Source organism: Aegilops tauschii, chromosome 7 (assembly GCF_002575655.3).
Source record: "Aegilops tauschii subsp. strangulata cultivar AL8/78 chromosome 7, Aet v6.0, whole genome shotgun sequence".
NCBI lineage: Eukaryota > Viridiplantae > Streptophyta > Magnoliopsida > Poales > Poaceae > Aegilops > Aegilops tauschii.
In genome coordinates, this window is record NC_053041.3 from 524,596,669 (window position 1) to 524,668,291 (window position 71,623).

The 71,623-nt window shown below is 49.0% G+C and overlaps 3 protein-coding genes across 4 annotated transcripts; 1 reads left to right on the forward strand and 2 right to left on the reverse strand.

The window, feature by feature from the left end:
- Positions 1–8,395: 8,395 nt before the first annotated feature.
- On the reverse strand, positions 8,396–39,790 carry LOC141027335 (uncharacterized). Its single transcript, XM_073504336.1, has 3 exons — positions 39,527–39,790; positions 11,827–12,246; positions 8,396–8,593 (listed from the first exon to the last, which is right to left on the reverse strand). Exons 1-3 carry the CDS (start codon positions 39,788–39,790, stop codon positions 8,396–8,398), a joined length of 882 nt encoding a protein of 293 aa, XP_073360437.1.
- A 9,571-nt stretch (positions 39,791–49,361) lies between these two features.
- Positions 49,362–51,551, forward strand: LOC109778762 (F-box/kelch-repeat protein SKIP25). Its single transcript, XM_020337340.3, has one exon. The coding sequence runs from the start codon at positions 49,898–49,900 to the stop codon at positions 51,140–51,142; it is 1,245 nt and encodes a 414-aa protein (XP_020192929.1). The 5' UTR covers positions 49,362–49,897; the 3' UTR covers positions 51,143–51,551.
- A 12,783-nt stretch (positions 51,552–64,334) lies between these two features.
- On the reverse strand, positions 64,335–67,831 carry LOC109778761 (uncharacterized). 2 transcript variants are annotated; one of them, XM_020337338.4, is made up of 6 exons: positions 67,550–67,831; positions 66,650–66,901; positions 66,381–66,559; positions 66,045–66,285; positions 64,879–65,015; positions 64,335–64,770 (listed from the first exon to the last, which is right to left on the reverse strand). In XM_020337338.4, the coding sequence occupies exons 2-6, from the start codon at positions 66,879–66,881 to the stop codon at positions 64,543–64,545; spliced, it is 1,017 nt and encodes a 338-aa protein (XP_020192927.1). In that variant the 5' UTR covers positions 66,882–66,901; positions 67,550–67,831; the 3' UTR covers positions 64,335–64,542. The 2 variants fall into 2 exon arrangements, with proteins under 2 accessions (XP_020192927.1, XP_020192928.1); XM_020337339.4 differs by having other exon boundaries at positions 67,177–67,829.
- Between the last annotated feature and the right edge of the window lie 3,792 nt (positions 67,832–71,623).

Below are 71,623 nucleotides of genomic sequence, written 5' to 3' on the forward strand. Positions count from 1 at the left end.
CATATCATATAAGCCATGATAACAATGATCTCCTATTTTAACAGAAATAACAGGCATGCCTACAACAGGTCTATGTTTATCTTTAGCACCAGGTTTAGCAATTCTAGCAGTTTCCTCACAGAAATAAATAACATGCCCATCAATATTATCAGCCAAGAGATCTTTAACCATAGCAATATTAGGTTCAACTTTAACTTGCTCAGGGGGTTTGTGTGTCCTAATATTACTTTTGTTGACTACAGTTGAAGCTTTAGCATGATCCTTTATTCTAACAGGGAAAGGTGGTTTCTCAACATAAGCAGTAGGAACAATAGGATTATTATAAGTGATAGTCTTTACTTCAACTTTAATAGGTGCAACTACTTTTACTTCAATGGGAGGATTATATTTAAACCACTTCTCCTTAGGGAGATCAACATGAGTAGCAAATCATTCACAGAGAGAAGCTACTATCTCAGAGTCAAGTCCATATTTAGTGCTAAATTCACGGAAAGCATCGGTATCCATAAAAGATTTAACACAATCAAACTTAGGTGTTATACCTGACTCCTTACCTTCGTCGAGGTCCCAATCTTCAGAGTTGCGTTTAATTCTTTCCAATAAATCCCATTTGAATTCAATAGTCTTCATCATAAAAGAGCCAGTACAAGAAGTATCGGGCATGGAGCGATTATTGAGAGAAAGCCGAGCATAAATTTTTTGAATAATCATTTATCTTGAGAGCTCATGATTGGGGCATGAATATAACATTGACTTAAGCCTCCCCCAAGCTTGAGCGATGCTTTCTCCCTCGCGAGGCCAAAAATTATATATATAATTACGATCACGATGAACAAGATGCATAGGATAAAACTTCTGATGAAATTCCAACTCCAATCGGTTGTAGTTCCATGATCCCATATCATCACATAGCCTATACCATGTCAATGCATATCTCTTCAAAGATAAAGGGAAGACCTTCTTCTTGATAACATCATCGGGCATACCTGCAAGCTTAAATAATCCACAGACTTCATCCACATAGATTAGGTGTAAATCAGGATGCAATGTTCCATCTCCTGTAAAAGGATTAGCTAGCAGTTTCTCTACCATACCTGAAGGAATTTCAAAGTAAACATTTTCAGTAGGTTCAGCAGGTGGAGGAGCAACTATTTGCTCTACTAGTCGGGGTGAAGATACCCCGAACAAGCCCCTCAAAGGACTACTTTCCATAGTGACAAGTGACAGTAAATTTCAGCACACTATATAAATTTTTCCTTACCAAAGGCGCTTCACTCCCCAGCAACGGCGCCAGAAAATGGTCTTGATGACCCACAAGTATAGGGGATCTATAGTAGTCCTTTCGATAAGTAAGAGTGTCGAACCCAACGAGGAGCAGCAGGAAATGACAAGCGGTGTTCAGCAAGGTATTCTCTGCAAGCACTGAAATTATCGGTAACAGATAGTTTTGTGATAAGGTAATTTGTAATGGGTAGCAAGTAACAAGAGTAAATAAAGTGCAGCAAGATGGCCCAATCCTTTTTGTAACAAAGGACAAGCCTTGACAAACTCTTATATGAAGGAAAACGCTCCCGAGGACACATGGGAATTACCGTCAAGCTAGTTTTCATCACGCTCATATGAGTCGCGTTTGGTACTTTGATAACTTGATATGTGGGTGGACCGGTGCTTGGGCGTTGTCCCTACTTGGACAAGCATCCCACTTATTATTAACTCCTATTGCAAGCATCCGCAACTACAAAAGAAGTATTAAGGTAAACCTAACCATAACATGAAACATATGGATCCAAATCAGCCCCTTACGAAGCAACGCATAAACTAGGGTTTAAGCTTCTGTCACTCTAGCAACCCATCATCTACTTATTACTTCCCAATGCCTTCCTCTAGGCCCAAACAATGGTGAAGTGTCATGTAGTCGACGTTCACATGGCACCACTAGAGGAGAGACAACATACATCTCATCAAAATATCAAACGAATACCAAATTCACATGACTACTTATAGCAAGACTTCTCCCATGTCCTCAGGAACAAAAGTAACTACTCACAAAGCATATTCATGTTCATAATCAGAGGGGTTTTAATATGCATAATGGATCTGAACATATGATCTTCCACCAAGTAAACCAACTAGCATCAACTACAAGGAGTAATCAACACTACTAGCAACCTACATACCAATCTGAGGTTTTGATACAAAGATTGGATACAAGAGATGAACTCGGGTTTGACAGGAGATGGTGCTGGTGAAGATGTTGATGAAGATTGACCCCCTCCCGATGAGAGGATCGTTGGTGATGACGATGATGATGATTTCCCCCTCCCGGAGGGAAGTTTCCCCGGCAGAACAGCTCCGCCGAAGCCCTAGATTGGTTCTGCCAAGGTTCCGCCTCGTGGCGGCGGTGTTTTGTCCCGAAAGCTTGCTTATGATTTTTTCCAGGGTAGAAAACACCATATAGCCAAAGATGGGCACCGGAGGCCTGCCAGGGGGCCCACGAGGCAGGGGGCGCGCCCAGGGGGTAGTGCGCGCCTCCCACCCTCGTGGATGGTGGGTGGCCCCCCTCTGGTGCTTTCTTTGCTCAGTATATTTTATTAATTCCAAAAATGACTTCCGTGGAGTTTCAGGACTTTTGGAGTTGTGCAGAATAGGTCTCTAATATTTGCTCCTTTCCAGCCTAGAATTCCAGCTGCCAGCATTCTCCCTATTCATGTAAACCTTGTAAAATAAGAGAGAAAAGGCATAAGTAATGTGACATAATGTGTAATAACAGCCCATAATGCAATAAATATCGATATAAAAGCATGATGCAAAATGGACGTATCAAGTCGGGACTGACGACTTCCAGCGAGCTGCCTGAGCTTTCCAGGCGCTTTCCATGGCGCTGTACTTCTGTATGATAGTTGCCAAGTCAGCGAAGTGTAGTATGCGGTGGCGATTGATGGCGTTGAGGATTCCTTCTTCGTGCAATTGTTGCAGAACGCTGATATCGCGTCCTCGTCACGGCAATCTTTAACCTTGTCCTTGACAAGGAGGAATCTGGCCCAGAAGTGGTGGACCGTTTCCTGAGACTGATATTGTATGCTCATGAGAGCGCTGATGTCTGGGTGGGTGGGTGGCTTTAAATCCGGACCCTGACCCAATTGATGATCTGGAATCTGAAGATCCTCCAGACTTAACAGTCCAGGCTCCGGAGTGTCTACTGATTGCTTAGGCCCGCCGTCTGATTCTATGTTCGGAAGGCAGGTCGCATCTTCTCGCCGGTGGGTATCCGGCTCTTCAGGGTCGGAGATCCGAACATAATCCGTTCTCGGTATAGAGGAGGGGTCGTCGACTTGCTCCACGACTACCGCTATCTGGTGGGTGATCAGTGGAGATTTGATTTCTCTCTGATCGGGTTTAAGCCCAATCCAATCGCAATCTGTGGCGATCCCCAGGGGCGGCGATGCGATCGAGGAGCTCGTTCAAAGACGAAAACTCCGCCGGATCCATCTGCTTGGTGAGTTCAGATTCAATACGGGGAGGATTTTCGATGACCCGAGAGGTCATCGTCGGCTTAACGGCCGAACGGGCGGTCATGGTAAAGCCGCCCAGCCGGAGGGTTTGGCCTGGGGCCAGTACTCCTCCAGAGGTGATGTTGTCTTTGAGAACAAGGCGAGTCATCGATCCTGTTGTCGACGTCACAGTGGAACTCTCAATGAAAGCACCAATGTCGGTGTCAAAACCAGCGAATCTCGGGTAGGGGGTCCCGAACTGTGCGTCTGAGGTTGATGGTAACAGGAGACGGGGGACACAATGTTTACCCAGGTTCGGGCCCTCTCTATCGAGGTAATACCCTACTTCCTGCTTGATTGATCTTGATGAATATGAGTATTACAAGAGTTGATCTACCACGAGATCGTAATGGTTAAACCCTAAAAGTCTAGCCTGTATGACTACGATAATGAGTCTCCCCCTCCGGACTAAGTCCTCCGGTTTATATAGATACCGGGAGGATCTAGGGTTACAAAAGGTCGGTTACAGAGAAAGGAATCTACATATTTGATCGCCAAGCTTGCCTTCCACGCCAAGGAAAGTCCCATTCGGACACGGGTAGAGACTTCAGTCTTCGTATCTTCACAGCCCATCAGTCCGGCCCATGGCTAACAGGCCGGACGCCCGAGGACCCCTTAGTCCAGGACTCCCTCAAGTAGTACTTTCGACATACACCACATGTTGCCTCCAGTTGAATCTACTTCACGTTCATTTCATCCACTGTTATATATAATAACTAATCATGGTCATAAAATCATATGATGAAAGTACTGTATATAAAATCACAACGAAAATAAGGTATATTTTTAAAAATACAAAAAAAATTAGTAGCAGCACTTTTCAAAATAAACGCTACTGCTACTTACTAGTAGCAATAGCGCTGTCCTAACGAAAGCGCTGCTGCTAACTAGGTATAGCAGTAGCGCTCCCTTTCCAGCGCTATTGCTACTAGTTAGTGGTAGCGCTTGTACAAGCGCTAATGCTAGCTATAAAACAAGCCAGTAGGGTTTTCCCTAGTAGTGGGTGGTTGAAAAAGCTTTCTATTGGCATGTTGTAGAGAGCTGCCTAAGATCTGGATGAATCTATCTTCGGTTTTTCCGCTCCTATTTTATTCTTTTGTACATAAAAAAAAGCATAGAAACGGTATGGTTTTTGGTCCGAGAACTGCGATTGACACGGTGCATTATTTTATCATGCAGACTTTCGAAATACTACGCACTTGGGCGTTGGCAGGAGGACGTGGAGTTAGCATATTTTGTGAGTAGTAGAGTGTAGTGTTGGAGTGGAGCTGGGGTCTCTGACAACATCGTTTATGTCGTGTGCCAGATCATACCCCCCATTTGTAACAACTTTTTGTATATATTCTGATCTTTTATAAAGCTAAGGTACGCGATTGCGTACTCTTACAAAAAAGTACATAAAAAAAGCAGTCTTTGTTGCCTATAGCATCTGTATATACTACTCCAAGAATAATGATACTCTATATATGTTGAAATTGACATTCGGAGACAGGATCTGGCCGTCTAGAAGCGAATATCTGCAAAAGAAAAGAGAGAAATGTTAAAGAAAAAAAGGAAAGAAATGGAGGTCTTTGGTTGCATCGATCACCCCAACACGAGAATCATAATCGAGAGAGTGAGCTACGATTCTTTCTCCCTGAAATACTCCAGTCCTCCAACTCAGATTGTTGAAAGATTTTAGCGAGCAAAATGACCCATTCTGGAGCACTTATTTTTTGTAATGACCTATTCTACTTCCTTTTTTCCATGATGTACATGCACTAGACATGTAGGGAGAGGACTTATTCTAAGTCTTTGGTTTTAGTCCACACGAACGACAAGCGTATTAATTACATATATGTATCCTGCGGCTGCTGTTGCTGACCAGCAAGAGCATGCGGCTAGTAAAATTTAAGCCAACCGGACTAGCACTGGATCGTAAGACGGAGACCAAGTGACCAACTGCACCATGCCAGCTATTCAAGGGAGGCATCCAGAAACGATTGTTCCACCATCGTTTCGCCCAGATACAGTGCACATTTTTTATTTTACAAGATCAAGATGTTGATGCGGAGGCGGTCGATCCCATGGCCACGTGCCAATGAATCAGAGCGAAAAGGCGATCGGTGGACTATCAAGACAATTAATTAAGCCTCCCTGCAGCTTACCAGAACGAGCAGCTGTAGTACTACCAATCGCTTGGGCGTGCGTGAAGGCCATACAAAGGCCACCTTTTGGACAGCAACCGATCGCGCGCGTGGCCACTTGCCAAGCATGTCGCCCCGGCTCGTTCGTGTTCGCAGCCACATCTCAGAAAGGAATACGCGATGTGTGTGGTGCGTGCGCCCAGGCCAGCCTCCAACCAACCAAGACAGATCGACGCAGATGCAGCAGGAGTATTATTGTTGGGAGATTATCAGGAGAGATCTCCGTCGATCGCCCGCCGCAATAAATCGCAAAAGCGAAATTCATGTAGCAGTACAAGTACGGAGGTTGAGTGAGAGTATCCATCCATGGATCATCGATCAGATCCCTCCCAGCTGATGCTAGTACTCAGGAGGCAGGCTTGACGTGCCGATCAAAGATGCGGAATGGTTCTCCTCTTCTCTAGTTTTCTACACAGCAGCGGTGGAACCGTGGAAGGGGTGAAAATGGACAAAATTGGCCCTTATCTAAAACTTCAACACAAAATGGCCCCAATCTGAAAATATTTTATGAAATGGCCCCTTTTGCATGACGCCCGGGGCTAGGGCGCCATGCTACATGTCGCTACCATGACGCCCTAGCCGCGGGCGTCATGCAAAAGAGAGTCATTTCGTGAAATATTTTTAGATTGGGGTCATTTTGTGTTGAAGTTTCAAATAAGGATCAGTTTTGTTCATTTTCACGTGGAAGGGAGGACGAGGTTGCCGACGAAGGACGCCTTTTCACAGTGACGCCGCATCTCACGTGCATAGGAGTAGACGAGTCCTTCTGTTTCGCCCATGCACCATGTGCACGGCATTCAAAATCCATGATCCATATCTACTACTCCCTCCGTCCAAAAAAGCTTGTCTCTCAAATGAATGTATCTAGCATCAAGTTAGTACTAGATATATCCATTTAAGGAACAAACTTGAGACAAGCTTTTTCGGATGGAGGGAGTACTATATCAGCCACACCAGCCAGCCTGGCAGCCAAGATCGACCGGTTTAGTTCGCTCCATGCCGTGCCCCCCCCGTTGCTGGCATCCTCGTGTGCTCTCACGGCTATCGGGGTGTGCGTGCGTGTCAGGCTAGGTATATGCATCGAGGTCTTTGAAAACCGCCGGTTTTCGTATATGAACTCATCCGACCCATTGGACACGGGTTCATGAGCGCAGGACCACGGCGGCACCTTCGTGGCCGAGCTGGGTACCGCCTTGCCCGCCTGCCAGACCGAAAACATCACCGCTGCAGACTGCAGATGCACAACCGACCTCAAGCCGCCGCCCACAGATCGCATCTCGTCGGCAAATGGTACCGAAGAAGACGTCTTGGCCTCCACCTTCTTCTACTAGTGTCGGAAAGCTTGGTTACTATAGTAGTCTCTAGAAGTGGCGAGGGAAGGAAGAATGAGGAGATAGAGGCGGCGGCTGTTCTCTTGTCCTGTTATCTGTATGTTTTTTCATCTCTAAAAGCTCCTTTTACTCAACTCAGGCCGCCCGCTAATTGAGCTAGATGTACAACTTATTTTAAAGAAACATAGCTAGTATTACTAGGTTTAGCATGTTTTAGTAGTGCCTCAACCATGATCGACAACCACCACCACAGCGGGAAGGTAAACTACTGTAGTTCATAAAAGGGCCGAGCACTAGTAAACAGACTTGGTCTCACAGGACAATCACAAACAAACAAACAGAAAGTAGGAGTTGTTAGTGTTCGTACCATTCATCATATTAAATAAACAGGTTCTCGCCGGCAAAGAATTGAAATAGGACATTGCACAAAATAGCTAGCCCTGAAAAGGGCTCTTTTTCCATAAAAGGGGTTCTGGATTGACGCAGCTCACCAGCTAACCTGCGAAAATGCTACTAGCAAGCAGACAAGGCAACTATGCAAGTGGATGACGTCTAGCTTTTACGCATTGAAGGTTCGTTGGTGTAGACGAACAAGTTGGCAACACAATATTCGTTGTATTGATGAGGTGCCGGTGCACGTATATATAAGTATAATGTAGGTCTCAACCTCAACTATACACAACTAGGAGGTGGGCCACAATACAAACTACATGCAACACAAATATATACTCACCCCCGCAGTCGAAGCGTTGCCGAAGACATAGAGACTGGACCGAAACTCCTCGATGACGGGAGTAGGCAATCCCTTAGTCATCACGTCAGCAAACTGTTGCGTCGTCGGGACGTGGAGAACCCGAACACGGCCAAGGGCAACCTGCTCTCGCACGAAGTGAATATCAAGCTCAATACGCTTCGTACGTCGATGGTGAACCGGATTGGCGGAGAGGTAGACCACGCTGACGTTATCGCGGTAGACAAGAGTGACCTTGTGAACGTCAGAAAGCAACTCATGGAGCAGCTGACGGATCCAAGAGCACTCGGCCACGGCATTAGCCACGGCCCGATACTCTGCCTCGGCGCTGGAGCGAGAGACCGTGGGCTGCCGCTTCGATGATCAAGAGATCAACGAGGGCCCAAGGTAGACGCAATAGCCGGACATGGAGCGCCGGGTGTCGGGGCAGCCTGCCCAGTCAGCATCCGAGTAGGCAACAAGGTCGGTGGAGGCGGAGGCCGTCAGGGTGAGTCCCAAAGACATGGTGCCGTGTATGTAACGGAGAATACGCTTCACCATGGTCCAATGAGAGTCACGCGGGGCGTGCATGTGAAGTCACACCTGCTGGACAGCGTACTGCAGGTCGGGTCGAGTGAGCGTCAGGTACTGTAAAGCACCAATGGAGCGATAGAATGCTGCATCGGACGCAAGAGACCCCTCCAGAGCAGATACCTTCACATTCGTGTCGACGGGGGTGGGCGCCGGCTTGCAGTTAAGCATGCCGGCACGCTCCAAAAGCGTGTGGGCGTACTGCTGCTCATGCAGAAAGAAACTGTCAGCCCGTCGGACCACCTCGATGCCGACGAAGTAGTGCAGAGGCCCCAAGTCCTTGAGGCGAACTCATCACGAAGACGAGTTGTCAGCTGCTGAAGGAGCTCGGGGCTGGATGCCATGAGGATGATGTCGTTGACATAGAGCAGCAGATATGCAGTGCAGTGTCAGCTCCATGATGATACACAAAAAGTGAGGCATCAGAGCGAGTGGACCGAAAGCCCAAAGACTGTAGGAAGGCTGCGATACGCTGGTACCAAGCCCGAGGCGCCTGCTGTAACGCCCACGATGCGGCTATATCTCCCACGTATCGAGCCACGACTTAGAGGCATAACCACATTGTGGTATTGTCGCAAAAAGGGTTATCTTCACACAATCCCATGTAATGAACAAGAAAGGGATAACGAGAGTTGGCTTACAATCGCCACTTCACACAATACATAAATAATTCATACATCATCCAAATTGCACACATAGACCAACTACAGTCAAAATCCAAATGAAAATAAGATAACCCCAAATGCTAGATCCCCAATCGTCCCAACTGGGCTCCACTACTGATCATCAGGAAAAGAAACATAGTAACGACCACGTTCCTCGTCGAACTCCCACTTGAGCTCGGTTGCGTCATCTGCACTGGTATCGTCGGCACCTGCAACTGTTTTGGTAGAATCTGTGAGTCACGAGGACTCAGCAATCTCACACCCGCAAGATCAAGACTATTTAAGCTTATAGGAAAGGATGGTGTAATGAGGTGGAGCTGCAGCAGGCACTAAGCATATATGGTGGCTAACATACGCAAATGAGAGCGAGAAGAGAGACAACGCAACGGTCGCGAAGCTAGAAATGATCAAGAAGTGATCCTGAAACTACTTACGTTCATGCATAACTCAAACCGTGTTCACTTTCCGGACTCCGCCGAGAAGAGACCATCACGGCTACACACACGGTTGATGTATTTTAATTTAAGTCAAGTGACAAGTTCTCTACAACCAGACATTAACAAATTCCCATCTGCCTCATAACCGCGGGCACGGCTTTCGAAAGATAATACCCTGCAGGGGTGTCCCAACTTAGCCCATTATAAGCTCTCACGGTCAACGAAGGATAAACCTTCTCCCGAGAAGACCCGATCAGTCTCGGAATCCCGGTTTACAAGACATTTCGACAATGGTAAAACAAGACCAGCAAAGCCGCCCGAATATGCCGACAAATCCCGATAGGAGCTGCACATATCTCGTTCTCAGGGCACACCGGATGAGCCAGACGTCGGGTTGGCATAGACCCTGGTTGCCCAGGGGGTGCCGGACATCGCTCGGTTTGGGCCAGCACTCGAAGGAGCACTGGTCCGGGGGTTTAAATAAAGATGACCATCGGGCTCGCGAAAACCCAAGGGAAAAAGGCTTAGGTGGCAAATGATAAAACTAAGGTTGGGCCTTGCTGGAGGAGTTTTATTCAAGGCGAACTGTCAAGGGTATCGAGGGTATGGTCATCTTGCAAAGAACACAGCATAGCAATAGAATGAACAACTAGCAAAGCAAAGATAGAAGTGATATCGAGGGTATGGTCATCTTGCCTGCAAGGTTCTCAGAGTTGTCGAAAGCTTGATCCTCGTAAGCGTACTCGACAGGTTCCTCGTTCACGAACTCGTCTCCCGGCTCTACCCACAGCAAGAACACAAGCAATGGAACCACAATCAAAAACGGGAAATGCACAAGCAACATGATGCAAAACATGCATGATATGCGAGATGTGGTATGCGATGCGTATGCGTGCTCCGGAAGAAAAAGGATGAACAAGGCAGTAACTTGGCAAACCAAGTATGCCACTGGAAAGATGAGATAATTTCGGTCGAAATCGATATAAAGATCACCGGAAACGGAGGCACGGTTTGCAAATGGCAAGCAAAACAAGAATGGCACGATTCTGCGATTAACAACATGATAGCACTTAGAATACATCAAGTAACTATGCTACGGCACTCCAACATAGCAACGAAGCATATGACAGTGATCTACAGGAGATACTTCACAAAATATGAACACTGAGCTACGGCTAGATCACACAATAACAGGTTCAAACAAGAATGGAAAAAGTGCAAAAGATATCAGGATCACAGACTTAGTGAAATTACTGGACATGGCTGAAACAGCATCAGGTAGCAATGTTCAGAGCAAGCAAAACACATACTACAAGAACTCAACATAGCAAAACAAGGCATGGAATGAATCTACTACATGCAAATAACAAAAGTCCCTTACTGACCATGAGCCAAAAAGGATCAGAAGATATGATGGCACTCATGTAAACATAGCAAGTTCCGTTAACAGGTTTCAGACTTAACAGAAAACAGAGCATGGCATTAACAGAAATTATAAGGGCATGTTGGTGAGCTTGATTCACTCATCACAAAGCAATGCATGATGAAACAAGCATACCTACAGCAAGATTGAGTGTTTATGAAGCCAACCATGGCAAAAGCAAATACATAGCATGTATGGATCAACTACAACAACCTTGGCAAAATTGAATATCATGTTAACAATCTGCCAGGAATATTTTATAGCAAAAGTAGAGCAATATTAAGACATGCTAGGTCACTCCATAATTGCAAACAGGGGCATGAATGGATAAAGCACAACTATATCTACAAAACATACTTACTGAACATGCCAAAAAGGAGCATGGATCTCTCTGTAGACACAAGGATACATAGCAACAAAATAACAACAGTACAGACAGTGAAAATCCAAAGTCACTGAAAACAGAAACATCACGAAGCCTAGTTTGCATGCTTGTGCTAGTCACCACATAGATCACAAAAATAAATGGCATACACCTCTGTAAGGATGGCATGGCATAGATAAAAACACATTCAGAGCTCATGCCCATAAGATGCACACATCAAATGCAACAAAAATAACAAAACACCAAGTTCTGATAAGTAACAGCAGTAAATATCATATAGCACTCTTGCACCGGAGGTTTGAGCATCAAGATGAACTCAAATGAGCATGTCACAATGGAACAAAATGAAGAGCATCTCGAGGCGAACATTTCGACATATTATACTCATGAAACGGAGCTATGTGCAAGGAGTTATGGCATGATGAAGTGAGCAACAAAATGCAAGAATTTCCGGGACTTGGAGAAAATCGGAGAGAGGGGAAAGTCAACCTCTCGGGCAGATCGGGATCGACCGGCTCGAGGCTCACCAGAGACGGAGCCGCGGCAACCGGAGGAGCTCGAGGGAGAGGGAGGAGGCGCCGAACGGGGACGGGGAGGCGGCGGCGGCCGGCGACGGGTGCGGGCGCGTCGGCGTCGACGCGGACGGAGGCGACGGCGGCGGTCGGCGGCGGGGACGGGCGCTGGCGGCCGCGAACGGCGGCGGTCGGCGGCGGGGAAGCGGCGACGGGAGGCGGGGCAGCCTCGGGAGCGGGGAGGCGCTGGCGCGTGCGGGGCGCGGGCGACCCGGGCGGCGACGAGACAGGCCGCGGGGGCCGGTCGCGGGCCTCGCGGGCTGGCGGCGGACGGGCGGCGGGGGCACCACGTGGCGGCTCGCGGACTGGTGCGGGCTGCGGCGGCGGGTTCGTCCGGCGCCAGGCAGACGGGTGCGGCGCGCGGATGGAGCGTGGCTAGGGTTTGGACCCGGATTTCGGAGGGGGAGGTGTTTATATAGGCATAGGGAGCTAGGAGAGTCCAAATGAGGCACGGTTTTCGCCCACATGATCGTGATCGAACGACCGAGAGCATGGAGGTGACTTAGATGGGTTATTGGGCTGTTTGGAGGGGGGTTTTGCTGCAACACACAAAAGGCCTTTGCGGTTACCTGGTTAACCGTTGGAGCATCAAACGACCTTCAAATGGAACGAAACTTGATAGGTGGTCTACCGGTGGTATACCAAGGCCACTTGACAAACCTCGGTCCATTCTGAGAATGTTTAACACCCGCTCATGAAAAGAAACAAGAGGGGTGTGCCGGTGCGTGTGGGAGTGTCGGATTGCAAAACGGACAACAGGAAAAATGCTCAGATGCATAAGACGAACACGTATGCAAATGAGATGCACATGATGACATGATATGAGCTGCATGGCATCAACAAAATGCAAAACGAAAAACAAAACCCGACCACGAAGGGAATATCATAACACATAGCCGAAAATGGCAAGAGTTGGAGTTACAAATATGGGAAGTTACATCCGGGGTGTTACAACACTCCACCACTACGAGAGGATCTTGTCCCCAGATCTAGGACTGAAAGAACTCCGGATATTCGGAACGGAGGTGGTCCTCACGTTCCCAGGTGGCTTCTCGGTCGGAATGGTGCGACCACTTCACTTTCAGGAATTTGATTGACTTGTTGCGTGTCTTGCGCTCAGTTTCTTCAAGAATAGCAACGGGGTGCTCATGATAAGACAGATCTTCTTGGAGATCAATCTCTTCAAAGTTGATGGTGCGCTCAGGCCTCTTGAAGCACTTGCGAAGCTGTGACACGTGGAACACATCGTGCACGTTCGCGAAGTTGGAGGGAAGCTCAAGTTGATAGGCGAGGTCGCCTCTTTTGCCAATGATCTTGAAAGGACCCACGTATCTAGGGGCAAGCTTCCTTTTGATACCGAAACGACGAGTGCCTTTCATTGGAGAGACGCGGAGGTAGACATGGTCTCCGATCTCGAAAGCCACATCACAGTGCTTGCTATCATAGTAACTATTATGGCGCGATTGCGCGGCTTTGAGATTTTCACGGATGACTTTACACATTTCTTCAACCTCTGTGATTAAGTCATTGCCAAGAAGTTGGCGTTCACCAGTCTTTGACCAATTGAGAGGAGTACGACACTTTCTGCCATATAGAATCTCGAATGGGGCCTTGCCCGAACTCTCTTGGAAGCTGTTGTTGTAGGAGAACTCGGCATATGGGAGGCAATCTTCCCACTTCATACCGAAAGAGATGACATAAGCCCTGAGCATATCTTCAAGGATTTGATTGACTCGCTCGACTTGGCCACTAGTTTGAGGATGGAAAGTTGTGCTGAAGCGAATGTTGGTGCCCATGGCCTTTTGGAAGGAGTCCCAGAACTTAGAAGTGAAGATGCTTGCACGATCTGAAGATATCAATTGTGGAATCCCGTGCAAGGAGACAATCCTGGAGGTGTATAGCTCTGCCAACTGAGCTGCTGTGATAGATTCTTTGATTGGAAGGAAATGAGCCACTTTTGTAAGCTTGTCAATGACAACGAAGATAGCATCATTTCCACGCTTGGACTTGGGAAATCCAGTCACGAAGTCCATTTCTATATGATCAAACTTCCATTCTGGGATAGCAAGAGGTTGGAGGAGACCAGCTGGTCGTTGGTGTTCTGCTTTCACCCTTCGACAGACATCACATTCATTCACGAATTGAGCGATTTCTCGCTTCATTCGAGTCCACCAATACGACTGCTTGAGGTCATGGTACATATTCGTACTTCCAGGATGAATGGAAAGAAGAGAATTGTGCGCCTCGTTCATAATGACTTTCCTTAGATCACCTTTAGGAACCACGAGCCGGTCCTCGAAGAATAAGGTGTCTCGGTCATCAATGCGATAGTACTTGTATTTGGGTAGACCTTTGTCGATACCACGTTTCACCTTCTTCACCATGGTATCCAGGAGTTGTGCCTCACGAATTTGATCTTCCAAAGTAGGAGAGACTATGAGGTTGGAAAGAAAGCCTTGAGGAACAACCTGGAGATTCAGTTTGCGGAAAGCTTCACAAAGATCTGGTTGGAAGGGCTTGAGAATTAAGCTGTTGCAATAAGCCTTCCTGCTCAAAGCATCTGCAATGACGTTGGCCTTGCCTGGAGTATACTCAATACTCGGATTGTACTCTTGAATCATTTCGACCCATTGAGTTTGCCTGAGGTTGAGGTTGGGCTGAGTGAAGATGTACTTGAGACTCTTGTGATCGGTGAATATGTCCACTTTTCTTCCCAACAAGAGATGTCTCCATGTTATTAATGCATGGAAAACTGCCGCCAACTCAAGATCGTGAGTGGGGTAGTTCTTTTCGTTGGGATTCAACTGACGAGAGGTATAGGCCACAACTTTCTTCTCTTGCATTAACACAGCACCGAGACCTTGAAGAGAAGCATCACAGAAAACTTCAAATGGCTTGGATTCGTCAGGAGGAGTCAAGACAGGAGCTGTGACGAGTTTCTCTTTGAGAGTGCTGAACGCAACGTCACACTCAGGAGTCCAGACATACTTCACATGCTTCTGGAGGAGGTTGGAAAGATGCTTTGCAATCTTAGAGAAATTCTCAATGAATCTTCGGCAATAGCTTGCAAGACCAAGAAAACTGCGGAGCTGCTTGACATTCTGAGGAGGCTCCCAATTCACAATTGCAGACACCTTCTCGGGATTAACAGCGATGCCCTTGGCAGAGATGATATGACCAAGGTAAAGAACTTCATCAAGCCAAAACTCACATTTGGAAAATTTTGCATAGAATTGATACTCTCTGAGCTTGTCGAGCACCAATCGCAAATGTTTGGCATGATCCTTCTTATTCTTGGAGAAGACCAAAATATCATCGAGATACACCAGGACGAATTCATTGGTATAGGGGTTGATGATGAAATTCATCATTCGAGAGAATGTTGGAGGAGCATTGACAAGGCCGAAAGACATGACAGTATATTCATAAGAACCAAAGCTTGTTCTGAATGCTGTCTTGGGAATATCTTCTTCACGAATGTGAATATGATGATAACCCATACGAAGGTCAAGCTTGGAGAATACTTTAGCACCTTTGAGTTGCTCGAATAGCTCATTGATGTTGGGAAGTGGATACTTGTTCTTGATTGTCTTCTTGTTCAATGAACGGTAGTCGACACAAAGTCGGTCCGTGCCATCCTTCTTCAGGACAAAAAGAACACCACAACCCCATGGAGATGAACTCGGTCTGATCAAACCCAGGCGCTCTTGTTCATCGAGCTATTTCTTCAATTCTTTCATCTCCTTTGGTCCAAGCTTGTATGGACGCTTGCAAACGGGTTCCGTGCCAGGCTCTAGATCGATAACGAACTCAACTGGTCGGTGAGGAGGCATACCCGGAAGCTCTTCTGGAAAGACATCTTGATACTCACAAACGACTGGAATTTGAGAAATAGCATTCAACTCGCTCTTCTCATTGAGAGAAAACAACCGAATGGTTTCATCACGAGTGTCGTGGAATTGTCACGGCAGATGTCCTCGAACTAGGACTTAGTCGTGGAGCCATCGCAACTAGGAAGCTTGAAGGGGTTAAGTGGGACAAGGAACACGAGGGTTTATACTGGTTCGGCCCCTTACGGTGAAGGTAAAAGCCTACGTCCAGTTTGAGGTGGTATTGATTAGGGTTTCGATGACGAGGGAGCTAAACTGCTATGCCTGGCTCTTGATGAGATCTTGCTTGTCCCTAAACCGCTGCCGGGTTGTCCCTTTATATAGGGAGGCTGACGCCCAGCAGCTCTCAGAGTCCCGGCCGGCTCATAAGAGTGTCCGGCTCGGACTCTCAACTATTCTTGCCTTACACTACAAGTTCTACCATGATAATGATTGTAACTATGGGCCTTAAGCCGTATCCGGGTCTTAAGCCCATCTTTGGCCCACCGTCTTCAAGCTTGGCGCCGGGCTTCTGGTAATGACCATATGAGTAACCCGGCCCCTCCTGGCGGGTGACTCTAAGGTCTATATCCTCAACATTAGGCCCCAGATTGATTTGAGCCGGCTCATGTCAATCTTCAATCCTTTCGACAGAAAATCTCCGGCTTACAATTGTGTGAAGGCCATAACCCGGCGTGACGTCATCCTCTGGACTCCGGGTAATCCGCCGTGACGTCATCTTCCATTAAGCCTGTTTTTTACTCCGCCAGATCCGCAACGGATCTTATCTTTACTGTCATCCCGAAAATCAAGGCATTTCGTGGGGAGATAACCACGCCGTGGTCTCCTTGATTCTCGCGCCCACTTATGAGCTCGCCCTTATAAATAGGCCGGCCCGACGGGCCTTCAGCCACTCTTCTTCCTCCTCGCGCCATTGTTCCTCTGCTCGAGCTCGAACTCCACCGCCGCCGCCGCGCCCCCGGTCTTCGTCAACCTTGGCCGCTGCATCACCCTGACTCGGTCCAGACAAACGGCGGCGACCCCCGCACCTCTTCAGCACCGGTATGTCCTCACTACCCCGTAGAACAGATCTGCAGTAGGGTTCATCCGTGTTCGTCCGTGTTCGTCGCCGTCACCCACAAGCTCCGGTAGTTCTCATTGTTACTGCCCCTGTTTGATCTTAGCCTTGTATAGAACCACCGCGGTAGATGTTTTAGCATCCATTTCACACGCAAGTAGACCCCTCCTTCACTGCATAAAGGCCTCATTCGAGCTCAAGAACTCCCCTGCGTCTGCTTTTAGGTCTAGAAATTTTCTTTTTACCCGACCATTTTGATCCAAAATATTTACCGCAAAGTGTGAAACTTGTTTTCACCACACTTAGTAAAAAACTGCACTCATTGAGTCACGGCGGTTTATGTTTCCGTCTTAAAGAAACCACGCCCCGTAGAATCTTCCGACTCAAAGGAAACCATGTGCCATAGAAGTTTCCGGCTCATCTGTGATAAGGCCATAGACAAATTGAATTACTCTTGACATCTTTTCTGCGGCTTAGATAACTCAATGTACTCAGATATATATCATTAGGCCCCTCCGTAAGCCGCCACTTAACACTGAACTATAACCTTCCTCCGGCTTATACTTAAACTGGACGTTTCCTTTTATCATAGGCTGCCGACTTTCACCATGCCTCCCAAAGCTCCTAAGGCCTCCATCACTTGCAATTGGATGAGGTCCAACGTCACCAATGAGACCTTAGTGGATTTTGTCAAGTCAGGCCACCTGCCCAAGAAGGATGTCTTGTCCTACCGTGCCCCTGACCCGTCAGAGGAGAGACCACAGCCAAAGGACGGAGAGGTGGTCATTTTTGCGGATCACATGAGCCGGGGCTTCGCACCGCCCGGCTCAAAGTTTTTCAGAGACGTTCTGAATTTCTTCGATCTGCGACCTCAGGACATAGGACCCAACTCAGTGTCCAATATCTGCAACTTCCAAGTGTTCTGCGAGGTTTACCTTGGAGAAGAACCTAGTCTGCTGCTCTTCAGAGAGCTTTTTTACTTGAACCGTCAGAATGAGTGCGCCAATGGGCCAAGTCTGGAGCTAGGTGGCATCTCCATTCAGCGGCGGAGGGACTGCCTTTTCCCGTACGCAGAGCCGCCAAGCCACCCCAAAGACTGGAATCTGACGTGGTTCTACTGCCAAGACACGTCGCCGGCTGATGAAAGTCCGTTGCCCGGCTTTCGCCCCTCGCGTCTGGAGTCAACACACCCACTGTCAGACAAGCTGACTCAAGCGGAGCGCCAGCCTCTGCTCCCCACCATAAACAAGATCAAGGCTCTTCTGGGCAATGGTCTCAACGGAATCGATCTGGTCCGGGTCTGGATCTCCTGGCGGGTGATCCCATTGAGCCGCCGCCCCGGCTTAATGTGCGAGTACACGGGCCGAAAGGATGACCCCCAGAGACACAGCCGCAACGATCTTCCTGAAGATGTTGCAGAGGAGATGACCAAGGCTCTCTTGAACAAGAGCCTGGCAGATTGCGGGAGGACCGGGTTAGCCCCCTTCTGCAAGATCAACCCAGCCCCAGCAGTAAGCCACTGATTTGAACATTTTATCTTTGTCTATAGATAACCTTCATCTGAATCTTTTAAAAAATCATCATTGTATTTTTCAGGCTGATGACAAATTCTGGTGGGTCAAATATGACCATGAGGCGGCCAAGAAGGCCAGAAAGGCGAAGAAAGCCGCCAAGAAAGCCGCTCCCCGCAAGAAGGGAAGTAGGCCATCTGCTTCGGAGCTGATGCAACTAAGCAACAGCTCCGAGTCAGAGGTAACCCCTGAACCTGTAAGCTCTTGTTGTGTTTATTGTGTATTTCTTGTCCGCCTTACCAACACTTGTTCATCAACAGGATGACACCGGAGCAAGTAACCCGGTGGTTGAAGAGGTAATGTCACTTTCCTCCGACTCGGAGCCCTTGCCAAGGCTGAAAGTCCGAAGGGTAACCCGGAAAGTAAGCTTTTCACATCCTTTAGCTTATCAAGATCCTCAATTTATTTTGAAGCAACAGACTCATGAGAGCCGGCAGCACACCCGGACCAACAAGGACACCGACCTCTCTTCCGGCTTACCAGACGCGTCGAGGAAGCGCCGGACCGAGGTGATCTCAACTTTGTACCCTTTTCATCCTTTGGCGGGTGTTATACGTCAACCACTTAATTCCTCTGACTCAAATTATCAGGAAACTTCCCCCTCTTCTGGCGACTCTATGCAGTCAAGCCTGCCGGCTTTCAAGACCGTGCCCGGGTAATGATAATCACCTCGTGTTGTACTTTGTCTTTACTTACACTATTGTGCTTAACCTTTCTGTCTTTTCAGTGCCCAGGCCAAGCTCACCAAGAGGGTGAAGAAGACTAAGCCGGTCGAAGAGCCGGAGTTGCCTGAGCCGGAGGTAGTAGGTCAAGAACCGCCAGCTGCCTCCGCTCCTGAAGCCACCGCTCCAACCGTCAAGGCAACTGCAGAAGCTTCTGCTAACCCGGAGGCCTCCAGCTCGGCTTAACCAGCAGATGAACCGGACATGGTAATCACCCGGACGGAGTTTGTTGAGCCGGGGAGACCTACTGCGCTGGCCAAGTGCTCCGCCAAAGGGGAGCTGCTAGAGTCCCGCCGGGTGAATCTGGACCTCACCGACTACGCCAATTTGAACATTGGTGAGATCATCTCCGGCTTCGTCAGCCAAGTGCACAAGAGCCGGGACGCAGAGATTGCCATGGTGAACCAGATCTAGCAGAAATCTGAGGTATTATTCTTCTGTCCTCTTACTTACTGCATAGTTACCTTTACCATGCTAGCCCCCAAGTCGACGACTTATGATTGTAGATTTAGGTTCCGGCTTACTCAATTGAACCGGAAGTTTGTAGATAGAAACGTTCAATATGCATTAGCCCCCAAGTGCCAAGTGTCTTTGCTTGGAAAACGCTTGGGACTTTAAATTTGCATAGTAACCGTTCACGCCATAACCCGGAAATTTATGTAGGCTGCCGGCAAGAAGTTTGAGTCTGACATCTCTGATCTCAAGAACCGGCTGAAGATGCAAGAAATGGAGACCCGGAAGGCAAATGCCAAATTTGTGTCCAGCATCGCCGCTCAAGAAAAGCTGAAGACCGAATTTGATGCTGAACGGAAAGCCTGGGCCGAAGAGAAGGCCGCGCTGGTGAACCGGGCCGAACAGGCGGAGAAGGCCCTGTCAGAGAAGACGGCCGAACTCTCCGGCTTAAAGCGCCAAGTGTCTCAGATGGTTGCTACAATCTTCGGTAAGTCATCCGCCGGCTTTCATCCAGTTTAAAATTTTGATGCCTCATAACTCACCCTTGTCGGCGGCTTATCCTGTTCTGTGAAACAGGTCCCAGAAGTGCCAACCTCAACCAGAGTGTGGTAACCAAGCTAAAGGCCGTGTACACCCTGGTGGAGCAACTCTACACCGGGTCACAGCGTGCCTTGGCTGTGGTGGCCCTATCCAACGAGGTGCCGACTCACCTGGCGGAGGTTCTTCGCCGGCTCGCCGTTCTGCCTCAACGTATCCAAGAGCTGCGACGGGCCTCTGCAAGAGCCGGAGCGATCGCCGCGCTGAGCCGGGCCAAGGCTTTCCTGCCCGAGTTAGACCCGGCAGACATCACCCTCGGCTATCCAAGTCTGAAAGAAGACACGGCCTTCGACCAAAGGGACTTTGCCGCCTGCGTGAAGGTCGTGCGCCCGGTGGCCACTCTCATTGGAAACGACACAGACCTGACCAAGTACCAGCCGGGTTACAACGCGGAAAATCAGAGGATCCCGACCCCGCGCTATGAAGCCCTCAGCTTAATCCCGCCGGCTCGTCAGCACACCTTCGCCCCGGAGATTGACCCGGCGGGGTTAATTGACGAGGAAGCTCAGTTCGAAGCTCTGAGCGGCATCGACTGGAAGTCATCAACTTTCCAGGTCTTGGGAACAGCCGGAGGAGAAGAGAGGGACGAGCCGGAGATATCAACCCAGCAGGCATCTTAACTCGGCAGGCGGCTTATAAAACAATGCTCCACCCTTTTGGACTCGATGAGTCTTGTAATAGAATAGGTTCAACACTTTAACTGTGCCGTGCCATCGCGCACGTATTGAATGCCGAATCCTTATGAAAGTTGCTTCCTTATATGTCTCCGGGTCATTCATTCTCCTTAGTCTCAAATAGTTGCCTTTAACTATCCTGCATAAAAGGACAAATCACAAGTCTCTAGGCGGCTTACCGCGCTGAGAATCATAGGTTTTAGATATATAACCCGGATATGAATCAAAAAAGATTGGCCCTCAAGTATGTCCTTAATACAGCCGTAATAACACACTTAGCGGCCTGCAAGCGTACTTCCGGTTTAAATAACCCGGCTAATAAGGTTGATACCTCAATGCTGGTTTACCTGTCTGGCTAACACCAATTGTGTTCAACTAACACTGTAAATCAAAGTTAAGCCGGCAAAGTGAGACCCGGCCGTATACACTTTGAAAATATTCAGAAGAAACTTGCTGTAGAGCAGAAGAACTTAGGGGCTTCCGGTTCGAATACGACCAGAGACCCGGCCCAAAGGGGTTATGCTAGGATTCGAATGCGATCATATAGCCCCCCGTGGGTGTGGCGATGCCAATCAAGAGGGTACCGACAGCTATGTTCTCTTTGGTTAGAATACGACCCATGTTTGAACAGGAAGCCCCCAAATGACTTTAAGAATTGTTTAACGACGCTGATTCGAATACGATCCACGTCGGTTCTCAAAGGGGTTAAACTATGATTCAAATATGATCAAAGAAAACTCCCCAATGAGCTCGGCACTTTGCCAATCAAATGGGTATCGACAGCTATGTTCTCTTTGGTTCGAATACGACCCATGTTTGAACAGGAAGCCCCCAAGTGACCTTATTCATTACGGCTAGATTCAAGTCGATCATAAGCCAGATCCTCCTTCAAGCTATCATGTAATCTTGCAATGAAAACAACACGTGCACATTTGGAGGAGGAAAAAAGGACAGAGGTCCTGCTTTATTATTTATCATAATATATACATGGCTTAGAGAAATATGTACATCATGAGAGCCGGTGGCTCAAGTGTAGTAAGGCCGAAGCTGAGCTATGTTCCACGGCCGACGGGTTTCTTCCTCCAACTTACGTGAATCTTTGTGCTCCCGAATGTCAATGAGGTAATATGACCCGTTGTGCAAATTCTTGCTGACCACAAAGGGCCCTTCCCAAGGCGGGGATAACTTGTGTGCATCTGTTTGATCTTGGATGAGCCGGAGCACCAGATCGCCTTCCTGGAAGACCCGGGACTTAACCCGGCGACTATGATAACGGCGCAGGTCTTGTTGGTAAATCGCTGAGCGAGCTGCTGCCACATCACGCTGTTCGTCCAACAAGTCAAGAGCATCTTGGCGCGCTTGTTCATTATCCGCCTCAACGTAAGCCGCCACTCGAGGTGAGTCATGACGGATGTCACTGGGGAGGACTGCCTCTGCCCCATAAACCATGAAAAAAGGCATGAAACCTGTAGACCGGTTAGGAGTAGTGTTGATGCTCCATAACACGGAGGGCAACTCCTCCACCCAACAACCCGGCGTCCGTTGCAAAGGGACCAAAAGCCGGGGCTTGATGCCCTTCAGAATCTCCTGGTTAGCTCTCTCAGCTTGACCATTGGATTGAGGATGATCCACTGAGGAAACATCAAGTCGGATATGCTCTCGTTGACAAAACTCTTCCATAGCGCCTTTGGATAGATTGGTGCCGTTGTCAGTTATAATGCTGTGCGGAAAGCCAAAGCGAAAGATCACCTTTTTCATAAACTGAACTGCCGTGGCTGCATCACACTTGCTAACTGGCTCTGCTTCTACCCATTTGGTAAATTTGTCAACTGCCACCAAGAGGTGGGTCTTCTTATCTTTGGACCTTTTAAAAGGCCCAACCATATCAAGCCCCCAGACCGCAAAGGGCCAAGTAATCGGGATCATCCTCAGCTCCTGAGCCGGCACATGAGCCCGTCGTGAGAACCTTTGGCAACCATCACATTTACTGACCAAATCTTCCGCATCAGCATGAGCCGTCAGCCAATAAAAACCATGACGAAAAGCCTTGGCCACAAGAGACTTTGAGCCGGCGTGATGGCCACAATCCCCCTCATGAATCTCACGCAAGATCTCTTGACCTTCCTCAGGGGAACACAACGCTGAAACGCTCCCGTAACACTGCGGTGATGCAACTCGCCATTGATAACAATCATTGACTTAGCCCGCCGGGTTATTTGTCTGGCCAAAGTTTCATCCTCAGGCAACTCTCCCCGGGTCATGTAAGCCAGATAAGGTGTTGTCCAGTCCGGGATGATGTGGAGAGCCGCCACCAGTCGTGCCTCCGGGTCAGGGACAGCCAAGTCTTCCTCTGTAGGCAACTTAACAGAAGGGCTATACAGGACGTCCAGGAAAGTGTTAGGCGGCACCGGTTTTCGCTGAGAGCCCAGCCGGCTTAAAGCATCAGCCGCCTCGTTCTTCCTACGATCGATGTGTTCCACTTGGTAACCCTGAAAGTGCCCAGCAATGGCATCAACTTCGCGGCGATAAGCCGCCATGAGAGGGTCCTTGGAATCCCACTTTCCTGATACTTGTTGAGCCACCAAGTCTGAGTCGCCGAAGCATCTTACCCGGCTCAAGCTCATCTCTTTATCCATCCGAAGACCATGGAGCAAGGCCTCGTACTCAGCCACGTTGTTAGTGCAAGGAAACAGCAACTGTAGCACATAATGGAACTTGTCACCTTTAGGGAAAGCCAACACGACTCCAGCCCCCGAGCCCTCCAACTGCCTGGACCCATCAAAGTGAATAGTCCAATATGTGTTATCCGGCTTCTGCTTGGGCACTTGTGACTCTGTCCAGTCATTGATGAAATCCACCAAGGCCTGAGATTTAACAGCAGTGCGTGGCACGTACTTGAGACCATGAGGTCCAAGCTCTATAGCCCACTTAGTCACCCTCCCTGTGGCCTCTCTGTTCTGAATGATATCACCAAGAGGGGCAGAACTGACCACAGTGATGGGATGACCCTGGAAATAATGCTTAAGCTTCCGGCTCGCCATGAACACACCATAAACAAGCTTCTGCCAATGCGGATACCGCTGCTTGGACTCAATGAGCACTTCGCTGACATAATAAACCGGCCGCTGAACCGGATGCTCCTTACCCTCTTCCTTGCGCTCCACCACCACAGCCACACTGACAGCTAGTGTGTTCGCCGCCACATATAATAATAAGGGCTCTTTATCAACCGGAGCAGCAAGGACTGGGGGCTCTGCCAGCTGCTTCTTCAAATCCTCAAAGGCAGTATTAGCTGCATCATTCCAGACAAAGTTATCAGTTTTCTTCATCAACTGATATAATGGCACGGCCTTCTCACCCAAACGGCTTATAAACCGGCTTAAAGCAGCGATGCGACCCGCCAAGTGCTGAACATCATTTATACACGCCGGCTTAGCCAGGGAGGTGATGGCCTTGATCTTCTCCGGGTTAGCTTCAATGCCTCTGTCAGAAACCAAGAAACCCAAGAGTTTGCCTGCAGGAACACCAAAAACACACTTGGCCGGATTAAGCATCATCTTGTAAACCCGGAGATTATCAAAGGTTTCTCTCAAATCATCTATCAGGGTTTCCTCCTTTATAGATTTAACCACAATATCATCCACATTAGCATGAACATTGCGCCCAATCTGCTTATGAAGACAGTTCTGAACGCAACGCTGATAAGTCGCCTGTGCACACTTGAGCCCAAAGGGCATGGACACATAGCAGAAGGCTCCAAAGGGAGTGATGAACGCCGTCTTCTCCTGGTCCTTAACTGCCATTTTAATCTGATGATATCCGGAATAAGCGTCCAGGAAACTTAAGCGCGCACAACCGGCCGTAGCATCAATGATTTGATCAATACGGGGAAGGGCAAAGGGATCAGCCGGACACGCCTTGTTTAAGTCCGTGTAGTCCACACACATCCACCAAGTGCCGTTCTTCTTGAGCACGAGCACCGGGTTAGCTAACCACTCTGGGTGAAAGACTTCAACAATAAACCCGGCCGCCAAGAGCCGGGCCACCTCTTCACCAATAGCTTTCCTCCTCTCCTCATTGAACCAACGAAGGAACTGCCTGACCGGCTTAAATTTCGGATCAACATTGAGAGTGTGCTCAGCGAGTTCTCTAGGTACACCTGGCATGTCAGAAGGTTTCCATGCGAAGATGTCCCTATTCTCACGGATGAACTCGATGAGCGCGCTTTCCTATTTTGGATCCAGATTGGCACTGATGCTAAATTGCTGAGATGAATCTCCTGGAACGAAATCAACAAGTTTAGTCTCATCAGCCGACTTAAATTTCATTGCCGGCTCATGCTCCGTAGTCGGCTTTTTCAGAGAGGTCATATCAGTTGGGTCAACATTGTCTTTGTAAAATTTCAACTCCTCTGTTACGCAAACAGATTCTGCATAAGCTGCATCGCCTTCCTCACATTCCAAGGCCACCTTCCGGCTGCCGTGAACCGTAATGGTCCCATTATGACCCGGCATCTTGAGCTGCAAGTATACATAACACGGCCGTGCCATGAACTTGGCGTAAGCCGGCCGCCCAAATATAGCATGGTACGGACTTCTTATCTTGACCACCTCAAAGGTCAATTTTTCCACCCTGTAGTTATTCTCATCTCCGAAGGCCACTTCCAACTCGATCTTGCCGACTGCATAAGCCGACTTACCAGGTACCACACCATGGAAGATAGTGTTTGACTGGTTGAGGTTCTTATCAACCCCATACGGCGAAAAGTCTCATAATAGAGGATGTTGATGCTGCTGCCTCCGTCCATGAGTACCTTAGTGAACTTATATCCTCCCACCTGAGGAGCCACCACTAAGGCCAAGTGACCCGGATTGTCCACCCGGGGAGGGTGATCCTCTCTACTCCATACTATAGGCTGCTCAGACCACCGCAAGTAGCGTGGAACCGCCGGCTCAACAGCATTCACAGCCCTCTTATGAAGCTTCTGATCTCGCTTACACAGACTGGTGGTAAATACATGGTACTGTCCACCGCTAAGCTGCTTTGGATTGGTCTGATAACCCCCCTGCTGCTGTTGATGACCCTGGCCAGACTGCTGATTAAATCCCCCTTGACCGTTCTGAGGATTAGAATTTGAGCCGCCGCCCGGGCCATGAAAGCCGCCGGCGCCTCAGCCGCCGCCCGGGCCATTGTAATTCTTAAAGGCCTTCATGATTGCACAATCCTTCCATAGATGAGTCGCTGGCTTCTCTCTAGAGCCATGCCTTGGACAAGGCTCATTCAACAACTGCTCCAGCGTCGGGCCTGACCCGCCGCCTCGGGGAGGGGGCCTCCCCTTGCGTCGCTGGTTATTACCTTGTGAGCTGGCGTTGGCTACAAACTCTAGGCTGCCATCGGCCTTGCACTTGCCTCCTCCTTGGTTCCCCGGGTTATGCTGAGGACCCTTGCCATTGCCGTTCTTCTTTCCCTTCCCTGTCCTTTCATCATCTGAAGCGGGGTCCTTGGTACCATCAGAATCGGCGTACTTGACAAGAGCCGCCATCAGTGTACCCATATCATTGCAGTCGCGCTTAAGCCGCCCGAGTTTCATCTTCAGGGGCACAAAACGACAATTCTGCTCCAACATTAAGACTGCTGAGCCGGCATCCATCTTATCTGACGAATGTATGATCTCCTTAACCCGGCGAACCCAATGCGTCGTAGACTCACCCTCCTGCTGCTTGCAGTTAGTCAAATCCACAATTGACATAGACTGCCTACAGGTATCCTTGAAGTTTTGGATGAACCGGGCCTTCAGCTCAGCCCAAGACCCAATGGAATTCGGCGGTAGCCCTTTCAACCAAGTGCGGGCAGTCCCATCTAACATCATGGTGAAGTACTTGGCCATTGCCGCCTCACTGACCTCCAGCAGTTCCATGGCCATCTCGTAACTCTCGATCCAGGCTGCGGGTTGTAAGTCAGCTGTGTAATTAGGCACCTTCCTAGGGCCTTTGAAGTCCTTGGGTAGACGTTCATTGCGGATAGCTGGCACTAAACAAGGGACACCCCCAGTCCTAGTAGGGATACCCGCGTCGACGGAAGTCGTCGGATAAGCCGGGGGAGTCTGGTAAGCCGTCAACTGAGGCACCTGCTCCGCCTCTTGCCGCGCTTTGTCCTGGTCTGCTGCGTGAAAGGCTCCATTATGAGCCGGGCCATGGCCAGGGGACGGGTCATGGCGTCGGACGTTACTTGAGCCGGTCGCTGAGACCATGTGTCTGCTGTAACTCGGGCTCCGGCCTGGGCGAGGGGTCGAGTGGATCCTGTCCCGGCTGTAGGAGTACGCCTCTTGCTGCGCCAGTGCTGTCTGAAGGAGTTCCCTGACCCGGCGGGTTTCAATAGTCGTCGGAGAGTTGCCATCAACTGGGAGAGCCGCCAGCCGTACTGCCGTGGCGACCATGTTCTCCAGTGGGTTATTATAATGACCCGGGGGTATTGGCACGTACTGAGGCGGGGCAGGGGGCACCTGGGGAGGCCCCATCACTTGTGGCTGAATAGGGGTCCCAGACCCGGGCACTATGACCCCTGGCGGGTTACTAGACCCTGCACCTGGCGTGTTGAAGAGGTTGCGTGGATCGTAAACCGGAGGGAGTCAAGATTGGGTCTTTTGATGCCTCCTTCTCATGACCTCATTGGACGCGTTCTGATCCATCGTGAGCCGGAAGGACTGCGCCTGGATCAACTGAGTTTGGGCATCGAGAGCCGCCCTCTCCGCAGCCATCCTGATCCCTTCTGCTGCCAGATCCTCCTTAGCTTTCACTAGATCCAACTTTAACTGTGCCACCTCCGCATCATGCTGAGCTTGATCCGCCGGGTCAACCGTGGCGGTTAACAGGGCCGTCATCTTGTCCGTGAGATCCATTAGTACCTGAGCCGGTGAGGGCACCGGGTTTCCCGCTCCAGCAGCAGGGTTCTGAACAGGCTGTGCACCGGCCATAAAGACTCCAACCTGACTTGGCGGCTCAAACGGGTCCGGAATACTGTCACCATCGGAACAACCCATGACCCTGCCATCTTGAAGTTGATACAACGAGTTTGACTCATCGGTTGACGACTCGCCGTCAGAGCCGGCGGCCGCCTCATCACCAGATCCAGATCGATCAGAGGGCCCTTCATGAATACATCCCACAAAAGCATGCCTTAAGGCAGGCCGGGCCCGGGCAGGTCGTGCACGCTGAGCCGTCTCGATGAAATCGGCGCAGAGATCCGGCTCAGGGCCCGGCTCACCAATCTTGCCAATGAAAACATGAATTCCGCCGAAGGGGACCCGGTACCCGTACTCAATTGAGCCGGCGTTGGGGCCCCAGTTTGCATCGTCAATGTAGAGCTTGCCGCGACGACTCTTGGTCATCCGGCCCACAGCATATCCCTTGAGCCCTTCGAAGCTTCCCTTCAAGAACTCAAATCCACCGTGCGCTGGCCCCACGATGGGCGCCAACTGTCGTGGAATTGTCACGGCAGATGTCCTCGAACTAGGACTTAGTCGTGGAGCCATCGCAACTAGGAAGCTTGAAGGGGTTAAGTGGGACAAGAAACACGAGGGTTTATACTGGTTCGGCCCCTTACGGTGAAGGTAAAAGCCTACGTCCAGTTTGAGGTGGTATTGATTAGGGTTTCGATGACCAGGGAGCTAAACTGCTATGCATGGCTCTCGATGAGATCTTGCTTGTCCCTAAACCGCTGCCAGGTTGTCCCTTTATATAGGGAGGCTGACGCCCAGCAGCTCTCAGAGTCCCGGCCGGCTCATAAGAGTGTCCGGCTCGGACTCTCAACTATTCTTGCCTTACACTACAAGTTCTACCATGATAATGATTGTAACTACGGGCCTTAAGCCGTATCCGGGTCTTAAGCCCATCTTTGGCCCACCGTCTTCAAGCTTGGCGTCGAGCTTCTGGTAATGATCATATGAGTAACCCGGCCCCTCCTGGCGGGTGACTCTAAGGTCTATATCCTCAACAACGAGCGGCATAGATGATCACATCCTCAGAAGAGTGTGTCAATTGAATTTCCCTGGCAGCACAATCAAGTTGAGCTTTGTGCTTAGATAGCCAGTCCATCCCGAGAATTAGATCAATATCCGAGTCACCAAGAACAATTGGAGAAGACAGAAATTTATAGTTGCCCATCTTGATGGAAACATCCGGAACCATGGAGCTTGCGTTCATGAATTTACCCGGAGAGACAACTGATAACGGTCTAGGCAAATCTTGAAAAACCAACTCATGCTTGGATGCAAAAGGTCTAGAGATGAAAGAAAGCGATGCACCAGTATCAAATAAGACTTTTGCAGGAATATCATTAACTGAGAGATTACCCATTATCACATCAGTAGATTCCTCCGCTTGAGCTGCATTCATCATGTTGACCTTTGCAGACTTGGGATTATGCTTGACCACTGCATTGCTGGAAGATCTCACAGGAGGAGGAGGCGGAAGGCGCCTTTGGTTGAAGCATTTGTTAGCATAGTGACCTTTCTGCTGACACTTGTTGCAAGTCACCTCTGAGAGTGGGCGATGATAAGGAGCATTCGACTTTGGAGCTTGATTCTGAGACTTGTTCTGATAGCCAGGGTTGGGTGAGTGGGAAGATCCATGGCCACCTTTGTTCTTCTGCTGGAAAGGCTGACGAAACGGAGGAGGAGGAGGCAACCAGAACTTCTGTTGCTTAGCAGCCACTAGTGAGGAAGAAGACTGAACTGCGTCCCTGACTCTCTTCTTAGAAGCCTCACACTTGAGCTGAGCAGCCTCTTGCTTCAGTGTCATGTTGTAGAAATCATCATACTTGGTCGGCTCAAAAAGCACGAGAGGTAAATGCAGCTCTTCTCTGAGGCCACCTCTGAATTGATAGATCATGCTCTTTTCATCAGGAACGTCTTTCTTAGCGAAGCGAGCGAGTTTCTGAAACTGGGTATTGTATTGATACACGGACATGCTGCCTTGCTTGAGATTGCGGAACTCCTCACGCTTGCTCTCAACAACACTTTGTGGAATGTGGTGAGCTTTGAAGTCTCGGCGGAAATCATCCCAGGTAATCACACGACCTCCTCTGGAATCTTTGTATTGTTGATACCACTCGGCAGCTTGATCCTTGAGTTGAAAAGAAGCGAACTTGACAAAGTCCTCAGGCCTGACATTGCTACATTCAAAATGCTTGTTGATGTCCACGAGCCAATCATCGGCATCTGTGGACTCGGCACAGTAGCTGAAAGACTTGGGCTGATTTGCGAGGAACTGGTTGAGGGTAGCGAAGTGAGGCTGATTGTTGCCTTGGCCTTGATTTCCTTGATTGCCTTGCCCTTGGGTGCTTCTTGCAAGAGTTGCAAAATCATCTAAGCATTGGCGTTGGTGGCTGCCATGATAACTTGCCATGCCTCCGGAGGCGGAGGTGGTGGCGGAGGGTTCGCCTGACTCCCTTCATTGCGTTCCGGATTCTGACGCATTGGCGGAGCCATCCTGAAGAGGGTGACATCCGTTAGCATCTTGATAGATAGATAGACAAGTTGAAACAACGGATAGAAATTGCAACATATAGTCTTCACAATAAACATTCGAACGAGGATGAACGAATGAATTCCATAGTAAATCATCACACTTCCATTAAGGTGAGAAACCACTTGATAAGAGATTGATGAATAAAATAAAAAGGTACGACTGGAACAAATAAGTGGTAAGGATTACCCAATCACAAACCAAATATCTGCGGGAAGAAATGCTAAGAGCTACTTGAATCCCACCTATAAACTCCCGAAACTTTCTGGTTAGGCAATCTGGTGTTGGGGATACAGGGGACACAAAATATATCACCCAAACTAGCAATCCCTAGATCCAGCTGTATCCATCCGTCAACACATACCCAAGAAACCTTCGGAAATCGTGTACCTCAACCTTCGAAAAGCATCCGTTATACGAGTTATGGCAATACTCCCGAACTCCCGCCCCAGTACTAGGTGGCGTCGAGGTGATCTCACCAACAACTGCATAAAAGAGATTTTCGATGTCGGCGAAACTCAGGTATTCCAGAACTGCAACGATAAAATTGTGACAACAACACCTCGGAGCTCAACTCCCCGGGACACTGCCACAACCCCTAAATGTCAGGAGGCACCAAGAACAATGTTCTCGTCACAAAACCATCGGAACGATTCTAAGATACCCGTGTGATCCTAAAAAAAATTAGTGAAATTTGAGGAGAGAAGAGTCAAAACTTCTACGTCAGGAGGCCTCACCAGAGCGACGAAGGGACTAAGGAGTATAAAGAATCCTACTCTCTGATATATATAATCCTAAGACTCAAAACATTTTTGTTCTAGACTCAACAACGCCAGCGATTCGATCAAGCAGGGGGCTCCTAAGTCGGGGATGGCTCTGATTACCAACTTGTAATGCCCACGATGCGGCTATATCTCCCACGTGCCGAGGCACGACTTAGAGGCATAACCGCATTGTGGTATTGTCGCAAGAAGGGTTATCTTCCAACAATCCCATGTAATGAACAAGAAAGGGATAACGAGAGTTGGCTTACAATCGCCACTTCACACAATACATAAATAATTCATACATCATCCAAATTGCATACATAGACCGACTACGATCAAAATCCAAATGAAAATAAGATAACCCCAAATGCTAGATCCCCGATCGTCCCAACTGAGCTCCACTACTGATCATCCGGAAAAGAAACATAGTAACGACCACGTTCCTCGTCGAACTCCCACTTGAGCTCGGTTGCGTCATCTGCACTGGTATCGTCGGCACCTGCAACTATTTTGGTAGAATCCGTGAGTCACGAGGACTCAGCAATCTCACACCCGCGAGATCAAGACTATTTAAGCTTATAGGAAAGGATGGTGTAATGAGGTGGAGCTGCAGCAGGCACTAAGCATATATGGTGGCTAACATACGCAAATGAGAGCGAGAAGAGAGGCAACGCAACGGTCGCGAAGCTAGAAATGATCAAGAAGTGATCCTGAAACTACTTACGTTCATGCATAACTCAAACCGTGTTCACTTCCCGTACTCCGCCGAGAAGAGACCATCACGGCTACACACACGGTTGATGTATTTTAATTAAGTCAAGTGACAAGTTCTTTACAACCGGACATTAACAAATTCCCATCTGCCTCATAACCGCGGGCACGGCTTTCGAAAGATAATACCCTGCAGGGGTGTCCCAACTTAGCCCATTATAAGCTCTCACGGTCAACGAAGGATAAACCTTCTCCCGAGAAGACCCGATCAGTCTCGGAATCCCGGTTTACAAGACATTTCGACAATGGTAAAACAAGACCAGCAAAGCCGCCCGAATGTGCCGACAAATCCCGATAGGAGCTGCACATATCTCGTTCTCAGGGCACACCGGATGAGCCAGACGTCGGGTTGGCATAGACCATGGTTGCCCAGGTGGCGCCGGACATCGCTCGGTTTGGGCCAGCACTCGAAGGAGCACTGGTCCGGGGGTTTAAATAAAGATGACCCTCGGGCTCGCGAAAACCCAAGGAAAAAAGGCTTAGGTGGCAAATGATAAAACCAAGGTTGGGCCTTGCTGGAGGAGTTTTATTCAAGGCGAACTGTCAAGGGGGTCCCATAAATCACCCAACCGCGTAAGGAACGCAAACTCAAGGAACATAATACCGATATGGCGGAAACTAGGGCGGCAAGAGTGGAACAAAACACCAGGCATAAGGCTGAGCCTTCCACCCTTTACCAAATATATAGATGCATTAATTAAATAAGAGATATTATGATATTCCAAAATATCCATGTTCCAACATGGAACCAACTTCAACTTCACCTGCAACTAGCAACGCTATAAGAAGAGCTGAGCAAAAGCGGTAACTTAGCCAAACAACGGTTTGCTAGGAAAGGATGGTTAGAGGCTTAACATGGCAATATGGGAGGCATGATATAGCAAGTGGTAGGTAACGCAGAATAGCAATAGAACGAACAACTAGCAAAGCAAAGATAGAAGTGATATCAAGGGTATGGTCATCTTGCCTGCAAGGTTCTCAGAGTTGTCGAAAGCTTGATCCTCGTAAGCGTACTCAACAGGTTCCTCGTTCACGAACTCGTCTCCCGGCTCTACCCACAGCAAGAACACAAGCAATGGAACCACAATCAAACACGGGAAATGCACAAGCAACATGATGCAAAACATGCATGATATGCGAGATGTGGTATGCGATGCGTATGCGTGCTCCAGAAGAAATGTCACGACCGGTTTTTCAATAAAATATTTATTGAGAGACCAATCCCTTTTACGGACCAGTAAAGAAGAATTCCTTCTCACTGGTAGACAATATCTTGGTCACAGAAGAAAAATACCAGGAGTACTGAATATAATACAAGGTTGAGCGGGGACTGCTCAACAATTTATTACATGAACGCCGATAAAACATAACGGCGGATAGGGTGGCATAACTACTAACTCACGATGACAACGGTGGTGGAAATATCACGGCGGAGTGGGTGATATAACTCCTGAAGACTACAGCTCTTCGAGCGTCGGAGTGAGGCTCGAGGAGACTTATTACGGGTGGCGGAAGCATATATAATGCAAGTGACCAATATCCGGGATCGCACAGGACTGACTGGGACTCCTCTAGGCGTCGGACGCGCTATCAAACTCTTCATCCAAGAGATCGCCTTCGTCAACATCTGGCCAAATCAACAAGCCAGGTGAGTACTATGAAAGTACTCGCAAGACAGTTCGGACAAAGGATATAACAAATGTAAACAAGAAGCATATGAACAGATTAACCAGTGCGTTCAGACATAGAGATAATAAATACTGGGTGCCAAGCGAGGGTCTGAATGACTCCTCGAGAGGAAACTGCAAGAATAGTAATACTGGTGCCAAACGAGGGTCTGAATGACTCCTCGAGAGGAAACTGCAAGAATAATAATACTGGTGCCAAACGAGGGTCTGAATGACTCCTCGAGAGGAAACTGCAAGAATAATAATGCCGCAGTCGGGCGTCAGGGCGACACCACATAAAGGGCTTATAACAGAAATAAAAGACAAACATGCCACAGTCGGACGTCTGAGCGACATCACATAAAGGGCTTATATTGTAGCTCAATGATTCAGTAGCTCGAGAACATAAATTATTACAAGTACGAGACAAGTATAAGGTTAGTCCATCCGCAGGAATAACAATTAAACGGGGTTTACCACTTGAGCTTGTTCACCGGGGGGGGTAAAATTTCCACGAGGATAGATATGGATATACTGATCACCCTACTTGATCATGGATACGATGACTTGGAAGGAATTGACTCTGCAGAGTTTGTACTTAACCACAGCCAACGGATTTCAGTAGTCACGGGGACTAGTTCCGTCTACGGTGTTTTGGAAGAAACACGTCTAACCAGTACACACCCATTCAACATTCCGAAGCCAGGGATCACCCTCGGCAACGTTCAAGAAAAACCTTGAGACGGGGAGGCTACAACCTCGCGTAGCATGGGATCAAATTTCTATACGCGCGCTCTAAGGGGGTGCCCCCCTCTCGGTCCCAACCGGAAACACCCATGCCCCCTGACCGGATGACTGGCTTTAATCCAGGGCCATGGTACCATCATCCCAGCCCCTCTGTTTGGTGTGTACACGGAAAGAGGTTACCAACTTACTAAACCGTATCCTGGCAAAGAAACATGTGGTAGCACGGAAGGGGAAAGAACGATAACGTGACTCCGTCCATTTTAACGTCGGAATTGTCGGATGACGCAAGGCTGGTATGCTACAACAGTACCACCTTGCTGCCCTTCATGTCACCACATGATTAGGCCATCTCTCACTAGAGATCATCGCAACTTTGGAACATGCGGGTAGTTGCCTCACAAGCAACGAGGTACTCACCGACACTCGTATGCCACGCACAACCTCTCACGCAAACATGCAAAGCATCTATCATATCAAAGGTTCAAACATGCTTGCCTGGTTCGGAGAAGTCGGAGTCTAGCTCGGCGAAGTTCGCGGTCCGTCACCTCTTCCGGAACCTACGGCATAACGAAAACGGGTACTAACGTGAAAACCAACGCGTGCATAAAAACTCCTCCAAAAAAATTCCAAATAAATCCCATAAAAAACTAGACAAAATTTTAAGACTGTCAGAAAAAGAATCACTCAAAAATCACATTTTATTTAAAAGTTGTAAAGGTTTCTGTCCAGGGACCCATCTGTAATGAAACAGAAAAGTTCCAGGGTTTTAACTGAGAAAACAGAAAACGGTTCGATAGAAATGCGCAAGCTCAAAGGGAAAACGTATTCGCCCGAAGGCGCCAACAGAAAACGTTTCGCGAGGGGAGACAGAAGAGAGGCTGACAGGGGGGTCCCACATGTCAGGTTTAAACCTCACCGGCGCCCGAAGGCTGCGGTGGTCGCCGGCGTCGAACCACGGCGAGACAGGGAGATCGGAGTGTACCAAGAGCTTCAGCGTGTCCTTCCGCGTCGGTGGGTGGTGGAATCGACCGTCGGAGAGCACCACGTCGACGGCGACACTTTCTCTGGCGGACGGCGGCTCTGGTGATGGTGGAGAACTCCGGTGGGTGCTGCAAGCTCCGAATTGAAGCGCGGGTTAGAAGAGTGGATGCATAGGGAAGCTACTGGCAAGAGATGGGAGGCAGAGGTGCACGCACGGGAGCGAATCGAGCTGGATCCCGTGGCGGGTCGCGGCGGCCGGAGTCGAGGAAGGAGACTCCCTCGGGGCTCTTCCAGTGGCTAGGCGTGCTCTAGGTGGAGTGTAGAGGTGGTGTGGGTTCGAGTTGAAGCTCGGGGCCTCTATTTATAGGCGGATCGAGGTGGTGGCCGTGAACGGAGAATCTCCGGCGAGCAATTACGGCGATGTAGTGGATTGGCAGGAGGTTTAGGTGGCCAGGCAGCATCAGTGGAAGTTACTGGTGTCGTTCCCCCGCTAATCCTGGGTGGTCTTGGCGTAATGGCGCCGGTCCACGGTGTGGTGGCCGCACGGGCACGACGGTGGCAGAGAGCGCGCTCCGCGCCCAGCGGTTCACGAGGAGAGTGGCAGCGCGTTCTGGGGAGTGGAAGGCCACGCGGCGATCTCCGGTGGCTTGGGCGGCGCTGGGTGGCGCCGTCTGCGCCGCGCCTCTCTCTGGCGGCCGCAAAGCCGCCGCTGGCGTCGGTCACGGGGCGGCGCACCTCTTCCAGCACGTCGCCGACGTCCGCAAGGCTCCAGGCACTCGTGCGGTGCAGAGGACAATGGGGAGGGGACAGGGAACACGCGACACAGCGGCACTGGCGAGATCGACGTCGGGTTCTGAAGTAAACGACAGTGGTTCAGCCACTGTTAACTGAACTTGACTGTATTTGATTTTGACAATGCCCTGCAGGTGTTCGACAGAATGATTAGGCAAGCAGAAAAAAATTTCTGGAGCTGGGACTTGGTGAGGTGACCACTCAATGCACCCAGAGACTGCCTGATTTTACTCAGAATTTTTTGGAGAAGGATTTGAATGAATTTCACCAAATTTGACAAATCTGGTCCAAACTTGCAGCAAGTGTAGTTTGAAAAATTTGAACTGAAGACCAGTGGATCTTCATGGTTCTTGGTTGAGGGTTCAAAGGACTAGGGAGGGAAAAAGGTTTGGGGGCAAAAATCAAAGCAGAAAGAGTAGTTCCTTTGTAAACCTCCAAGGGCTAGAATAGAGGGCAGAAATTGTTTGAATAAGATTTAAATGGAAAATAATTATATGGAGAGGTCCATCTTGCTGGATTTGAAGTAGATCATGATCCAAAAATGAGGGAAGGTTTAGGAGAGTGGATTTGCACTAAAGCCATGGCAAGAGAGAATTGTTGAAAGTGGTAAAGGGTTATTCCAAAAGCCATGGTGAAATTTTCAAAGAGAACTTCAAAAGACATTTTTCTCAAGTGAAAGGCATTTTGGTTTGAGTCCAAAATAAAAAGCAAGAACCTCCAAGACCAAAGGCAAGTCTTGGGTGAATCCAAATAAAACTCTTGTCATAAAAAAATATTTTAAAAAGGAGGGTTCTTTTGAAGAAAAATTTAAATCACCTCCCTCAAGTCAAATAAAATTTTTGAAAAATCCAAATAAAATTTTGGGTGTCACAAGAAAAAGGATGAACAAGGCAGTAACTTGGCAAACCAAGTATGCCACTGGAAAGATGAGATGATTTCGGTCGAAATCGGTATAAAGATCACCGGAAACGGAGGCACGGTTTGCAAATGGCAAGCAAAACAAGAATGGCACGATTCTGCGATTAACAGCATGATAGCACTTAGAATACATCAAGTAACTATGCTACAGCACTCCAACATAGCAACGAAGCATATGACAGTGATCTACAGGAGATGCTTGACAAAAGATGAACACTGAGTTACGGCTAGATCACACAATAACAGGTTCAAACAAGCATGGCAAAAGTGCAAAATATATCAGGATCACAGACTTAGTGAAATTACTGGACATGGCTGAAACAGCATCAGGTAGCAATGTTCACAGCAAGCAAAACACATACTACAGGAACTTAACATAGCAACACAAGGCATAGAATGAATTACTAAATGCAAAGAACAAAAGTCCCTTACTGACCATGAGCCAAAAAGGATCAGAAGATATGATGGCACTCATGTAAACATAGCAAGTTTCGTTAACAGGTTTCAGACTTAGCAGAAAACAGAGCATGGCATTAACAGAAATTATGAGGGCATCTTGGTGAGCTTGATTCACTCACCACAAAGCAATGTATGACAAAAAAGCATACCTACAGCAAGATGGCATGTTTCTGAAGCAAACCATGGCAAGATCAAATACATAGCATATATGGATCAACCACAACAACCTCGGCAAAATTGAATATCATGTTAAAAATCTGCCAGGAATATTTTCTAGCAAAAGTAGAGTAAGATTAAGACATGCTAGGTCACTCCATAATTGCAAAAAGGGGCATGGATGGATAGACCACAACTATAGCTACAAAACATCCTTACTGAACATAACCAAAAGGAGCATGGATCTCTCTGTAGACACAAAAATACATAGCAACAAAATAACAACAGTACAGACTGTGAAAATCCAGTCCCTGAAAACAGAAACATCACAAAGCCTAGTTTGCATGCTTGTGCTAGTCACCACATAGATCACCAAAATACATAGCATACACCTCTATAAGGATGGCATGGCATAGATCAAAACACATGTAGAGCTCATGCCCATAAGATGCACACATCAAATGCAACAAAAATAACAAAACACCAAGTTCTGATAAGTAACAGCAGTAAACATCATATAGCACTCTTGCACCAGAGATTTGGGAATCAATATGAACTCAAATGATCATGGCACAATGTAACAAAATGAAGAGCATCTCGAGGCGAACATTTCGACATATTACATGCATGAAACGGAGCTGCGTGGAAGGAGTTATGGCATGATGAAGTGAGCAACAAAATGCAAGAATTTCCGGGACTTGGAGAAAATCGGAGAGAGGGGAAAGTCAATCTCTCGGGCAGATCTGGATCGGCTGGCTCGAGGCTCACCGGAGACGGAGCCGCGGCGACCGGAGGAGCTCGAGGGAGAGGGAGGAGGCGCCGGACGGGGACGGGGAGGCGGCGGCGGCCGGCGACGGGTGCGGGCGCGCCGGCGTCGACACGGACGGAGACGACGGCGGCGGTCGGCGGCGGGGACGGGCGCTGGCGGCGGCGAACGGCGGCGGCGGCGGCGGGGAAGCGGCGACGGGCGGCGGGGCAGCCTCGGGAGCGGGGAGGCGCTGCCGCGCGCGGGGCGCGGGCGACCCGGGCGGCGGCGTGACGGGCCGCGGGGGCCGGTCGCGGGCCTCGCGGGCCGGCGGAGTACGGGCAGCGGGGGCGCCACATGGCGGCTCGCGGACTGGTGCGGGCTGCGGCGGCGGGTTCGTCTGGCGCCGGGCGGACGGGTGCGGCGCGCGGATGGAGCGTGGCTAGGGTTTGGACCCGAATTTCGGAGGGGGAGGTGTTTATATAGGCATAGGGAGCTAGGAGAGTCCAAATGAGGCACGGTTTTCGCCCACACGATCGTGATCGAATGACCGAGAGCATGGAGGTGACTTAGATGGGTTATTGGGCTATTTGGAGGGGGTTTTGCTGCAACACACAAAAGGCCTTTGCGGTTACCCGGTTAACCGTTGGAGCATCAAACGACCTCCAAATGGAACGAAACTTGACAGGTGGTCTACCGGTGGTATACCAAGGCCACTTGGCAAACCTCGGTCCATTCCGAGAACGTTTAACACCCACTCAGGAAAAGAAACAAGAGGGGTGCGCCGGTGCGTGTGGGAGTGTCGGATTGCAAAACGGACAACGGGGAAAATGCTCGGATGCATAAGACGAACACGTATGCAAATGAGATGCACATGATGACATGATATGAGATGCATGACATGAACAAAATGCAAAATGAAAAACAAAACCCGACCACGAAGGGAATATCATAACACATAGCCGAAAATGGCAAGAGTTGGAGTTACAAATATGGGAAGTTACATCCGGGGTGTTACACCTGCTTCCACCCGTAGAGTGAACGGGAGAGCAAGCACACGAAGTCCGGATGCTCGGCGTCGACGAAGCCAGTGGGCTGCTCACAGAACACCTACTCGGCAAGATAACCGTGCAAGAAGGCGTTGGAGACGTCCAACTGATGTACAGGCCAGGCGCGCGAGGCCGCCAACGGGAGCACGGCGCGGATCGTGCCCGGTTTAACAACCGGAGCGAAGGTGTCGGTGAAGTCCACGCCCGCGCGCTGCCGAAATCCATGAACCACCCACCGAGCCTTGTAGCGCTCGAGAGAACCGTCCGCGCGGGTCTTGTGGCGAAACACCCACTTGGCAGTGATGATGTTGGCGCGAGGGGGTCGCGGAACAAGATGCCACGTGCGGTTGCGCCGTAGGGCGTCGAACTCCTCCTGCATCGCTGCAAGCCAGTGGGGATCCCGAAGGGCAGCGCAAGCGAAGGTGGGAATGGGTGATGGCGTCGACGTCGAGGCGGCGCACACATACTGGTCGGAGGAGTAGCGCGTGCTCGGCCGAAGCACACAGGCCTGAGCGCGGGTTGTCACGCCTAGAGGCGGGGTAGCGACGATGGCAGGACCCGCGGCGGCGGCGGCCGCCGCGATGCCAGGCGAGCCGGCGGCGGCGGCGGAGTCGACAGCTGGGGTGGCGACGTGCGACGAGGAAGTCGAGCCCGTCGCTTGGGTGGCGGTGCCCGCCGGGGTAGAGGGCGGGGTGCCCGCCGGCTCAACCTCAGAGGAGGGGGCGGGGACCCGGGGGCCCGGTCAGACTCGACCTCGGGAGAGGGAGTCAAAAAACCAGGCGGCAGCAGTAGGCGCCGTGCTGGGGGGGTCTCCGGGGGGTGCCCCCGCGCATCGCTCCAAGCAAGGGGCGCGGGGGTCGGCGCCGAAGGAACCGAAGCCGGAGAAACCAGAAAATATGGGAACACCGTCTCGACAAAGTACACGTGCCTCGAGGTGTACACACGATGAGTGACAGGATCATAGCATCGGTAACCTTTGGTGTTAAGGGGGTAGCTAAGGAAGACACATGGGACGGAACGTTGTGCAAATTTGTGTGGCGTGGTGGACGCGGTGCTACGATAACAAATACACCCAAAGATGCGAAGACCGTCATAGGACGGGGGTGTATCAAAGAGAAGGTGGTGAGGGGCGTAGTTTCACCGCGGGCGACACGAACGAATATTAACTAAAAGAGTGGCGGTGCCGAGAGCATCGTGCCAAAACCGAGCGGGCACGTTAGAGTGAAAGAGTAACATGCGAACGCAGTCAATAAGAGTGCGGAGGATATGCTCGGCGCAGCCGTTCTGCAGTGATGTGTAAGGGCAAATCAGACGGAAGGTGGTGTCGTGAGAGGTGAGAAGTGTGCGGAGACCGACGTTGTCAAACTCTTTTCCGTTATCTGTTTGGAGAGCAAGTATGTGGCGAACGAACTGGGTGGTGGCCCAGGAAAAGTCCACACATAATGAGAATAATCATCTAAAATCACCAAGTAGTGTAGATAGCCCGTCTTACTCACAACGGGAGACGTCCAAACATCACTATGAAGTAATTGAAATGGAAAAGTGGAAACTGTGGTAGACGCACTAAAGGGAAGACGGACGTGCTTTCCCAAATGACAAGCCTCACAAGTATGCTCATCAAGCTTATTACATTAGAAAGAAAAACTCCTAAGAATCTGACGCAAAACGGCGGGGTTGGGGTGGCCCAAGTGAGCATGCCAAAGGTCGACGCCGGCGGCGAGGGCCACGGGTGTGGAGGTGGAGGCACCGACATGCATGGGATAGAGCTCGTCAGGGCTATCACAGCGGTGGAGCATCATCCGGGTACGGGCGTCCTTCACAGAAAAACCAACACCGTCAAATTCAACAGTAAGTGGATTCTCATGAGTAATACGACGAACGGAAACTAAGCTAGTGACTAAGTCAGGTGAGACAAGGACATTAGACATAGTGATAGGTGTGGAACTAGAAGGAAAACTAGTACTACCGACATGAGTGATAGGTAAAGAAGAACCGTTGCCAACGGTGATACGAGTGGACGTGTTAACTGGAGTGGAAGAGGATAGGTTACTGGGATGTGCTGTCATGTGCGCAGTAGCACCTCAATCCATGTACCAGTCGCGTCCACCGCCATAGTTACTCGGCGACGGTGCAGAGTGCAGGGCAACCAGGAGGGCGGGGTCCCACGGTACCACTGCGGCTGCTGCTGGCGGTGGCCGCCGCCACCTTGCGGCTGCTGGGGAGGCGCGGGGGGCGCGGGCGGCAAAGGGAAGTAGCCGGCGGGCGCAGGTGGGGCGGGTGGACGAGGCGCGACCGGTGGAGCAGGGCCGCCGCGGGTGGTGCCGGCGGCGAGGGCGGTGTGCTAGACCCGTTGCTTCAGCTTCGTCATTCAGCGCTCCTAAAGCTTGAGGTACGCGATGACACGCTGGAAGGTGGGCTGCGGCAGCAGGGTGAGGTAGGACGCCGCGTTGCCGAAGTCCTCGTTGAGACCGGCGGTAAGGGTGCTCAGCATGAGGTCGTCGGAGACCTTGGCGCCGATGTCGCGAAGCTCGTCGGCGAGCATCTTGAGCCTCATGCAGTACTCATCGATGGTGGAGTTATCCTGGTGACAACCGAAGAACTCCTGCTGCAAGAAAACAAGGCGCTGAAGTTTGTTGTCAGTGAAGAGCGCGTTGATCTTGGTCTACACGGCACATGCGTCGTCATCCTCAGCGACAACCGTGTGGAAGATGTCCTTCGAGACGGTTTGGTAGAACTATCGGATGAGCGTGGCCTCAATGGCGGACCACTCCGGATAGCCCCACATGTACTCGCTGTCCACGGAACCGTCGACGTGCTCGGTGAGATAGTACTCGCGGAAGATGAGGTTGAAGTAGGTCTTCCACGTGTAGTATGACATGCTGGAGCTGTCGAGGCGGACTGGGACCCGGGGCTCAATGTTGAGGTCACGGATGGCGGCGGCAGAGGGCTTGGGGCCGACGAAGGGGTTCGACGAGCGGGTCGTGGAGGAGCCCGGGGAGGAGTCCATGGGTGCGGCGGCGGCGAGTAAGGTTAGGGTTCTCGTGGTGGTTGGTGCAGCAGCGGCGGTGAAGTGCGGCGGCTGCGGAAGGGAGGAAAGGCAGCGGCAGCAGGGAGGAGAAGCGGCGCGGGCGGCGGCGGCGTGAGGGAAGTCACGCGGCGGCGGCGATCGGCGCGGTAGGGTGGGCGGAAGCGGGGCGGCACAAGGTGGCGGCGGCGCGACGGGAGAAGGGGAAGGGCGCGGCGGCGGGGTTGTGCGGTGGTGGTGGGGTGCGGCGGCGGCGTCGGCTCGCGCGAGGGGAGCCGCGGCGGCGGCGGTGGGAAATCCTAGGGGAGGACCGAACAAGATGATACCATGTAGATGGACAAGTTGGCAATACAATATTCGTAGTATTGATGGGGTGCCGGTGCACGTATATATAAGTACAGGGTAGGCCTCAACCTCAACTATACACGACTAGGAGGTGGGCCACAATACAAAATACATGCAACACAAATATATACTCAATAGTTTGTTAAGCAAACTTTTGCTAAATTCAGTGGCTTAAGGGCAACTCTAACGGTCCATATCCGGTGTGGGCGTTAGAGCATTGAGAGGACCTTTCCCTAGTACGAGAGGACCAACACTTCTATTGGCAAATAGGAGGTTTCCAAATTCATGCCCAAGTACTCATCTTGCTTTTGGTACTCCAGAAAAGCAAATCTTGATCGATAATGCAAATCGAAGCTATTTGATGTCTGACTCAGGCCTATATGACCGATCGATCGAAATACTCCAAGACTCCACCCCTCTGCACTTGCAGCTTTAATAAGTAGTAGATGGATAACGCTTGCATCCTCCGTCTTACCGCGGCTGCTGGCACACTTTATCTGCATGGCCAAATCAATAATTCAAGTCACACACTCCCATAACCCGCCTTCATTTAGCAAAAAAAAAACGCCCCCAAATGTCTAGATCTTGACATTTTGATCATTCACCATCGTGCATCAAATGTCCGCGGCATGCTTCGGACGTCCGAAATCCACATTCAAATAGCAAAGTTGGGGGGGTCTGTGGCCTCCAAACATCCGCCACGTAGGCCACGCATGTTCCTGTAATTGTGAGATCCTGGCATGCCAAAGGAGGAGTGCCAAATCCCGAGATTTTGTGATGTAATTGCTTCAAGAATTATGGTGCGTTTTTTACAATGACCCTAGTATTGCCCTTGTTGATCATTGGACAGTTCTTCCATTTTCAGTACATGCAATCCAGGGATCCAATCATACTTGAAAATCTTCTTGATTCTCCAAGTGCCTTAAGAATTGTCGTGTATGCGGCATCTGGTTCTCTCAAGTACTCCGGCCCAAACACCTTGACCATTGTAGTAGCAAATCTGACCATGGAATTGAAGGAAATATGCCCTAGAGGCAATAATAAAGTTATTATTTATTTTCTTATATCATGATAAATGTTTATTATTCATGCTAGAATTGTATTAACCGCAAACATGATACATGTGTGAACACATAGACAAACAGAGTGTCACTAGTATGCCTCTACTTGACTAGCTCGTTGATCAAAGATGGTTATGTTTCCTAGCCATAGACAAAGAGTTTTCATTTGATTAACGAGATCACATCATTAGGAGAATGATGTGATTGACTTGACCCATTCCGTTAGCTTAGCACTTGATCGTTTAGTATGTTGCTATTGCTTTCTTCATGACTTATACATGTTCCTATGACTATGAGATTATGCAACTCCCGTTTACCGAAGGAACACTTTGTGTGCTACCAACGTCACAATGTACCTGGGTGATTATAAAGGTGCTCTACAGCTGTCTCCGAAGGTACTTAGCTTGTTGGGTTGGCGTATTTCGAGATTAGGATTTGTCACTCCGATTGTCGGAGAGGTATCTCTGGGCCCACTCGGTAATGCACATCACTATAAGCATTGCAACTAATGAGTTAGTTGCGGGATGATGTATTACGGAACGAGTAAAGAGACTTGCCGGTAACGAAATTGAACTAGGTATTGAGATACCGACGATCGAATCTCGGGCAAGTAACATACCGATGACAAAGGGAACAACGTATGTTATTATGCGGTTTGACCGATAATGATCTTCGTAGAATATGTGGGAGCCAATATGAGCATCCAGGTTCCGTTATTGGTTATTGACCGGAGACGTGTCTCGGTCATGTCTACATAGTTCTCGAACCCGTAGGGTCCGCACGCTTAAAGTTTGATGACGGTTATATTATGAGTTTATGTGTTTTGGTGTACCGACGGTAGTTCGGAGTCCCGGATGTGATCACGGACATAACGAGGAGTCTCGAAATGGTAGAGATAAAAAGATCGATATATTGGACGACTATATGGACACCGGAATGGTTCCGGGTGAGATCGGGATAATACCGGAGCTCCGGGAGGTTATCGGAACCCCCCGGGAGGTATATGGGCCTTAATGGGCTTTAGTGGAAAGGAGGGGAAAGGAGCAAGGGAGGGGGCGCCCCCCCCCCCCAAGCCCAATCCGAATTGGGAGGGGGCCGGCCCCCCCTTTCCTTCCTCCCTCCTTCCTCTTCCTTCCCTCTCCCTCTCCAAATAGGAAAAGGAGGAGTCCTACTCCCGATGGGAGTAGGACTCCCCCCCTTGGGCGCGCCTCCTCCTCCTGGCCGGCCATCTCCTCCCCTCCTTTATATATGGAGGAGGGGGGCACCCCATAGACACAACAATTGATCCCTTGGATCTCTTACCCGTGTGCGGTACCCCCCTCCACCATAATCCACCTCGATAATATCGTAGCGGTGCTTAGGCGAAGCCCTGCATCGGTAGAACATCATCGTCACCACGCCGTCGTGCTGACGAAACTCTCCCTCAAAGCTCGGCTGAATCAGAGTTCGAGGGACGTCATCGGGTTGAACGTGTGCTGAACTCGGAGGTGTCGTGCGTTCGGTACTTGATCGGTCGGATCGTGAAGACGTACGACTACATCAACCGTGTTGTGCTAACGCTTCCGCTTTCGGTCTACGAGGGTACGTGGACACACTCTCCCCTCTCGTTGCTATGCATCACCATGATCTTGCGTGTGCGTAGGAATTTTTTTGAAATTACTACGTGCCCCAACAGGAATCGAGGCATGTGCTCCCAGAAATCCATAGGTACTTTTTCTTCTGGTTGTATATACTTCAAAAATGAATCACTCTTTTCAGTATGAATGGCTCACTCTCCCATTCTGTTCGGCTAGGGCAGCAGCTAGGCCCATATCTTTTCATGAAGAGCACCGATCGATATCCTTCGCAAGGGCAAGCATCCTCATGACAGCCGTGCAATTCTATTAACTAGAGATTCCAATCCTCGCAAAAGAAAAAACTAGAGGTTGTCCCCTCCCGCCGGTCGAGTTGCGGTTGCCCCCGTGACCATTGTCTCCTTTCCCTCCCTCCAGGTCTCGTGTTGGCGGCCCTAGTGAGACGACGATGTTGGTTCGGTGACCGTGGTGGCACAGGCTGGTGGGAGGCAGATTGGGTGGTGCATTACGGTGAGTCCGAGGTGGTGGTGGTTGTTTGGGTCGGGAGAAGTCCCTAGCGTCTTGTCCGGCTCCGACGCGGTGACGCCTACGGACGCCGCCGGACCTTCCTGAAGGGCGTCGGGTATACCCCTTCCCCACTGCCCTCCGCGTACCGAGGGAAACCTAGGACTCATTCGGGCAACAGTGGTGGCGCCGTCACATTCCTTCTTGAAGGTGTTGCTTGGTACGCGACGCTCTGGAATGCTAGGAATGTGGTGGTACTTCTCCGGAGGGTGCAGCAGTTGCCGGTCTTCGTCACTTAGTTGATCTGCCAGTGTCGGCATTTGTTTTCTCTTTTCTTTCTCTTGTTTTTCCTTTTGGGCTTGTTTGTGTTGCGGCCCCGGCGTGTTGGATGTATCGGATGGATGCTTTATAATATAAAGCGGGGGGAACCCTTTATCGGATAAAGAAAAACTAGAGAACCCAATGCGGCCAACGGCATCGTTCTTCAACTTTAAGTAATCATCATAGACCCTGGCACCTTTGTAGGTGTGTCCGAACAAATGTTGCCACATCCAAAATTACGTCGGAAATATGGCTGGATAGCACATCGGGGGTAAAGTAGTCATCGCACGACATCATATGTCCATGTGCCCTATTTTGATTCAACACTTGATACCCATTTATTGAATGTAGTTGAGAACATGCTCCTCGGCATTCTTGGTTTCTCTCAAAATCGCCCTCATCCTCGTTGTTTCATCCTCATCTAATGAATATGAATCCATGAACTCATCATAGAAGTACTCCTCGTCTAAATCCACCGTGTTTTCTTCAAAGTAAACAACGTGAATATTTTTTTTCCTATGGCATTTGCCGAACAATTGTTCAGCGTAGTGTCGGCCGTGGATTGCGTCGGCAGTGGCAGAGGGTACTTGGCCGGCGGCCGGATCTGGATAAGAAGGTGTAGGCCAAGGCGGGCAGGGGCCTGGGTGGAGCAGCGGAGGTTCGACAAAGCCTGGGCGGCGTTTGGGGTGTGATACGTCTCCAACGTATCTATAATTTTTTATTGTTCCATGCTATTATATTATCTGTTTTGGATGTTTTATATGCATTAATATGCTATTTTATATTATTTTTGGGACTAACCTATTAACCTGGGGCCCAGTGCCAGTTTTTGTTTTTTCCTTGTTTTAGAGTTTCGCAGAAAAGGAATACCAAACGGGGTCCAAACGGAATGAAACTTTTGCGATGATTTTTCTTGGACCAGAAGACATCCAGAGGACTTGGAGTGCAAGTCAGGGAAGCCACGAGGCAGCCACAAGGATGGAGGGCGCGCCCCGGGGGTAGGGCACGCCCCCCACCCTTGTGGGCCCCTCGTGACTCCACCGACCTATCTCTTCCGCCTAAATATTCTCAAATATTTCAAAACCAACCAGGAGAGCCACGAAAACACTTTTCCACCGCCGCAACCTTCTGTACCCGTGAGATCCCATCTAGGGGCCTTTTTCGGCATCTTGCCAGAGGGGGATTCGATCACGGAGGGCTTCTACATCAACACCATTGCCCTTCCGATGAAGCGTGAGTAGTTTACCACAGACCTACGGGTCCATAGCTAGTAGCTAGATGGCTTCTTCTCTCTCTTTGATTCTCAATACCATGTTCTCCTTGATGTTCTTGGAGATCTATTCAATGTAATACCTTTTTGCGGTGTGTTTGCCGAGATCCGATGAATTGTGGATTTATGATCAGCTTGTCTATGAATATTATTTGAATCTCCTCTGAATTTTTATATGCATGATTTGATAACTTTGCAAGTCTCTTCGAACTATCGATTTGGTTTGGCCAACTAGAATGGTTTTTCTTGCAATGGGAGAAGTGCTTAGCTTTGGGTTCAATCTTACGGTGCTTGATCCCAGTGATAGAAGGGGAACTGAGACGTATTGTATTGTTGCCATCGAGGATAACAAGATGGGGTTTTCATCATATTACTTGAGTTTATCCCGCTACATCATGTCATCTTACTTAATGCGTTACTCTGTTCTTCATGAACTTAATACTCTAGATGCAGCCAGGAGTCGGTCGATGTGTGGAGTAATAATAGTAGATACAGGCAGGAGTCGGTCTACTTGACACGGACGTGATGCCTATATTCATGATCATTGCCTTAGATATCGTCATAACTTTGTGCTTTCTTATCAATTGCTCGGCAGTAATTTGTTCACCCACCGTAATATTTTCTATCTTGAGAGAAGCCTCTAGTGAAACCTATGGCCCCCGGGTCTATTTTTCGTCATATAAGTTTCTATTTTCCATTATATTAGTTTCCGATTCACTTCCTTTTATTTTTCGATCTATAAACCAAAAATGCCAAAAATATTTACTTTACCGTTTATCTATTTCTATCAGATCTCACTTTTGCAAGTAACCATGAAGGGATTGACAACCCTTTTATCGCGTTGGGTGCAAGTTTGTTTGATTGTTTGTGCAGGTATTCAGTGACTTGTTCGTTGTCTCCTACTGGATTGATACCTTGGTTCTCAAAACTGAGGAAAATACTTACTCTACTTTGCTGCATCACCCTTTCCTCTTTAAGGGAAAAACCAACGCAAGCTCAAGAAGTAGCAGGGTAGTACAACAGTGATGTCGGTCTTCGGGAGCGTGGACACAACCACATGAGGAGGGATGTATCAAAAAACAAGGGCTTCGGGTGAGCCAGGGGTGTCAAAGTGCGACGTGGCGGAATCCCTCAGACGGATTTGATGAGCCGCGTTGGATGGTTAAATGTATCTAAACCGTCCGATCCAAACATTTACGGGCGGTATGATGATCCACGTTGGAAATGCCCTTAACCAACAACGGTAGCACATGTACCTAGGACTTCTTTGATTCACAACTTTCTCAAACACATGGTAATAGAAAAAACACATGATTAAATGGCACGTCCTGTTGTACTATTATTCTATAAAATTAGAAGACTACATGAGTTTAGAATGGAAGAGTATTCCATATCACATGAAAAAATATCTACCGTAAGATATTTTTAGGGTAACCCACTAATAAGATTTTTTTAATAAAGGATGGATTTTATTAACTCACAATAAAACACCAAGGATATACAAACACAATAAGCACACATCCGGCCTATGCATAACTAGGAATCTAGGATGCATATAGCCAGCATCAGCACACGCAAATAAACACATCCACTAATAAGAATTGAGTGGATAAAAAAGTTTTCTTTGAAAAATTTCTAATCTTATAAAAATTCTTTTATACTCCTTTTTGAAGATGAACAAAAATATTCTTAGGATGGACATATATTTGCCAAAGAAGCAATGTAACAGGTCGAGAACGAAGCTTTTATTTTTTTAGTAGTTTAAATTGCTTACGACATGTGTCACAGCATTCCTGATAAACAAACACCATTGTGTTCCACCCTCCAAATGCTACAAACTTCGTTTACCGTTTCAAAGAGATCTCTCGTATTACATGATCCCGACGCAGCACGACTACTTGCTGCATAAAAAAATTACTACATGGATCACAGGCCGTGTACGTACGCAGTGTCGTCAGCCACTGCGTGGACCGTAGTAGGGAGGAAGGCGCGAAAAGGCCGGCCTTGTCCTGCAGCCTCAGGAATTCGCGGCCGGCGAGCCAGACAACGGACCGCCGACCCGACACCCGGCCGCGCCGGCGCCCGCCTGCTGTTTGCTGGCTGCCAGTCTCCCACGCCACGGAGCCACGCAACCGCACTGCATATACCACCGCACAGCAGCCGCAGTGCGAGCGGGCATCATCGTCCTCCACCCCCATATGGGATAGCCGTATCCCTCTTCCTCCTCTGCTACTGCCCCGCGCCTTTCCGGATTAATTGCCGCCCACAACGCCCAGCGCATGCACACGCACGCACTCGGCATAGTTTAGTGTAGGGTCGCCGTGCTCGCCCAAGCAAGCAAGGCGCGGCCTGCCTGCTACTAGTAGCGCCTCTCGCCTCCGCGGCCATGGCTGCACCCGCGCTGGCCAAGCGCCCCTGCAGCAGCCCCTCCTCCTCCGCTTCTTGCCGCGAGGCCAAGCGGCTCCGCCCGGCGGCGGCGCCGGTGGCCATGGAGAGGCACGACGCCGCTGCCGCTGCTGAGGTGTCGACGACGACGTCGCAGTCGCAGTCGCAGCCGCTGCTCCCGGGCCTGCCGGACCACCTCGCGCAGCTCTGCCTCTCGACGCTCCCGCCGAGCCTCATGCACGCCGTCTGCCGCCCGTGGCGCCGGCTGCTGTACGCGCCGTCGTTCCCGCCGTTCTTGTCCCTGTACGCGCTCCTCGAGGACGCCGGCGACGGCGGCGCGTCCTTCGCGGCCTACGACCCGATCGCCGCGCGGTGGGACTGTCTGCCGGCGCCGCCGATGCCGTCGCCGCCCCCGACCCTCTGCCACCCGTCGTTTCTCTCCCGCCGGCTGCCGCTCCAGTCCGTGGCCGCGGCGGGGCAGCTCGTCCTCGTCGCAGGGTCCACGCAGTCGCTCCACCCGGCGCTGTGCCGTCCGCTCGTCTTCGACCCGACCGCCGCGCCCGCGCCGCGATGGCAGGTCGGCCCGCGGGTCCCGCTCGCCCCGCGCAGGTGGTGCGCGGCGGGGGCGGCGAGGGGGCGCGTGTTCGTCGCGGGCGGCGTGGGCGCCGGGTACGACCTCGCCGTCGCGCGCTCCGGGGCGACATGGGACCCCGCCACGCCGTCTGCGCCGTGGGAGCCGCTCCCGCCGCTGCGGGACGGGCGGTTCAGCCGTGACGCGGCCGAGGCCGTGTGCTCGGGCGGGAAGGTCTGCATGGTCAACCTCCGCGGCAGCGGCGCCAAGGAGGGCGCGGTGTTCGACCTCGTGGCCGGGCGGTGGGAGGACATGCCGCCCGGCATGCTGGCCGGGTGGAAGGGCCCCGCCGCGGCGTCCCCGGACAGCGGCGACACGATCTTCGTCGTGGACGAGGAGCGCGGCGCGCTCAACACCTACGACTGGGGATCCGACCGGTGGACAACGGTCACGGAGGCGGAGCGGCTCAAGGGCGCGGCAGAGATGGCAGCCGGCGGCGGCAGGGTGTGCGTCGTGTCCCACGGCGGCGCGAAGGTGGTGGTCGTGGACGTGACGCCCAAGGCGAGGACGAGGGGCTCCACGACGGCGCCGCCGCGCATGTGGGAGGTGGAGGCGCCGGCCGGGCGGCGGGTGGTCTCGCTGCACGTGCTGCCCAGGATGACGCGCCCCGAGTAGGCTTCCTCAACTCCCGCCACTGTACAAAGTACAAACTTATAGTACAAAAACAAAAGGCTCTCCCTTTGGTTCGTCTTCTCTTCTTCCTGCGGCGAATCCGCATTGGCACCGGCCTGGGCAGTATGCAGTACCTGATCATTTTTTGGAGCCTGCGAGAATCGATTTGGTTCCCGTGTGCTTCTGCTCAACGGCTACCAGCTGGATTTCGAGATTTTGATTTTGGAGGTGTAGACGCTAGATTTCCAGTTTTTGATTCTTGCGTTCTTCTGTCCTGCTCCTCTGATCCTCTCTGTCCAGATATCAAAAGCAGGATTCGAGATTTTTTTGGGGTTCCTTTTCTTTCAGAGATACTACTCCAGCACATACACTTGGGAACTGAATGAAATTAGACTGCTAATGTTCTGTTAAACCCAGTCCGTTTTTCTCTCGATGAGCAGGATAGGTCCGTTAAACCCAATGCTGGTACCCTGCGTCGCTTTGAGCCGTCGCGAGTCGCGACCCTCAGCCGGCGCTTTCTCGACGCCGGAGGCACGCGGTGGCCGGAGAAGTCCCGCCACGGAAACCTGGTACTAGATATTTTCTCCGCCCGGCCATGGCCGCACAGAGGGATCGCCGCCATTCCACAGCTTTCCGGCTTGATTCCCCGGCCACACGCGCCGCCATCGCCACGTCCCATCGAACCCATTAATCCACCCATAATAACACGGCCCATGCACGCCGTTACCTCCTCAATTAACACCCGTGCGGGCCGGATAACGGAAGACCACTCAAGATCACACACCGGCTTTGCATATTCCCGTTCCTTTCACGTCCGCCGCGGACGATTCTTCTTCCAACGGGCCCGGCCGCCCGCTAGTCTCCAAAGAGCGAGGGCCTCGAAAGGTGGCGTATGCCGGCGGCAGGATCTCGCGGGTCCAATCAATGCGGGCATTTTTCCGGTGCTGTTGGCGCCTTTTCCCTCGGGGCCAAGTTACCGGGCGCAAAAGGGTTCGGAAAAAGTTTGCCTGGTTCGGGGAAAAGGCCGTGGAGAGAGACGGCGACCGCTCGTTGCCCCTCCCGTCGGAGACGCGCACATGTGGGTCGGGAGGCCATCATGTCGTCCGGTTATCGGCGACGGGACGGTTTGGGCCGGGCGAATTCCCAAAAGGTTTGGCTGCTGGCCGAAAAGGGTCCGCGTTAATTGGGACGGCCGCCGCGACCGCGACCGCGACGCCGAGTGCTGCGCGGAGTTCGGTCATGCCTGAGGTCACAGCTGTGTGGAACGATATGGGGGTGGATCCAAAGATAAATAAAGAGTCAATTAGACCGGTGATGTTAGAACTTGGTGCAAAAATAATCACTTTGGAGGAAAGCTTCAAAATGCTGCAAGAAATGGAAATTGGAGATGAGGAAGAGGAGGATAACGTCAGCATGCTTGATGATCAGGTTGGGGATGCAAATGATAGTGAAAACCTAGAGGAGGTAGTGTTCAGTCCAAGTCTCTCATCAATTACTACTCAAGCCCCACCCATGCAGCAAAAATGGGCCCAATCCAAGCCCAAAGAAAGAGCTCTAGGATTGACATAGGAGGAAGAACAATTATGAAAATAGCTATGGGATCAAAGAAGGTTCAAAATCTGGAAGAGCCTAAAGCTAAACACAAAGGTACAATTAAGAAAAACTCTTTTGAAAACTTTCATGATCCTGCATTTATTTCTGTAGCTAGGATGGTTGGAGTAGAGGTTGATGAACACAAAGATACTTATGCTTTTGTGGTCACTAGAAATAAGATCCCTAGAGGGCCTGCAGGGCCACATCTCCTGGGGGGAAGTTTGAACTTTAATAAAGGTACAATTAAGAGCCCTGTTCATAGCTCATTAGAGGGAGATAGTGTAATTAATAATCAGTCCCTGAATAAGCCTGCTGGGCTGAATAATCCAGGGTCTTATCTAGGATCCCCTATTACACCTGAAGGGTTAAAAGGGATCTCAAATGCTGTAGATGACCAGAGTGTTATCTGGGCTAAGATTTCCAAATATGGTCGGGGCAAGCACCCCAAGAAAACCCTCTTTAGATGAATTGTTTGTTCTGGAATATTAGGGGGATTACTACCTCAGGTAAGAAGACATGCATTGTTGATACCCTAACCAGAACAAATGCTAGTATTATTGCCTTTCAAGAGACCAAGAAAGAGGAGCTATCTCCTGCCTTCCTCAAATCCATTAGTGGAAGTAGAAACTTTCTTTGGCATCACCTCCCTGTTGTAGGCACTTCCGGAGGTGTACTAGTTGGTGTGGATGCAGATATCTTTGAGGTCCTGCATTGGAGCCCCTTGAATTTTTCTGTAGCCTTCAAACTAAAGGTTAAATCTAGTGGGATATGCTTTAGAGTTATAGCTGTATATGGATCCCCATATGAGGAGGGCAAGGATGATTTCATCTTTGAGCTTCACAGCCTCTTTGTAGATGAGCAAATGCCCACACTAATAGGAGGGGATTTTAATTTGGTTAGATACCAGCAGGATAAGAGTAATGGAAACATTAATTACCACTGGGCAGATAAATTTAATGCCTGGGTGGAGATATGGAGCCTTCTGGAAATTAGGATGTCAGGTTGGAAATTCACCTGGGCTAACAACCAGGAGAATAACATTATGTCTACAATAGATAGGATCTTCTGCACCACTGAGCTGGAGGCTATTTTCCCATTATGCACTTCTCAAGCTCTCCCTAGAACTGGGAGTGATCATACCCCCCTCCTATGGGCCTCTGGCTTGGGAAGCAGCCCTAGGCCCTCTGGTTACAAGTTTGAAAAATGGTGGTTGTTACATAGTGAATTCAAAGAGATGTCCATCAAAAACTGGACTGCTCTAGTCAATAAAGTTAAGCCAATAGATATTTGGCGGGAGAAAGTTAGGATATTTAGGAAATTTTCCAAGGGTTGGAGTAAGAATGTAGAAGCAGAAATTAGGAAGAAGAAAATTGCTCTCACAGAAGAATATGATGAGCTGGATGTCAAATCGGAAACAGCTTGTCTTTCTGATGTGGAGAATACTAGAATGAAGAACATTTTACTAGAGCTTCAATTTATCTGGACTAAAGAAGAGACCAAAGCTAGACAAAGGTCTAGAGATAGAGATATTCTAGAAGGGGATAGAAATACCAAGTACTTTAATGCAGTAGCTAACCAGAGGAGGAGGAAGTCTCTCATTCATTCCCTTGATGGTCCTAATGGTCCTACCTCTGACATCAAGGAAATGTTAAAAATAGCCTCTGACTTTTATAAGGATCTCTTAAAAAAAGAGGATAGAGGGGGTTTCAGTCTGAGTCATGATTTTTTCTCTTCTGGGGAAAAAATCTTTGAAGACAACAATGAGTCACTTCAAGCCCCCTTCACTGAAAAAAGAAGTAAAGGAGGCCATCTTTGGTTCAGACTCTGAAGGAGCACCTAGTCCAGATGGCCTCTCTTTCCTCTTTTTGCAAGAATTTTGGGAAGTCATCAAACAGGATGTTATGGCTCTATTTGATGACTTCCATGCAGGTAACCTAGATATATATAGACTAAATTTTGCCATGATTACCCTCATACCTAAAGAAGAAGATGCCACCAACATGAGGAAATTTAGGCAAATTAGCTTGCTGAATTGTATTTTTAAAGTTTTTACAAAAGTTCTGACCAATAGGCTTGCTGTTGTTATGAACTTCCTCACTTCTAGTAACCAGTCAGCTTTCATTAAAAGGGAGATATATCCTTGAAAGTGTGGTGACTGCGCATGAGGTGTTTCATTCTACTTTTCATTCTGACAACTCAGGACTAGTGCTTAAACTAGACTATGAGAAGGCCTTTGACAAGGTCAATCTAGATTTCTTGTTGGAGATCCTCCACAGAAGAAACTCTGGTCCTGTATGGATCAAATGGATTCGTCAAATCGCACACATGGGCTCTGTGGGGGTCAAAGTAAATGGGGTGGAAAGGGACTTCTTTATTACCAATAAAGGGCTAAGGCAAGGAGACCCTATATCCCCCTTTCTTTTTAACATTGTGGTAGATGTTTTAACTAGAATGCTCATCAAAGCAACCTCTCATGATCTAATAAGAGGGCTCTGCTCTGACCTCATCCCTGGAGGGGTAATCTGTCTGCAATATGTAGATGATACCATCCTCTTCATGGATGAGGATGAATCTAAAGCAGCTAACCTAAAAAAGATCCTAACCTGCTTTGAAAGAGTTTCAGGTATGAGAATAAACTATGCAAAGAGTGAACTCATTCCTTTAGGTGTTGAGGGGGATAGTTTAAACCCATTTGTTAATATCTTTGGATGTACTGTAGGTACATTTCCAATAAAATACTTAGGAATTCCATTACATTATGACAAATTGAGGAGGGAAGATATTCAACCCCTCATTGATAAAATTCTGAAAAGGATGGCTGGTTGGAGGGGAAAACTGCTTTCCTACTATGCTAGACTAACCCTCATCAACGCCTGTTTGGCTAGCATCCATGTGTATCTATTGTCCTTCTTTAAGTTTCCTAAATGGGCACTTGACTTAATTAATAGCCAGCTTGCTCATTGTTTATGGTGTGACTTTGAGGGGAACAAGAAACTTCATCTGGCCAATTGGCATTTGGTCCGTATGAAAAAAGAACATGAAGGGCTAGGGGTCCCTAATATTAAAGACCTCAACTTATGTTTGTTAGGCAGTTGGGTCAAAAGATATGCCCAAGATGAGGGCAAGATCTGGAAAAACATCATAGATAAAAAATATATTAAGAACTCTCCTAATATATTTGCCTGTAGACCACAAGCCTCCTCCAAGTTTTGGCAAGGGGTCATGTGGGCTACTAAAGCTCTTAAATTTGGCTATAGATGGGTAGTAGGGAATGGGAGGAAAACTAGATTTTGGGAGGACATATGGTTTGGCACCTCCCCCCTCTCTGTCCAGTTCTGGCCACTATATTCTATCTGTCATCAACAGTGTGTGACAGTATCTGATGTTTGGGATGGGAATAGTATCAAGCTTACCTTTAGGAGGGTCTTTACCCCTACCATGATGGAAGAGTGGTACTGCCTTGAGCAAATCATAAAAGAGACCGCCCTCACTGGAGATGAGGATGCTATGATCTGGCAATATGAATCCAAGGGGGTTTACTTTTCCAGTTCCCTGTATGCCATCATTAATTTTAGAGGAGTGAAGCTTATCTTTATACCTTCAGTTTGGTCTATTGTTGTGCCTCCCAGAGTTCAAGTTTTCCTCTGGTTACTGGCACATAATAAACTGATGACTAAAGACAATTTGCTTAAAAGGGGGATTGACAAAACTCCAGAGTGTCTATTCGGCTCTGAACAGGAAACTGTAGACCACCTGTCTTTTGGTTGTGTGGTAGTAAAAAACATCTGGAATGAGGTTTCCTCCTTTTTTCTCTGTTGATTTAGGGTCTAGCTATTTCTCCATTGCCAAATTTTGGCCTGCAAATAAAAAACATGAAGTGCTAAATGCCTTTTGTGCTTGTGTATTGTGGAGCCTGTGGAAAAGTAGGAATAAACATGTTTTTGATAATGCTACCTGGTCTGACATTAAGCAGATCTGGTGGCTGGTCTGGAGGACCCTCAAGAGGTGGACGGTTCTATACTCAAAGGACTCGCAGGAGAAAATGCAGAAGATACTGCACTGGATATCCTGCATCCTCAAAGCACCCTTGCAGCTGACTATGGGATGAAAATGGATCTGGTGGACACTGGAGGTGTCACACCAATCCCTTTTCTTTCCAAGCTAGCTTTGGGGATTCGCAAGGACTGCTTCAGAAGCCCAGGAAGCTCAAGACCAAGCGGGACGCCAGAGAAAAAGCCAGTCCAACAAACTCAAGCCCTGCCTCGCCACTCGACTGGCCTGGCACACCAACACAACCTTTCAAGAAGATGAAGGGAGGGATCCTGGAACAGATCAAGGAGGTTCGCCTGATGCTTGCTGCTGAAGACAGGAAGATGCTGGCTAATGCGGGTGGCCCGCTCCCCGCTGTGACCCTGGGTGACTACGATGCTTAGTTAACATCCTTTACATACTCTAGATTCTCTTCTTCGGAGATGTAACTGATGACCCACAAGTATAGGGGATCTATCGTAGTCCTTTCGATAAGTAAGAGTGTCGAACGCAACGAGGAGCAGAAGGAAATGATAAGCGGTTTTCAGCAAGGTATTCTCTGCAAGCACTGAAATTATCGGTAACAGATAGTTTTGTGATAAGGTAATTTGTAACGAGTAACAAGTAACAAGTAACAAGTGTAAATAAAGTGCAGCAAGGTGGCCAATCCTTTTTGTAGCAAAGGACAAGCCTGGACAAACTCTTATATAGAGAAAAGCGCTCCCGAGGACACATGGGAATTATCGTCAAGCTAGTTTTCATCACGTTCATATGATTCGCGTTCGGTACTTTGATAATTTGATATGTGGGTGGACCGGTGCTTGGGTGTTGTCCTTACTTGGACAAGCATCCCACTTATGATTAACTCCTATTGCAAGCATCCGCAACTACAAAAGAAGTATTAAGGTAAACCTAACCATAGCATGAAATATATGGATCCAAATCAGCCCCTTATGAAGCAACGCATAAACTAGGGTTTAAGCTTCCGTCACTCTAGCAACCCATCATCTACTTATTACTTCCCAATGCCTTCCTCTAGGCCCAAACAATGGTGAAGTGTCATGTAGTTGACGTTCACATAACACCACTAGAGGAAAGACAACATACATCTCATCAAAATATCGAACAAATACCAAATTCACATGACTACTAATAGCAAGACTTATCCCATGTCCTCAGGAACAAACGTAACTACTCACAAAGCATATTCATGTTCATAATCAGAGGGGTATTAATATGCATAATGGATCTGAACATATGATCTTCCACCAAGTAAACCAACTAGCATCAACTACAAGGAGTAATCAACACTACTAACAACCCACAGGTACCAATCCCAGGCTATGAGACAAAGATTGGATACAAGAGATAAACTAGGGTTTGAGAGGAGATGGTGCTGGTGAATATGTTGATGAAGATGGACCCCCTCCCGATGAGAGGATCGTTGGTGATGACGATGGCGATGATTCCCCCTCCCGAAGGGAAGTGTCCCCGGTAGAACAGCTCCGCCAGAGCCCTAGATTGGTTCCGCCAAGGTTCCGCCTCGTGGCGGTGGAGTCTCGTCCCGAAAGCTTGCTTATGATTTTTTCTCGGACGAAAGACTTCATATAGCAGAAGATGGGCACCAGAGGGCCACCAGGGGGCCCACGAGGCAGGGGGCGCGCCCAGGAGGGTAGGGCGCGCCCCCCACCCTCGTGGCCAGGGTGTGGGCCCTCTCTGGTATTTTCTTCGCTCAGTATTTTTTATTATTTCCAAAAATAACTTCCGTGGAGTTTCAGGACTTTTGGAGTTGTGCAGAATAGGTCTCTAATATTTGCTCCTTTTACGGCCCAGAATTCCAGCTGCCGGCATTCTCCCTCTTTATGTAAACCTTGTAAAATAAGAGAGAATAGGCATAAGTATTGTGACATAATGTGTAATAACAGCTCATAATGCAATAAATATCGATATAAAAGCATGATGCAAAATGGACGTATCAGAAACGCATGTACTTGGCTGTGGGCCGTTTTCTGCTTATGTTTCTTTTGTCTTTCTGAACATGCATTACAGCATGCGCGGCTGTCTGGAATACTGTTTTGGGTTTCATTTTTATTAAATGGAACCGGGGGCAAACTCCCCTGATGATCTAAAAAAATCACTTTAATTCTAGAGTTGTGGTGTGCATCAAAATGGTGCAAAAAACTTGCTTTGGACGTGCAAATGCGGTGCTAATCATGTTCGTATATGCCGGGGCCGATGACCAGGCTAGCCAGGGTGGCTTAGGGCCCACCGTCAGTGACTGCATGGTGAAGGGGCGGGTGACGTGTTTTTTTATACCAAAAACCTCTCGGATTTTATTTTTTTTCTCACCTAAAGGCCACTGTCAAGTGTACAGTAATTTGCTTGTATGGCATCGGGTGGGTCCAACCTGTCAGCGAAACATCACAAATCTATAATAGAATGAAATATAGGCCGCGGTGGGATTCGAACTAGTGCCCTTGGTCTAAGAGCATCTACATCCACATGTTGCAAATCCAGGCCCTCAAACGACCGCACACGCGTCCGCGAGCACTGATTGGACAGCCTCATTTGTTGGCTTCCAAACCCGCATCCCTCATATCCGAACCCTCAAAATCATACAATCCATGCAACGCTACGTAAAACATCCCAGTTCATCGGATCAATATTGCATCGCCGGACAAAACGAGCATAGTTCATCGGCAAATCCATATTACAAACAACTTAAAACTTAGTTAAATATGAACAAAATGGGAAAGGGCGAAGGAAATCACCATTTCCACGCCGTCCCCTTCCCCTTGCGGTCGTCGGCGTGGCTGTAGGCGTCGGCGTGCAGAGGTGCATCGTCGTCGAAGGTGGGGCTAGAGGTGGAGCCGTCCGTCATGTCGGCGTCGGAGCTGCACCACATGCCCGACAGCCTGCGGAGCAGGCAGTCCTGCTCCTTCGCATGGCGTGCCGCCTTCGCCTTCGTCGCCACCTCCTTGTTTGCCTCGCGCTCCAACAACTCGATGGTGAGTCGGGACACCTTGGCATTCTTGCAGCAGAGGCGCCGCGCATCCGTCTTTGTCATCGTCAGAGAGCGGCGGAGGACCGATGCAAGGAGTGCGACCTCGGGATCGACCGGCGCGCGCGCGAACGGCGCCCGGACATCGCCTTCCCCCTCTCCTCACCCGTTGCCGCTCGCGCTAGGCTTCACGTGCCTCGGATTTGGGCATCCTCATGCGCACCGGCCCCGGCGCAAGCACGAGGAGTCGAGGACCCAGCGGTGGCCGGGTACCATTTCTGGACAAGAGGGAGTGGAAGTGGGTGGCGTACCTCGCGAAGCCGAGCTGCCGGAGCTGCGCGGCGTTGAGGAAGAAGATCCACCACTATCGAGGCCGCCTTGCTCGAGCAGCGACCTCCTCCATGCGATGTGAAGGGCCACCTCCTCCACGTCGATGTTTGAGCCGTCGGATTCTGAACCGGAGCCACCGCTGCTTCCGTCACCGGCAATCGGATCAGAGGGGAGGGGATCGGAAGTGGAGTGGACAGAGAGGGAAGGTTCTCCAGATGGGGATATTTGTGGGGTCGGGGTGGCCAGACTGACGTGGCGGGCACGCCCGGACCGCCTCATATCCACCCTATTTTTGGGTTGTATATGAGGGTGCCGGTTAACCCGGGCGTTTGAGGCCCATTTGGGTCAGATTTTCGTGACCGGTTAGTGACCGGGCAGGCCGCCCCGACGTTTGAGGCGCCCGGGCATAGATGTTCTAAGAGGCGCGCACGGGTAGCCAACATACCAAGATAAAATTTGATGTTCTGCATGGATATTGATTTGAGAATCTGCAGTCTGAGGGTACACTAGGCTCATATGGTTTTCCAAACATATATCTATATTTATTTAAAAAACACATTTTTTTAAACACACAAAATTTACTGAAATGCATGAACACTTTTGAAACAACATAAAAAAAGTAAAGCAAGGTCACTTTTATATAAAACATGAAATTTTATTAAAAACATGTTTTTTAATTCTATGATAATTTGTTTAAATATTTGTATTTTCGAAAATTATATTAATACTTTATTTAATATGCAAACACTCTTATTTTTTTACAAATAATTCATAATTGCATTTGGATATTTTAAAAAAATTGATAGGTGGTCACTTTTGTCTAGTTTCTTTTATTTTATATGTATATTATTTATTTATTACTCCGTTCGTTCAATAATAAGCGTCTCAACTTCGAACTAATCTTAATTTGAAACCGTGACACTTATTTTGGATCGGAGGGAGTAGAATTTACATATTATTATTGTAAAGACATGAGACCCCATGGTCGTAAACATTTTTCTAGATTAAATTTCTTAAGTTACGTTTCTTAGCTCTTCTTTTTAGTCTACTTACATTACTTCGCTAAAAGATATAAAGTTTGCGTATGCTTAAATGTCTTGAAGTGAGTTTTGTTCTGGTGGCTAGCTGCGCATGCTGTTTAAACCTCGCTCCTTGGTTTGAATCCCACACTGTGCTATTTTTCATTTTATTATAAAATTTGTGATGTTTCCTTGACAGATGGGACCCATCCGATGCCACACATATAAATTATTGTACAACTGAGAACAAAAATAAAAATCCAAGGTTTTTTTTTGCAAAAAGGTGTGCCACCCCTCCCCCTTCACCATGCAGTTACCGACGCTTGCTTGCCTCGTCAACGGTCCCAGCGTATACAAACGTGATTAGCACCGTATTTGCACGCCCAAGCTAAGTTTCTGCACCATTTCGATGTACGCCACAAGTTCTACAACTAATGTGACCGTTTGAGCCAAGTTGTAGCACCACCGGTGTAATTGACTCATAAATAAAAAATAAAACAACAGCCCTATTGACTACAGATCATCGGTACACTCTCATGACGGATCGCCATCCACCCGCGACAAAGACAACATAGCTCCAACTTCGATGGAGAAACTACGAAGGAGAACTAGGCAAGTCGGAGCCATGAAAGATCACCGAACGGACGTACGCTACCAGGCCCCGCCACTGCAGTTCCGACTTCACAACAACAAATAGCCGAGGCCGTCCGACGGGCAGGCCGGAGAAGAGCCGACTACCCAACCAATGCCACGTCTCCGGTATCGTTTGCCCCCGTCATCGTCGCCACAGGAGCCTAACCGCATGCCCTAAATCGGATGGCTAGAAGAATTAATGTGGTGCCGATGCGGCATAGTGGTGATGTGGATAGGCTCTATGTCAAGATAAAATAGGGTAGTGGAGAGGAGGCTTTTGTTCCGCCTTTGGGTTAATGAATTCATTCATTATACTGCTTGATTAGTGTCTTTGGTTAATGAATTCATTAAACTGCTTGGTTAGCGTTTTGTGTGAGCCTGAGAGGCACTCAATGACAACAGCGGAAAGGCTTGCCCTGCTCAGCTTCCATTAACGGCCGGGTGTTGGTGGATCGATGCCGTCACCGGCTAACCTCCTGCTCCTAAGAGCATCTCAACAGGCGCGGTAAAAGGCGCTCCCGTGCGGTAAAGTTTGATTTTAATGTGTGCCGGTAAAGTTTGGCTTGCAATGAAACGAGACTGCAAGTGCATGCTTCCCTTTCCATCAACTGCTCTGGTCGTCGGTGCGGTTGGTTAGGCCTTTGGCGCGTGTGACTATGTTTCCACAGCCAAAAACCATTGCTGTAGGCTGTTGGCTGTAGGTGCCGTGACAGCAGCACCGACGAGCCGAGCTGAAGAAACCATCAACACACGCTGCCTCTCCAGCCCTGTGCTAAAAAGAGACCTTGCTCCAGTGTGCAGTCCAATCATCAGCTGTGAGACAGAACCTGCATCAGCATGCCGTACTAATAACTACTCTCTCCGTCCCATAATATAAGAGCGTTTTTTACACTTGCTAATGTAAAAAACGCTCTTATATTATGGGACGGAGGGAGTACATTTTCACTGTTTCGCACCCAACGACAAGGACCACGGCTGATACAGTCGGTATGCATACTTCCCGACTTCCGCCTTCCAAACGAAACAACGACGTCCAGCGCGCATGTGGATTCAGAGGTACGTAGGAATGAAGCGCGGCCACGGGACTCTCCATAAGAGGAAAGCAAGCCGACAAGGGTCGGCGTCAGCGATGAACAGCCACAGTTCGTTTGGCAAGCAACGGTCGATCTGGTTAGCTGGATGTTGGCGCACGGTGAAGGATTACAATTGCTTGAGCTAGCCTGGCTGGTGATCTGCGCTCGCCATCGTGCACGCTGCGAGCAAAATGTCCAGCGGTGGCCCGGAGTGGTCGTAAGTCCAGTTTCGTACTGGCGCTTATCGATTCCGCGCGAAGTGCACAGAGCCCTTGCAGAAGTGCAGCCGTGTGGCGGCAAGAGTAATCTGCAGTTCTAGCCGATAGGGGAAGAAGTTGCAGAGGAAGAGTAGAAGATGATGCGATGCGAGCAAGAGTACAGCTTGCCGACCTCTGGGAGAAGCTCCCCACTGCCAACCTTGCGCATGACACCAACGACAGTGTCAAATGTCCATTTCCAATAACTACCACACCTTTACACCACAACCAATCAATTCTCGTCCTTGGTTGAATCTGAAGTGACAAGGACCGCGGCTGATAAGGCCTGAGTAGGAGCTTTCTTCCTTCCAAACAACGACGTCCCACGCACAAATCACGTATGAATTCAGAAAGTAGACAGGGCAGCGCAGGAGCAGGCTCTCCATAAAGAGGGCAGGGTCATTCAGAAGTACAGTCAGGTTAGTTGGAAGTTGGGACACGGTCACACATGTTCACTCAAGCGTTGGAATTTCGCGAGCTTGGCGACCCTTAGGGCCGGACCACAAGCTCGTAGCTCGCGAGCTTAATACTCGGTAGCTAGGCTTGTTTCTTAATGAACAGAGCCAAGCACAGAATTCAACTCATTAACAAGCTTAATGAGCAAGCTAACGAGTTTCACGAGCAGCTCGGTAATACAACACAACACATATTTTTATGTTAAGTGGCACCATATCCCAGCATCTCAACCAATCTATTCCATCTAATCGATCTAACCTAGCCCAAAGAAGACAATAACTAGCATACCCCCTCATATGGCCACTTTCTTTCTTTATAAAAGACACATCAGAACTAAAGAAACAGGGGGTAATGTCCTTCAACACTGGAACTCACTATGTAGAGTGTAAGTTCCCTTCCTTCTATAACCATATGTGTTGTCCGTGGCCTTCTTCCTTCGCAGCGTCCACTGAACAGGTGCTTTCCCATGGTTTGGTTCAGGGTGATCACCGGTCGACGGCATAGAAATGTGCAGGCCTTCATGGAAGCTGCGCTCTTAGAAGTGTACAACATCACAGATCAACAAGAACGCCAGGGAGGTTGCAAAATTCATCAGCTAAACAACAGAAAAAAGGGAAAGAATCAAACCATGCACTTCATACTTGATATTAGTGTAGTGTCAAAAACGCTCTTATATTACGGGACGGAGGGAGTAGTCAACAAGGCATTTCACAGGTACAGGAAAAAGATATGAATGTATCTTTCATGTATTTTTAAGATGATACGTATATGTGAGTATGTTAGCAATATGCAAAAAAAACAATGTTTAGTAATGGCAAGATTGGAGCCAAACGCTCACTTTGGATACAGAACTGTTTGTACATGTTATCAGTCACAGCATCATCATTACATTACATCCATGTTTCACTTTCTTACACTTCAGAAAATATATTCTGAACACAGGTTACAAGCAAAGAAACCAGGGGGGAAACAGTACCGCAGAGTTGAGTGGGCGACCCCAAACGCCAGAACCTTAATCTGGCAAGGCCGTCCCTCTTTCCAAGTTGTTCTTGATCTCGAGCGTGTATTTGCCAAAGGCCCTCTCGATCTTCTTGTTGAAGTGCTCGTTCCGGTCGTTGATCGAGTCAACGTCCTTGTCTTCGTTGAACTTGCGCCTCCTGCTGAACGCCTTGCGCTTCTCGTCCCGCTCCTTGAGCTCATTAACCATTCGGTCGATGTTTGGTTCCGCCACCCTAGACACCTGTGCAGTGCAGATCAATAAGATGCCAAGTACTTTGGGCTCCTTACTAAAATAAAAGGACCATAAATAGAATACAGAAAAGTTGGTGCGATAGGCCGACGGCAGTACCTTCCCATATTGAAGACTTGAAGCCTCACGGTAGAATTCAGGATCGGTTTCTTTCGCTCTATTGTATGCATCCATGTCGACTTCTATGTTTTTGGTCCTCTTCTTGTATGCATCATACAAGGTTTTCTGGTTGAAAACTGCAAGCAGAAACACCTTATTCAGATACATACAAGAGACTTTAAATAAAAATAAGTTACATGCCTTGTATTTAATTGCCTATACAGCTTCATAGAAGATATTATCAAATAAAGATGTTACATTTCTTGTATACAATTATTGAAAATGGTAAATTAAAAGTAACGGTCTAGACAGCTTCTGAATTAATTTAAATGTCGAAGATACTAATCTCAAGTTTATCAAGAATCATACAACTCAGCACTCACAGTACCTGTTACTCAATATTACTAACAAGCACAGCTTAAAACTTCCAATGCAATATTAGAGTTGTATGCAGAAGTTGATAGGAAGCATTTCTCACGATTAAATTTGTGGCTTCACTGAGTAAATGCAGGATAAACTAAAACAACCAATGGATAAAGTGTGCAATCAGGTAGTAATAGTAAAGTTCCTTAAGTTTTCCATTCTCTAGCTTAGATGGAACAAAGGTTCAAAGGTCAGCGAAACACAGCTGGGAGATCATCCAAAAGTTTATCTAAGTAAGAAACATTATACTGCAACATAAATGCAGAATAGAATAGAACATCGCCGGACATTTGATAAGTTTGCAATCATGTACTCCCTCCGTTCCTAAATATTTGTCTTTTTAGAGATTTCAAATGGACTACCACATACGGATGTATTTAGACATATTTTAGAGTGTAGATTCACTCATTTTGCTCCGTATGTAGTCACTTGTTGAAATCTCTAGAAAGACAAATATTTAGGAACGGAGGGAGTAGCATCAGGTAATGTTTCTTGATTTTTCCCATTAGAAAGCTTAGAAAGAACAAAGCCTCAAAGATTAGTAACAAACAGCTGGGTGATTATCAAATAAAACATACCAAGTCAAAATTGTGCTCAAATATGCACAACGAGTTGATCATAAGATAGGTCAATAGCAACACAGGAGTTTAAAGAGTATAGATTTGGAGATATATTTACTGAAGCTGTGAGCCATCACTCCACACTGATAAAATAAAATAAATGAAGCTAGGAGATGAGCTCACCATCCCAGCCATGCGGTGCGGGTTCCTTCTCCCACTTCTTGTATTTTGCTTCTGCCATATCCTGTGTATCCAGCATGTAAGACTTCGACATATCCAGGCCATTTGAATCAAGCAGCTTTCCAATCTTCTTTTTCCTGTCTTCCAACCACTTCTCCTTAGATATGCCTCTGCTCTCGCCACGAGGCTCCATACTCTTCTTCTCCGCAACCATCGCCTGCTGATTCGCCTTCCTAGCTTCGTTCTGGCAGCACATAAAACACGAAGGAGATAAACATCCTAGACCACAGATGCACCAGCTGAATTAGTTAACTAAAGGGCACAGAATGTTCATCATACCATCTTAAGCTGCAGCTCAAACAGCTTCTTCTGCTTTTCGGTCATCTGCGGGTAACCGTCATCCGCGGTGGCGGCGTCCTCCTGCTGCCCAGAATGATCATCGCCATCGGCCTGCTCTGGAGCGACTCCTGATTTGCCAGAACCTCCAGCAGGCTTCTCTGGCTCCCCGCGCTCCGCCGCTAACAAGAAGTCAATCAAATAGACAGTAAGTACATACACAGACGGCTATGATTGTGTTCTAAAATGCAAACTGAAAGGCGAGGCCATACCTGCGTTGGCATCGGCAATCTTCTTAAAGCAGTACTCAGAGCAGCCATGGTAGGGGTTGGAGGCGTTGATGCAGTCAGGGTGCACGGTGCGGTCCTCCGGGGGGCCCTTCCACGAGTCGGGTTGCTCTTCGAGGAGGCGGCGCTTGGCCTCGGCGATCTTGTTGAGGCAGTAATCGTTGCACTCGTGGGCCGGGTTCGACGAGTTGACGCACTCCGGCTCTGACTTCCCCATCGAGCTCTCAGCTCTTGCGTCTGCGCATTTCCGACAGAACCCTAGATTAGGTTGGCACGAATTTCACGAAACACACTAGCAGCTGCGAGTCCGTTAACGGCACTACTGCCGTTAGGAGGTGTTTGTTTCGTTGAGTGGTAACGTAAATCGTAAAGGGGAACTGATTACAGTCTGTAACAGCTCCGGACTGGACCAACCACGTTTTGTTTGGTTCTTGCAGTGTAAAGGAAACAGGTACCTTAAGAAGACATATTTTTTGCCTTCAAGATCAAGAAGATGGACCATTAACCCTAACCTTGAGATATGCAGAGGAGGTTGATGGAGGAGGAAGAGATCAACTAGAAATCCGCAGATGGCCCTTTGCTCCTCGCCGGCGGCTTCAACAGTCCATCCTCGTCGGCTTCACGTCGGCATCGGCGGCGGCTGGAGTGGTCGTTGCCGGCGGCTGGAGCAGGAGAGGAGGAACGAGGGGAGGCAGCGGCGCTCGACCCGAAGGGGGGTCGAGGGGAGGTGGCGGCGCTGGATTCGAAGGGGGGTCGAAGGGAGGCGGCGGCGCAGACAGATCGAGGGGAGTCGCGGGGGAGGAGGAGGGCTCGGGGTGGTAAGGAAACAAACACCTCCTTAATCCAATGTCACTACTGCTAAATAGGTTGATTTGGAGCCCGTACCTTGGGTGCGATTCGAGGCGGCGGATCTGCTGCGGGTCGACGGGGGCTGCGCCTGGTGGAGGCGGAGAGGCGGAGGCCGGGAGGGAGGGAGGAGTAGTGGCAGCAGCACCGGCGTCGGGCGGGAATCCGGCGGGGCTTGGCCTGGCGACGGTCGAATCCGGCGGGCGGCGACGGGGATCGTGACGAACCCTAGAGCTTCGCCTGGAGAAGAGAAGCGCTATCGCCTGGTGAAGCGAGACGGTAATGGCTGGCTGGTGGTGGACGATTTGGGCCGTTACCCGCGTGGCAGGCTCGCAGCCGGGAGAAGAACACCGACAGCGAGTGGGCTGCACAGGGCCACGGGCTGGGTCGGGAGAATCACGCTTCGTCCAGTTTTGGAACAGGTTGATTTTTTTTTTTGGTTCATTTATTTTTGTTCACTTATATACTCAAAATTCACTTAAAAAACTTATATACTCAAAATTCGCTCAAAAAACTTATTATATACTAAAAAGAGAACAGCCAGCCATGGTCGGAAGATTCAAAATCAATGTGGATGCATCGGGTATTGCACTAGCAAAAGGGCTCGTGCATTGCAGCGGGAGAAAAAAGTTTTTGAAATCTAGTGGAATTTAAAATCTCATTGTTAGTTTATTTAATTTTGTAAAATGAAGTCTTGTTTTTTAAATTTCATTGTTAGTTTATTCATTTCTTTCGAGGAGTGTTTAAAATCTCATTGTTTTAATTTTATAAAATGAAGTCTTATTTTTAAAATCTAGCAGTATTTAAAATATCCTTGTTAGTTTATTAATTTTATAAAATGAAATCTTATTTATTTACATGATCTTCCTTGGTCATTGTACCCGAAATATGAATATGTTTGTGGCAAAAATAAAACTAAAACTAAAACTCAAATATCTAGTTTTTTTCATGTAGAGCATACATGTATAGAATTTTTTCAACTAATTTTATTTTTCGGAAAGATGTTTTGATTGTTTGCACCTAATTTTATTTTCCAATAAGAGAAAAAACCCTCAAAAGTGTATTTAATTTTCTCATCCGCGTGAGGCAATTTTGTGAGCGTCCGTGAGTTTTATACAGTTCTTGTCTGTGTTTATACCGGGCCATCTGTCGGGCCGGGCCGGGCCTACCAAAGCCCAAGGCAGAAAACCTAGGCCCGAGCCCGGCCCGGGTGTCGGGCCTGGTTTTTGGGCCCAAGCCCGGCCAGAAAGTGATAAAGCCCGCCGGGCCTTGGGCCACGGGCCGGACCCCTTCAGTAAATCGTGAAAACGGCGGGCCCGGGCCTGGGACCGGCCTGGCCTTCGGGCTCAAAATCTAGGCTCGGGCCTGGCGCGGGTGCAGTGTCGGGTCGGGCTTTTTCGGGCCGGGTCGGCTCGGCTCCCATCGCCATCAGCATATGTTCATGTTCGCGCGCACGCTCATAGTCGTTGGCAATTGCTGGCGTAGATGGTGGCATGTGTGCATGGTGTGGTAGTCTTGGTGGCCACTCACCGCCGGCCATGCTTCTCGACAGATTGGTCCTGGAGTCTTCTTATTCCTATCCTCTTGAAACTAGTGTTCATTACTAGGAAACCTTAAATCCAACTCCTTAGTTCTAACCCATTTGAATTAAATCTAATGGGTTTGAATTCAAATTCTTCCATCATCAACAGACACCATATACCTGGATTAAGCACATATAAATTAATCTAGGGGAATTTTCGTCACTTCAAAAATCTTTCCCAAACTACATGTGCTTCTCTTTTAGTTCTTTTTGTATGTTCAAATGGAAAAAGGAAAGAAAAAGTAGAGGAGCAACGCATCACTGCCAGCCGCGGCCCACTTGCCTACCTAGCAAAGGCCGAGCCACTCCCCTCTCCCTTAACCCTAGCGATCATGCCCGACCCATGGCAAGGGGCAGGAGCTTGGCCCGCGGTGGTGATTGGCGTCGCGTTCGTCGGCCCGGTCGCGGCGCGGCTACGTATGGGCTCCTGGCAGCTAGTCCATCTCTGTACTCTCCCTCTCTCTCTCATCAACTTCTGAATCTTCAGATCGGCTCAATCCTCTTCTTTAGGATGGTTGGGCACCCATCCATGGTGGCACCAATTTTTCTGAATCTTCTTCATGCGCCTCTTTTTTTTTCTGAATCTTATTCATGCAATTTCGGACGTATATAAATTGCAAGGTGTCGTGGAATAGTCACGGCAGATGCCCTTGTGAAAGGACTTAGTCGTGGAGCCATCGCAACTAGGAAGCTTAAAGGGGTTAAAGCGGGACAAAGGACACGAGGGTTGTACTGGTTCGGCCCCTTACGGTGAAGGTAAAAGCCTACTCCAGTTGAGGTGGAATTACTAGGGTTTCGATGACCAGGGAGCGAATCCGCTATGCCTGGCTACCGATTTGATGTTATCTCTCTTAAGCCGCCGGCGGGTCATCCCCTTATATACACGGGTTGACGCCCCGCGGCCTACAGAGTCCCGGCCGGTTTATAAACAGTATCCGGCTCGGTAACTAGTTAATCTTGCCTTACAACACAAGTCACACCATTACGGCGGTTTATCACTACGGGCCTTAAGTCACCTACGGGCTTTAGGCCCTTTATTCAACCGCCATCTTCAAGCTTTGATATTGGGCTTTATATGATGAATTGCCATAACGTAACCCGGCCCCTCCTGGGCGGGTTACGCCAGTAGTTATATCCCCAACATTAGGCCCCAGATTGATTTGAGCTGGTTCATATCGATCTTCAATACCTTAAGAAGAAAACTTCTGGCTTCTGTCTGTGCAAAAGTTATGACCCGCCGTGATGTCATCTTCTGGATTCCTGATAACCTGCCATGACGTCATCTTCCATTAAATTCATTTTTTATTCTGTCATATCCCAACGGATCTTTATCTTAATAACTATCCCGTAAATTGAGGCGTTGGAGCCGTTGGGTAATCAAGTTTTCGGCCTCCTCGTTTTTTGCGCCCACTTATCAATCCTTCCTTATAAATAAGCATGACCAGGTCTTTTCTCATTCTCCCCCTTCCTATCGTCTTCCTCCTCTCTCGACCTTGCTGCCGCTCGAGCTCCGCCACCGCCGCCGTAACAAAGCACCTCATCTTCGTCGATCTTGGCCGCTGCATCAACCTGAATCGACCAGAGAACAGCGGCGATTCTCCGCAGTGAATCTGCAGCCGTAAGTCTCCTCCTTCTCGAACGTCAGATCTGCATTAGGGTTTCCAAGTTCTTCCCTGTTCTTCGTGGTTCATCACGGTTTCTTCGTAGTTCTTCCACTGCGGCCTTATTTGATCCAAAAGTAATATGGAAACTTATGCGGTAGTTATTTCGCGTCCATTTTTAATACTGGCAGATCCCTTTCCTTCGTGCAGAGGCCTCACTAGAACTCACGAACTCATCTGTACCTGTTTTTAGGTCTAGAATATTTTCTTTTCTGAACGACCATTTGATCCAAAATAACAGCTGCAACTTGTGAAACTTGTTTGTGCGACACTTAGGCAAAAACTGTATCCGTTATCCATGACGGCTCTTACCGCCGGCTTAACGAGGCAATGCTCAATGAATGATCCTGATCACTCATAGTGGATTTAAATAATTTAATTGCTACTGTTTCCCATGGCGGCTTAAACAATCTGACACAATTAGCCATATATCATTAAGCCCCTTCGTAAGCTGCCATCTTGAATATGAATTGAAGTATTTTCTCCGGCTTAAATTTGAACCGGAAATTTTTATTTTGTCATAGGCGTCCATCCTTCATAATGCCGCCCAAGGCTCCCAAAGCACCCATCACATGCAACTGGGTTAAATCCACCGTCACTGATAGCATCTTAGCTGATTTTGTGAAGACTGGTTATCTGCCGAAGAAAGAGGTCATGTCCTATCATGCTCCTGATCCGTCAGAAGAAAAACCTCAACCCAAGGATGGGGAAGTTTTCATCTTTACTGATCACATGAACCGGGGCTTTGCTCCACCCGGCTCAAAAAATTTCAGAGATGTCCTGCACTTTTCTGACCTGCGACCTCAAGACATCGGACCCAATTCCGTGTCAAATATCTGCAATTTCCAAGTGTTCTGTGAGGTGTACCTT

Coding starts and splice junctions, on each gene's coding strand:
- LOC109778762 (XM_020337340.3), top strand. CDS start 49,898: ATGGCTGCACCCGCGCTGGCCAAGCGCCCCTGCAGCAGCCCCTCCTCC.
- LOC141027335 (XM_073504336.1), bottom strand. CDS start 39,790: ATGCAGGAGGAGTTCGACGCCCTACGGCGCAACCGCACGTGGCATCTT. Junction 12,247..39,526: donor CGGCCTCGCGCGCCTGGCCT/GTACATCAGTTG, acceptor TCCAAACCCTAG/CCACGCTCCATCCGCGCGCC. Junction 8,594..11,826: donor TTGCCGCGGCTCCGTCTCTG/GTGAGCCTCGAG, acceptor CTGCATGAGCAG/CAGTACGCCCACACGCTTTT.
- LOC109778761 (XM_020337338.4), bottom strand. CDS start 66,881: ATGGGGAAGTCAGAGCCGGAGTGCGTCAACTCGTCGAACCCGGCCCAC. Junction 66,286..66,380: donor TTGAGCTGCAGCTTAAGATG/GTATGATGAACA, acceptor ATGTGCTGCCAG/AACGAAGCTAGGAAGGCGAA. Junction 65,016..66,044: donor CGCACCGCATGGCTGGGATG/GTGAGCTCATCT, acceptor TTCTGCTTGCAG/TTTTCAACCAGAAAACCTTG.